Source organism: Brachypodium distachyon, chromosome 2 (assembly GCF_000005505.3).
Source record: "Brachypodium distachyon strain Bd21 chromosome 2, Brachypodium_distachyon_v3.0, whole genome shotgun sequence".
NCBI lineage: Eukaryota > Viridiplantae > Streptophyta > Magnoliopsida > Poales > Poaceae > Brachypodium > Brachypodium distachyon.
Window position 1 is genome coordinate 55,491,986 of NC_016132.3, and position 56,859 is coordinate 55,548,844.

Here is a 56,859-nt window from a genome sequence, read left to right on the forward strand (position 1 = left end):
ATTACCAAATGGGTGACAGCTATGCTACTCTAACAAATGATAATTACGAATAATCAACCTTGTGATTTGGCCAACAAGCAGCGTGAGCATGACAGCATCATTGCCCGCTGCAAATCCCACGGGTTCTAGTGACAAAATAGAATCATCATTCAATTTACTCGTTAGTATCCTGCCAAAAGCGAGGTTTTCGGTACAGTCGCGCGCAAGTTCGATCAATCTGGTTAGCTGACAACGCATCATATTAACAGATAAACAGGGACTATCAGGTGAAGGTAAGCAAACTTGTCTATCTGACTGACGGACACTGTCTGAACTCTGAACCCTCACTCTCACGCCAACAAAACCCTTGCAGATGCAGAACTTTTCTCGTGTAGGAATTTTCATTTCTTTCCTGACCAACCGAATTGCAGCCTTACAGTTAAGTTTGTGTACAACCGTAGCACAAGCCAAGAAAAAAGGAGGAATGTTTGAGGTACAGCAAAGGCAAGGGATATCAAAACAGCACTGCTTTTTCCTACTGCTGCACTGCAAATTGGGTGCCTTTTGAGGCTTACTAATCAAGCAAGGTTGGTTGGGTGTCATCGAGTGGAGAAGTGGGCTCTCCTCTTCGCCACCAATCCAGTAAAGGATCTATAAAACGGGCTCTCGCAAATGAAGAGAGAGTTGGAAGGAAAAAAAAGGGTATATCAAATGGACCGATGTGCGGCTTAAATACTTGCAAGAGCTGAAGATATTTGTGATGAGATTCTGGCGACAGTAGAGCTCACGGGGGTTGGAATGTGTCGCTGCTGTACTGAAGCGTCGGCAAGATTTTGCAGAGGCTGGGGAAGCTCAAACAAGGTATGGATGATCTTGTTGGTTGCATGCTTCTTTCTTGTTCATATTGGCAGACTAGATTTTCTGTTAGTTAAACAAGGTACGGATTTGGGGACACCACCCTTGTCTGCAACAGTTCATCTTGTCCTCAGCTTTGGCTTCAGATATACAGTTTCCCTCTACATCTGTCTACTAGCACTTAAATTGGTAACTACATGTTATTAACTGAATCATACAGGAGTGTGGCTGGGAGAAATGTTAAGGAGATGGGCAAGAAGGGAAGCAGCTGGATCACCGCGCTCAAGAAGGCGTTCACCTCAAACCCCAAGGAGAAGTCCACAAATGTAAGTGCAACTAGAAACTCCCAAACTAGTAAAAGCATGATCACCTTTACTAAAAAGGCAAAAAAATTCGTCTGAGACAAAAGAAACCGACGAGCAAAAGTTAGAGCAAACAAAAGGCACGTGGTTGGCTGGTTGCTTGCCCAAACTTGAGCTTTGCCCTGAAGCAACCACTGCATTCTTCTGCATCTAGTCGAGTTACAGGCAGGTGCAGCGTTGTCGTAGCGACCAATACACAATTCTGTACATATACGAGGTCGCTTTATCCTGTTCACAGATTTTTGCAATCACATATTCACATGTTGTTTCCTGGTGTTCGTTTAATTTCAATGGAAGAGCTAGTTTTAGCAGCAGAATGTTTTTACATGTTAATAACAGAGAGAACTGAGAGGTGGCCTCGGTGAATCGTGAATTGCAGGCGCAGCTGGTAGCAGCGCAGTCGTTCCCGCAGGCAGCGCCACAGGCGCACCGGGGAGACAAGAAGCAGCGATGGGGGTTCGGGCGATCGCGGCCGCACGCCGCGGAGCCGGCGCTGATGAGCGGCATCCCGCTGTACCGGCAGCCGAGCAGCATCGAGAAGATCCTGGGCGACGCCGAGATGGAGCACCAGAGCCGGCACTACTACGGCCGGGCGCAGTACCAGATCGCGCCCGCCAAGCCCGCCACCACCGTCCTCGCCGCCGCTGCTCATGCTTCTTCCGCCACGGCTCCGACCACGCCCGCGGCGCGTGAGCGCGAGCGCGACTGGGAGCGAGACGACGGCTACAAGAACGCCGCGGTGCTCCCGCTCCCCCCTCCGCCGTCGTCCCCGCCGCCGCTCATCAGGAGGTTCGACCATGACAGGGAGCGGCAGCGGCAGCAGCAGAGCAGAGCCGAGAGTACGGCCGAGTGGCGTCAGCAGCAGACGCATCCGAGGCGGCTCCCCCTGCCGATGCCGATGCCGATGCCGACGCCGGCGCCCAGGACGGCGCACGCGGCAACGACGAGGCAGAGGACGGTGCCGCCGGACCGCGCCCGCGCCGCGGCCGTCGCGATCCAGGCCGCGTTCCGAGGCTACTCGGCAAGTCGATCATCCCTACCGCCTATGAGTTTAATTTGGCTAGCTAGTCCTAGTCGTGAGTCGTGACATGGCAACATGGCGTGGTGGTTGCAGGCTCGTCGGAGCTACCGGTCGCTGCGGGGGCTGATCCGGCTGCAGGCGGTGGTGCGGGGGCCGAGCGTGCGGCGGCAGACGGCGCACGCCATGCGGTGCATGCAGACGCTCGTGCGCGTGCAGGCGCAGGTGCGCGCCAGCCGCGTCGAGGCCATGGAGCGCCGCAACGGCCGACACAGCAGCAGCCAGTACCTCAGGGACGCCGCCGGCCGGTGGCGCAACGGCTCCCAGGTACCGTGAAATACATATACAACTCCATTAATAATTAAGCTTGCTTGCTTAGGTTGTTACTAATTCCGTAATTTCATCCGGCCTGCAGGACGGGGGCATATGGGACGACAGCCTGCTGAGCCGGGACGAGGCGGAATCCAGGACGAAGAGGAGAGCGGAGGCCGTGACGAAGCGGGAGAGAGCACTCGCCTACGCGTACTCGCACCAGGTATACCCACTACCGCCCACCGCAAACCACAAAGCTACGGCGTACTTCACACGCACATTTAGACGTCTCATTATCAAACAGCAGTAGTTAGCAACATGTTTAGGACAAGCAAGCAAGCAAAGCTAGCCATCGATCGGCCAACTAAAAGCGCACTAGCTGCTTCTTTTTATTCAACCGAAGGTGTACTGTCACTGTTAGAGTATCTGTAGAAGAGTTGAGCCAATGTTTTCGCTGTGGCTTGTCAGTCTCAGACGAACTGTTAAAGTGTTAATGGATACTGTCAGTCAGACAGACTACTCCATACGTGAAAGAGACGAGTAGGTGCAAGAAAAAGAAAAGGATTTCAAGCATGGCTCCGATGGGCCAACTAAAAGTACACTGTCATTTTTTCTCTCGTTCCACTTGCCAACTAAAAGTTTTCATTCGATTGATCCATCAGTCAACTATTCCTTATCTGAAAGAGACGATTAGGTGCACAAGAAATGAAAACCATGCATGGTACCGAACTACCGATAGGCCAACTAAAAGTATACTGACTATTTATTTATCTTTTCGCAAAGGTGTAATGTCGATGTTTGTGTAGGTGTCAAAAACTCGAAGTAGATTTCTGTCAATCTCGCCCAAAACTGTTGCTAACTCGTTTTGCCAATCTCGCGCTGACAGGTGCTGAAGGCGACACCGATGGCGGCCCACGCGATCCTGGCGGACCTCCAGTCGGGCCGCAGCCCGTGGTGGTGGGCCCCCATCGACCGCAGCTACGAGCCCGAGTACCCCCGCCGCATCGAGCCCATCATCCGGCCCAGGCCCGCTCCCGCCGTGGCTCACCGCGACACGATGCCGATGACGACGACTCAGACAACGACGGCCGCGACGACGCCGGCGCGGTCGGTGGTGTCGGCCTACTCGAAGCCCAGCATCCGGCCCACGCGGGTGGCGAGAGGAGGAGCGGCGCCGCCGGCTTCGGTCCACGGCGGCGGCGGCGGCGGCAGCATCCGCGACGACGAGAGCCTGACGAGCTGCCCGGCGTTCGGTGTGCCCAACTACATGACGCCGACGCTGTCGGCGTCCGCCAAGGCCAGGGCGCGCGCGCACGTGCTGCAGGAGCAGCTGCGGAAGGAGCAGCGGGCCGCGGAGCAGAAGCCCAGGTTCTCGTTCGGGCTGGGCCAGAGCATCGGGAGCTGGGCCAAGAGCCCGTTCTGGAAGGCCGGCGGCGGCGGGCCGCAGCAGCCGTCGTCGCGGGTGGGCACGCCGGCGGCGTCCGTGGCGGGCGGCGGCCGGCACCGGCGGTCCGTCAGCGGGCTCAGCGTCGACTCCACCGTGTCCATGCCGGCGGGGATCGGCAGGAGGTCATTCAAGTAGCAGCTGCGTGCTCTACGGTTGCGAAATTAAGCTCCTCGCTATTCTTTCTGAGTTGTGATTTGAGATTGTGGTGTAACATCTGTATCGTGTGTTTGGTGTGAGTGTCTCGGATCTTTGCATTTGTGCTTCATGATGGATGATTCGTTGTGGTTTCTTTCAGCTGTGGCCGCTGTTTTCCTTTTGTGTCGTGACATGCCCTTTTTTAAGGGGGCAGTGGCTGCAGGCTCCCGGTATGTACTGCGGCGAGCTCATCGAACAGATAGATGCTGGATCCGTTTGTTGTGAGATGCTTAATTTGCTCGGTTATTCTTCTGTCTCTGCCTCTGTGGTGCTGGATAATACGCGGTTCGTGAATTCAAGACTGTCCGTCTCAGCAACTTGATCCGAAAACAACAAGCACGGTGGCATTCTTCAATTTATTTGCCGTAACGCTACTGACAAGACCAGTTTGAGGTCGAAGTGTTGGCCCCGGAATTGGGATCAAATCAGAAGAAATTTCTTGAGTGGCAAGGGGCTGCAAGTCTGCAACACACTGAAGTGCTGTGTGAAATTCTGTATTTCAGTGGGACTGACTAAATTGCACAAGTTTCAGCATCCGGTTTATCAATTGATCTGTGTAAATCTTCCTTTCAGTAGCACAACTGAAACTCAGCAAGACAGTAAAGCAATGTATATTTGCCTTGACATCTCAATACAAAAGAATTGGGGAGGAGGACAGTACATACTAGTAGTACAAAAGAATAACAGCGAGAGCGCAGTTACACTAGATCAAACACACACATCCCAGGAGTTTGCGGCCGAAGCATGCGAACGAAGCGGAGAAGGCCGACGGAGAGGTCATCAGATCAGACATGGTAGGAGGAGGCGGCCCAGTTCTTGGTGCGGTTGAGGTCGTCATCCTCCTCGTCGTCGTCGAGGCGGAGCGAGAAGGCGAGCGCGAGTGCGGCCCACTCGAGGACGAAGATGGCGGTGCCGAGGCCGCCGACCATCTTGAGGATGACGGCGCCGTCCTCGTCGCGGACGTAGGACTGGATCTCGGCGAGGAAGTCGGCGGTGCGGGTGAAGGCGAGCAGCGCGACGGCGCCCTGGAAGATGGCGGTGAGCGCGGCGCCGGCGGTGTGGGCGGTGTGCCAGGAGGCCGGCCCGGTGAAGGAGCCCGAGCAGCCGGCGGCGGAGAAGACGGCGGTGAGCGCGTGGAGGAAGACGAGGAGGAGGCCGCACGGGGACGGCAGGAGGCGGAGCGACAGCGTCAGGAAGATGCAGCTGGACGCCGCCGCCAGGAGCGCGTAGTTGCAGAGCAGGAACGCCTTGTGCGTGTGCGACTTCGCCATTGCCGTAACGTGCGCGTCGACTGTCGAGGTTGTTTTGCTGGAGCGGAGAGATGTGCTTCGATTGCTGTGGGAGGAGTGGGGAATGGGGGTGGTGATTTGAGAAGTGTGAGGGCAGATATGGGGGGGTTTTTATGCCGCGAGAGTTGGGGGATTTGGCCGTTGGTTGGGAGCGGCGCGGGGAGGGGCAACGGCTAGTCGAGACAGAGAGACGTTGGTTGCTTCTTCAGTGGAAGAAGGGTGGGGAATCCTATGCGGCTGGGCCCTACTTACTAGCCGTCGATTAGAATCAGCGGCCAGTGGACCGTTCTACCGTGTACTACTTTACACGTCGTGGCTGCGATGGTTACGGTCGTGGTCTCGTGGATGGTCCAAGTTCCAAACACAAGCGGTAAATATGCCGAGGAAAACTTTCTCAGTGGGTGACACTAGAATTCAATGAAGTGATTTAGGACCATTTTCTCGTGCCAACTACTAGTAACTAGGATGATCGAGAGCTGTCAACAAAAAAAACGGCTCCTCCCATCGATTTCTGTTAGATAAACCGCCCACAAGTTATTACAAGTGTTCAAACCATAAAATAGAGGAAAGGTCCAGAAAACAAAACAAGCACCAAACTACAGGAAGTCTATTACAGGTTGGAGGCAAAGCACCTAAGAGCCAACATGTCATCCCATAACGAAATGCGAAATCTACTTTGTGCCTGAATGCACGTTCGTGGCATGTAAAAACGAAATGCGCATGGGAGCAACTCTCAGTTACTGGAAATTAGGCGCAGTTCTTCTATCTTTTTGTGGCACGGGGCCATTCTATGGAGTGAAATATAAGGGTTCAACATTCATCCCTCCTGCTAAAGTGACCATTATATATACGTCTAAAGCAAACTGTCCATTATAAACGTTGTTTATAAATTTACAGCGCGGGCCGTCATCACGGAGGCTGCGGCTCACGGTTCGATTTACCAATTAATTACACATCAGAAACAACAATTCACCAAGCTGACGGCGAAGTGCCTAACCGATCCAGTTCAATCACTCAGCTGCACAGGAAGCTTCTCATGCTTCGGAGGCAAAACTGTCTGTCTTGGTAGATCCCTCGGCGTCAGATGGCTTCGACTCGTGCTTCGCCGCCGCCTTGAGAACTCGGTCCTGGACCGCCGAGGTGGAGGGCGACGTCGCAAGGCCAATCTTGTTCGGCTCTAGCTTTTTGGATGCCCACGAGAGCGCTTCAGCACCCACTTTTACTGGTGAGAGCAAAAGCCTAGGTAATGAGAGGGAGTTAAGTGTAAGCTTGTGATGGTTTCTGCTGTCAGATATAAGTGGTAAGTTCTGTTTTTTCAAAAAACTTGCAAGTTTAATGCCCCTGATTTACATACAAACAAATGGAATGGAAGCACCGAAGCACACAAACAAAATAGGTATAATACTAGTCAAGGGAACTTACTTTAGGTCTTGCTGAAAATCCTCAGAGCCCTCGTATGATGAGAATCGCAGGTAGACAGTCTAAAACAGTAGAGTGTCATTTAACCAGAGTGTCATTTCCACTTGTCCAATTGACAGTAGTACAACTCTATATGGCTTCAGTTTCCAGTCATGCAGATATATATACATATTGACCAACAAATATGCCTTTTTTGGTCATAAACCAACAAATATGCTATGCATGTAACATTTTAAACTGCTAACAACATACCAGTCCAAGGCTTACAACACCGATATACTGCAACGTCGTCTCCCATTCTGCAGCAACGTTGATCGATAGTCAGATAACGAAAATAAGAAATTCCACATGGCTGCACTGCAACTGTTTCATCTAACTATAGGTTCAGAAGTCCAATAACAAAACAGCCTGTGGACATTGTCAAAACGACCAACAATGCACGTTTAGGTAAACATGGTAAATAAATCATTATACGGAAGTGGTTTAGATTTCAATGCGTCCACCAAGCAATGCCTTCTTAAATCTTGCTAAATGTGATTTCTCATACTTTGAATATATGTTTTATAACAAATGTTATTGCAACGAAGTTTCATTTCTGTGCATATCCTAAAGATCATGCTACTCTCTGTCAAAAGCACCCACTATTCTGAAAATCATGTGATGCACATGTGCAAACGATGTACAAACAAATGTTTTCATGCTCTACTTACCTAGCAATGCATAAGACACCGCTGAGAGTCCCTGTCACAAAACAAATAAAAATTAGCAAGAAAGAAACATTTCATGTAAAGGCTTCCAAGACAACCACGAGGGAAACAAGTGTCGTATATGTACCAGAAGAGACCCGAAGACAAGTGTTGGTGTGGGTTTTATGGCTTCGAGGATTTCCTCAGCGTCCTACACAAATTCAGAACAATAATTTGAACGTTTGACACTACTAGAATTAGATAGTGGTGAGAAAACTGGCATGTGAGAATGATCACAATAAAACATATTATTATATGTATCATAAGATCATTTCTATACAAAACAAAATCCAGTGTCCATGGCAAATAACAACGCGTTTGGCATCCCCCGAAGAAATAGTCAAATGACAGGTCGCAACATGGTCACAGCAACAAAAGCATGTTCTTTGAAAGGGGGAAATTGAACTATGATAAGTGCATAGATGAGTTTCTGGTTTTAATGATTACCTCATTTATTACAGTTAATGCCGTCTCAAGCTTCAGTTCTTTCACACGGAGGTTCTTCGCCCAAGATTGGAAACCACCTTTAATCAGATAAGGTTGCTGGAATCGAAATATCCAAAGTTAGACAGAAGAACACTACATGCAAGCAAATCCTACTGGAATCAAGCATTCAAAACTTGCCTTCACGCCAAGCTTCTTCAGTAACCTAGCAATGGACTTTGACCGGGTTCCATTAGCATCCATAATTATGACCTTTGAATCACCCTGCAAACACAGATGAATATTACTTCTTGTCAAGAAACGTTACAATGTAAATATCAAATACAAGCCTCTGTCAAAGAAAATACCTTAACCAACTTCAAGTTGCGGACAACAACTGCAAGCAAAGCATCATCAACATCGCTTCCACCTTTAAGTAGCCTCTTCGTTGGACCTTGGATCTAAATTTAAATACAAATGAATCAACTATTGATGAAGAAATTTATACTTTCACCCCTCCGGAAACTTTAGACAAAGCAGCAAAATAAATAAGAGTATTTTAAGAATTAATGAACACAACTCCTAATACTATCAGGACAAAAAAGACATCATTACATGGAACGACTTCGTTCCATGTAATGACATCATTCCTCAACTAATTGTCCAGCAACTAATGAGCGCCCCATGACAAAGCCATGCAACCCTTCTCAGTAGCTATGGATGATTCACTAGAAATGTTTATGGTAAAACTCATGAAAGGAATGAAGAACACTATAGTAAACTGTTCTTAAGAACACTATATATATATATATATATATATATAAAATTCTCTAAACAATAAATGTTCTAGAATTAGGAAAGAAACAAGTCCAGATCTTTAGTTCAAACAAGACATACCTCAGGTGTAGCAACACTTGCATATTTAGATCTAGCTGCACGGCGTAGGTCAGGAATTCCATCTTTTACTCTCAAGTCCTACAGAACATAACTTGATGATAAGCTGATAGTTATTTATCAAATATAAATGATGTATCAAACAGTTCATGTAAGGTTTGTGTAATCTTCTATCCCGGCGCCCTGCAGGGACCATGACAAGGGCGCCCCATGACAAAGCCATGCAACCCTTCTCAGTAGCTATGGATGATTCACTAGAAATGTTTATGGTAAAACTCATGAAAGGAATGAAGAACACTATAGTAAACTGTTCTTAAGAAGCCATCAAGGAATGATACATCAATTAAAGGCTGATAACTAATCTTATCTCCAACAATTCGCCGTATTAATATCATGAAACAGACACAAGAGATAGCTCAGATGAAAATAGAACATAAAGAAAGAAAAGGCTAGTGAGATTTACAATCTCTTGCCTCAGGCCGAACATCAATAAGTACGGCTTTGCCATCATTTCTCAACAGGTCCAATGTCATTTCAGGTGACAAGTCTCCAGAATAGCCTCCATATGTAAAGAGCCAGTAAGATATCCTACAAAATTATGAAATTCAGGAGTTTTCATGGCCAGATGCAGGAAATATCCCATACAAAAAGCGGAAAAATCCCCTTTACCCTATTGTCGTTGAACCTCCAAGCAAAACTGCCAATTGAACAATGGGATCACTTGGATCCAAACCAACATTCTTTTCAATGCCTTCGATGATTACATATACCTGAACAATTGCATGGCAGAGCAAATTTCAGTGGCTTCATGACAATTGATTTAACAATTTACTCCTAGGAGTCTATAATAAAGGGGACTATTGACACAAATGTACCTGTTGAAGGGCACTTCCAATTGGTCTCAACACTAAGCTAGCTTTCTCCTCAGATGAGTTCAGCAAATCTTTGACATTTGGTGGCAACGAAGACTTGGCTGACCCGTAGTAATAAACAAGGGATGTGGTGGCACCGCCCAGTGAATCCTCGGCTGCAACAATTACCTTCCTAAGAACGTCAACCGCCACGGAACCAGCTCCGGCCAGCTTGTCCTGAAATGCACCAGAAACGTCCGTCACCCCACCAGCGGCCTGCTTCTTGGTAGCATCCACGGACGCCGTGACACCGCCAGTGACGCCCTTCACCGCCTTCCTCCAGGTCCCGAGCGCGTCGTAAGCCGATAGCCTCAGCTTGTCGTACCCTTCGGTGAGCGCGTCCTCGGCCTGGAAAATCTGCTTGCTGAGCTTGTCGATGAACCTGGCCACGGAGTCCTCGACGTCGGACGCGTCGGCCGGGAACGTGGTGGGCATCTCCGCGTCCACCAGGGCTCGCTCCGCGGCATCGCTGGCGACCGCGCCGACCACGGCGGTCCGGTCGGCCGCTAGGTCGAGGGAGACGGCCGTCAGCGGCGGGTCGAACCACGGGGCGTCGGAGCTAGGCAGCTCGGCGGTGGCGGTGGCGGCTGCGGAGAACTCCCGCGCGATGTCGTCCGGCGCGGTGGCGTAGGGGGAGAGGATGGAGGAGTCGGAGAACAGCGCGCGGCCGGGCGCCTCCGCGACGAGCGGGTCGGCGTAGTAGGAGTATGGCTTGAGCGCGCTCGCCTCCACCCTCCGCAGCGCCCGCGCGCCGACGTTGGCCGCCGTCACCTGCCATCCCAACCACAACCAAACCAGGCAAGCAAGCAAGCAAAAAACGTCAGTAGCTCAGGACGGGCGGCAAAGCGAAGTCTCGGGAAAGAGGGATCGGCAGTGGTGGTACCGGGCAGAGGGGGGAGCATGGGGTGGGCGCGGCGGAGCAGAAGGGCAGCATGACGGGCGGGGACTTGGCATCAGATTGCGGCGGCCATGACAGGCGCGGGGTGAGGGGGGGCGAGTTCAGGAGTAGTGTGCCCGCGCGCGTGTGTGGAAGAGGGAGAGGCGCTTGATCCGGGGTGTGTGGAGCCGGTGCGAGCTGGGATTGCGCGGATTGGTGCTCGGTGATCCTGCGCGCGGGCGTGTGGCTCGCCGGCGTCCGGGGAGTTGCCCCGTGGACCCCCGTCCCGGCGTATCCTCGCCCTCGTTGCGCCGGTCGTTTTCCGGGGTCCGCCCGTTGACGCTGATGGCTCGACCGAGACGTGCAGATGTTTTCCACGGGTAGTACGACGTGGTAAACTGTGAAGACGAAATGTTCCGTACAGATTCCAAATTGACAAATGGTTCCCTGCTGCACCGTTGGCTCAAACATCAGTCATGAATTATGCAGAAGGGAAGCTTAACTGCTTAAGCTTTGGTTACAGGCACACATTTCTATATTGCCACGTTAAGCTTGCTCAGATGATATTGTTTTGGTTTCATCCTTTAATTTCTTTTAAGCAAGTTTCTTGTTTTTTCCGTAACTCATGTCTTTCTTCTGGGGCGGAAAACAACGCAGACTCTTTTCTTGTGTTCGACGGATATATGGAAACTAAATTTTATTTGCGAAAATGGAATACATTTTTCCCGTGGAACACTTGTAGAGAACTTAACATTACATGTGGGATTTTCCATCGATGTTAATGTGTGGTTCAGTGTTGTACGGTCCCAGCCAAACACGTCCACATCCATTCACATCAATCAGCACGGTAAACCTTAAAACCTAACGCATCTTCTGAATTCTTCTTCTACCTTTGACAACTCGACATTCCTCAATAGTCAATACTACCTCAACAATGCCACCGCCAATGTCCTCTATGTGTTCGCGCCGCAGTGATTGTTGACTAGTGAGCGTCTTTTCATCGGCACAAACGTAACAATGCTTGCACTTTTCAAAAACGATATTAAATGAGATGCAACGGAATGATTGAACACACTGAATGTCGAGTTTGCCAGAACGAGGATGCACTATGGATGCCTAGCAAAGAGGTCATCGGTTTGATTCTGTCAGCCCCTGCATTTTCTTTTCTTTTTCCTTTTTTATTCAGCAGCCAACATTTATGTTGGTACACTTGAACAATTTTATTTATAAATTGATGGATATTTTTTTCTAAAGACGATTTTTTCCAAGAACATATTTTCACGAGCATAAAAAAGTATTAAAAGTTTCTAAATATATTTTCATAGTTTTTGACATAAATGTTCCTATTTTTAAAAAAATAATTATATAAGAGAACAAATAAATGTCCAGTAAAGTCTGAACCGGGCCGGCCCATTTTCAATGTAGTAGCGTGGGCTCACTAACCACGTAGGGGCACTTGTCCGGTTGTCCCCTCAAAAAAAAAAAACCCGTTGCTCTCTCCAAAAAAAAAAACGTAGGGGCACTTGTCCTCCGGTGCCTCCTCCCGAATTCGCCGCTTGCCCCAAATCCGCACTGGGCAGCAAGGGGAAAGGCCGCCGCTGGTGGCGTTGGGAGCTATGGAGGCCTGGAGGGAGTGAGCTCGTGAGGGGCAAGCGGGAGAAGCAAGGGGGAAAGCCGCTGCTGCTGCGGCCGCAGGGGAAGAAGGGGCACTCGAGAAGGGCTCTGCGACGGGGCAGGCTGCCTCTGCAGAGGAACAAGTGGCTGCCGCTTCGGAGAGGGGAAGGGGAGCAGCCGCTGCGGTGGGAGAAGGAGAGCTGCCGATTAATCCTTTCTCTCTGTTGCCGGTTTGTGTGGTACCCTACTAACCCAATCCATCCACCCTCAATTAGGTTATTTCTTCTTCAGAGCGCGAGACTCATCTGAGTTATCCCTGTAGTGTTTGGTGTGTAGGTGCACAGCTCCAACAGGTTCAACCCTCTCCTGACAATTGGTGTATTTTTTTATTTCAGGCTGCGACAATTATCGGCAGGAAAATGGTCCAACTCTTTCTGCAAGTGCGTGCGGATGAAGGTAGCGTCAATGCTGATGCTGTTAAAGCGAGGAGATCTCTTCTAGACAAGGCTGAGTCTATAATCAAGTCTGTTGTAAGGTCTGGATGCCGGTATGAGGCTCGATTGTGGCTGTGCAGCACCATCTCGTCCATCCATGTGCTCGATCCACGTGACCAGCGGGACCTGTTCCTTGATCTATTGGATATGAAGGACTCAAGACAGGATGTCGCTACTCTCCTTCTCCGGATGATTTTCAACAAGAAGCCTGACAAGGCCGGTTCTGTTCTGGCAAAGAAGTGCCATATGCTGGAGAAGTTCTTCCAAGGCAATTCCATCAAGAACTTGATTTTATTTGTGTCTTCTGCTTATACTCACATAGCTTTGGTTTTAATTTATTTTCCCTTGCTTCAATTCACCAGTTTGTGTATCCAGTATCAACAACTCACTGTAGTTAAATCTATCTGTTTAAAATATTTTGTCCAGATTTGTAATTAATTCACATGTTATGGTTGAGTAAAAGTAACCAAGCTATCTGTTGAACTCGTTCATATATGCTGGACTCAATTTCGATTAGGACTGTACTTAAGGGACGTAGTAATGGATGCCCCTCGCCTGTGGACAACTGGATATTGCATTAATATATAAGTAGCATATCATGGTATTATAGTAATTTGCCATAAAATAAAGTGGCATTATGTCTTTGTAACAGTGAAGATTTAATTTGTCTCTGTAGTGATTAGTTGATCACTTTCTGGATGTAGTGTATTTCTGCAGTTTATCAATAGACATCTTGGAGTTACTAATAAGAATTGTATGCTGCTCTTGTGTTCTTGTGGAAATGTAATTTTTCGGTTGTTGCTTATGTGTTGCACGCTTTACTCAGCATATATGCACTTTTATGTGTTCGATGACTTAATAATATCTCATCAAACTAATAAGTGAAACATGTTAGGGCCTAGGGGTTAGGGCATACTATTCTGCCTTTCATTGTTGCGGTACAACATGATTTAATTCAGATGCCACTTCGAAGATATTCCATGTATCTCATTGCTTACACTAATGCTCGTCCATCATGATATGCAGGAAATCCAGAACGGATAATGCAATGGTTTAGCCACTTTGCTGCTACCGGGGAATCGACACACAAAAAAGGTGCTAGGGGACTTGCTCAGTTTGCATTTGTGAATCGTGATGTTTGCTGGGAGGAACTTGAGTGGAAAGGTAAGCATGGACAGTCTCCTGCTGTCGTTGCTACTAAGCCTCACTACTTTCGCGATCTTGATGTTCTCCAGACAGTGGAAAATTTCCTTGAGTATGTCCCAGACTTCTGGTCTTCTGTAGAGCTTGCTGATTGTGTCAAAGATGGTGAAATACTGCAAATTGATACAGAATACTTTGTAGATCAGTTTGTCTATTTGATGTATGAAGAGAATTTCAGAGATGCATGGCAAGTAGTTGAAGATTTTTTGATGGAGGAGCAGTTTTCCTGTCTTTCTCAGCATCTTCTTATTCATCTTGATGAACAAAGGCTTTTTGGGTTCTTAAAAGCATTAGGGAAACTCATCAGTCTGAATGCACAGTGCAAAGAATTAGCATTCCCCTGCTGCTGGCTTGAGGTTCTTTTGTCGGCACATATTAATCAGATATCTCTTGATGAACTTATCCTATTGAACTGTGTCACTACCAAGGGTAGACAACTTTGGCGTCTTATGAACGACGAAGAGCACGAGGAGGAACGAGGGAGGATGGACGAGCTTACAAAGAGCACAAATCACTTGACTGATGCTGATCATTTTGCTCTCATAAAGGAATTCATGGGTACAAAATTCCCTGATGCACTTAAGTGGATAGGCATCCAGTCCTGGGTTATTTTCTGTGATATGTCAAAAGAGTGCAAATCAGCTGGTTCCTGTGAATCTCTGTTCACTGGTAACAATATAAAATTCCGTAAGGCTTATGATTACTCATTGGTTCAAAATGATGGGCACTCAGTTTCGCATACTGATGACAAGGATCTCACTAGAAGTAGTCATAAAAGAAAGAGAGATAGGAAGAGAAGAAGCCATAAATATGATTCTGAGGAGGATAATTATGATCAGCTGTTTGAACTTGGATCTTTCAATGGGAAGAGGGCTATTGAATCACAATATGGGAGCTGGTACCTGTCAACTGATGACTTCTCTGCTTCCTGGGACATTGTATGCTATCCTCTGGCTTGATACTATTTCAATCAGTACATTCACCAGATAACTCTGGTCAAATTTATTTTGTACGCTCATGGCTGTCATCTTATGCAGGCAGACATACCAGATCACCTTTCTACTCATTATCTCAGGGTATGGGTGAAGTGGGCTTGCTTTAGATGACCCTCCTCCCCATGACCTTTTCTAGTGAAGTACTCTTTGAACATGGAGCTGTATCAGAAGATGGAGCATGTGCGATATTTTGGTCATATATCCTGATGGTAAGTGGTCGTTCCTATACATCCTACTTGTCGACTATTAAAAACCGATTCCTTCTGCAAAGTGCCTGACTTTCATCAAGTACTTATACTGTAGAACTTGCAGTTATGTAAACTTTAGAACCTGCAGTTTCAGATTTCCCCAAAATTATATAAGTTCTTCATGCATTCATCTTATCCATCATTTGTCTTGTAAACAGTAAACTGCTGCGAACCACGCTTCGGATTTTTATAACTTCCATTTCAAGCTGCGATCACATTTGTCTTTTTTTTGTTTTTTGCAGATTCATGCATTGGGGTGTGTTCACTGCGTGGGCGGGTATGAGACCCCAAGAACAAATTCTCTCTAGTTTGTCCTTCTAGGTTGAACGCCAATGGAAAATTCCGGCTGCATGTACATTTTGAAATAGCTGTTTTCCCCTGGAAATAATGTTTTCGATATTTTAGACTTCTCAGTGTTGACTACAGGGTATACTAATCACGCATTTCGAGTTGCAACTTTGACCGATGTAGTTTGTGTGCCACAAAAATTATACCATTGAATGTGTTAAGTTTGTGACGGTGTAGTTTCTGTGCCACATGACATACATATTAACTGATGGTCAAAGGTAAATTTTGAAATACATGCATGCCCACAGTAAGAGGATGGATGGAGTACTAAATAGTCTGCCCTCCTGCCCTACCCTTTCCCAGTGTAGACACAATTATGTTTGATTAAACATTAAACTTGTTCTGCATGTGTGTCATGAACTCATGATCGCCTTAAGCAGGTGCCAGGAATTTCGGTGGTACGCCCATTTTTTGTACCTGCAGTTACATGCAATGGAAGTTTGCAGATAAACGAATCGCTCGAGTAACGGCGTCCTGAATCGACGGAGAAGATCGCTCTGTTCGGCATCTATATATATATTAAGTCATGTCATCGAGTTAAATCCTGATCTGGGTCACATGGCTGCCCGGTATTCTGATCCCGCCGGCCGTGCAGGGGTTCGATCCGATACGGCTACCAGCCTACAAACAGAATTCCACACGGGCTCGATCCCTCCCGTCCCCTGGGCCCTGGCATTATATACTCGCCCAAATAAAATAAATCAAACCCGTAATCAGCTAGGGGTGGGTATAGTTATATCCGTCCTATCCGGGTCGAGCGCCATGAGCTCCTATTCCGCGCTGCGTGCGATGCAAGAAGCCCGTCAGGCCGGGTACGTGGCCATCCATGTCCCGCACGCCGAGCCTCGTCGCCGGCGCATCATGAGCCCATTCAGAAGGTCTTTCACCAGGGTAAATAATACGGACTCCGGAGTAGTGCTACGTACCAAAAGAGGATACTAGCCATTGGTTATACTGGATGATGCTTCATACGTTGTTGCGGAAATTTTTAGTTAACACAAAGAGTATTTAAAATTGAAAAATATAATGAAATTGTACATTTTTCACTTATGGGGATAGCTCGATGGAAATAACATGCATGCATGTGCAAAATATGAGTTTTTCACTAAATGAGTGTGAACAAATTAATTATATGACTAGAGAAATCTAGTAGTGAGTTGTTTCTACTTAGATATAGAAGATTAGACATAAACATACGAGAAGCATCCGCAGGTACTAATCTTTTGCATGCCCGTTTACTTATTTCTTCTTTGTAGGGTTTCGCGGTCGGTTTGGGAATCGCATTCACGGTTGGGGCCTTCGTGTTCATGAACGTTCCGCTCTTGATGAAGATTCTTTCTTCGGCTTTGTTTTTGTACGTGCCGGTGTATGCGCTGTTCATGAGCACGTTTCAATCTGACGATGATCTCCCGGACGATTATACAGCAGGATCATGAGCTCGATCTATCGCATCACTCCTGGCCCGCTTTTTTTTCATAGGAATATTTATATTTAGACCTTTCGTATATATGAAAGAAAAGAAGATCCCTGACAACGCTTTGTCACGTGGTGGGTTATTTCCTAACCTTCCAATTTATCTCGGCTGAGATGTGTATAAATTCTTGCAGCCACTACGAAGTACTGTCTCTGATTCTAAATTGTTGTCGAAATATTACATATATTTAGACGCCTTTTAATAGTAGATACATTCATATTTTGGCAAATTTGAAACAAGAATTTAGAATCAGAGGGAGTACTCCATATTGTTCGGGTTCAATCTAATTTCTCTATGTCGCACATTTTAATTTCCATGACGCATTTTTTTCCAGCCCCCGTTTCAAAATTATAGGGCATATTCTGCTTCACGAATAGGAAGCTATGACCATCTGTGCCTTAAGATTCCGAGCAAACGATGTTAAGAGAAGAGTGTAGCCTGCTTAACCTGCTCCGATGCTGGTATCTCTGGCTTCCAAATGTGCCATCTGCACCAGGTACAGATACGTACACTTAGGTGCGGTCAGCCAGTCAATGCCGTAACCTAAGAAAAATGTTAATTGATCATCAAGTGGCGACTGTTTTGACGATACTGATAGCCCTGAACTTACTCACGGTGAAATCCTGGCCTGCACTGGGACGTCGTCGAACATGGAAAACAAACGGCATCAGCTAGCATTCACCACAAGTGTACGTGTCGTGCGTCCGTGCGTGAAACTGTGAAAGAGAAGGTGGAAAGAGCTTGCCGCGGTCGAAATGTCCTCGATCGAACGTCGAAACCGATCGATGCCGCACACGTACGAACACGCATCCAATGGTGGCGGCATCCACGCATTCGGATTTGTAAATCCTAAGGTTGGTTCGGTTTGTGCAGGCTCAGGGGTCGGTTTGCTTTGATGCCAACGGACGTCCTGTCAAAAGTTGCCATGCCACATCTTTAGGGTCAGTATTTGGTTGAGCGCCAGCAAATTGACGTGCCTGCATGACTTCCCTAACAAAACATCCGCGTCAGTTGTTATTTGCGCCAGCGGGCAAAACGCCGGTGACAGAATTGTTCGCCAAATCGTGGGCGAGCTAGCGTTTGGCGTGGTGGGTCGGGGAGAAACCAAACAGTCCCTCAGTCTTATGTGATTTCGTCATCAGCACTATTATCTGTCTCTGACCCCAGGCCATCGAGCAGTCCCTGGAAAGTGAGCGACCACACCTTTGGCATGACATGACATGACGTATTCGTCGAGCTCCTGTGAGTGGCAACCCTTGGGGACGTGTCAAACTCAACGTGTATCGTGGCGTGGGCGGGGCAGTGGCGCAGAAACACCGTGACTTGGATCAAGGAAGTCCGGATCGCATTGAAGAGCTAGATAGGCATCACGATCGGACTAGAATTTACACGGATCAGCCCAGGTGCGGTCCGATTTGACTACGAGTTGATGTCGATCGACACACACGCAAGCAGAGCCTTGGCCTAACTGCAGAATTCGACACGGTCAGGGCTCGGCCACTCGGACTCGGGGTCGATGTCCCCGTTGCAACATTGTTTAACTAGCTGGAATTCGGTGATCCGATCGGGGCGCACCGACGAAACCCGTAATAATAAGCGTTCGCCGGACGGACGGAGGTCATCGGGTTTGGGATGAGTTCCTATTTCGCGTTTCGGGCGATGCAAGAGGCCCGTGGGAACACGTACCTGGAGGCGCCTCGTCCCCCCGGCAGCAAGAGCCGCTTCGAAAAATCTTTCACCAGGGTAACCACGATTCTAGTACCAACTCAACGAGGAAACTGGCGTGCAAGCCGATGGATGGACACATACAATATTTCTTTCTTTTTCTCACGCATCCGTGTGGTATGCTAGTTTTTGTCAATTACCGTTTGCTCTTTGCAGGGTTTCGCCATCTCTCTGGGCATCATATTTACGATTTTTTTTCATCCTGTTGAAGGGGACTCCACTCTGGGTGAAGATTTCTTCTGCAGTCGTGTTGTGGATCATGTCGATCCTTTTATTCTGGAGCACTTTTGAATCTGATGATGGATGATCCTCCGGAGGATTGCACAGTATGTAGTAGTACAGCTGAACCCTGATCTCGATACGTGGCTTCCGGATTTTCTTAGTGTACGAATGAAGTTTGACCTTCTAGTTTAACTTGAGATTGTAAATTTGTAGGTTTACCCACACACTTATGTTATATTGTTATAATTATATGTATTCGGTCCCTAAATTCTTTTGAACTAAGTCGGCGACAAGAATTTGGAAACGGAATGAGTAATATTTTGTTTGGACACGTTCTTGGCACACAGTTTTTTTAGAGCTCTTGGTACAGTTTTAGTTAGTTTTTACTCCCTCGCAACAAGAATTTAGGAACAAAGGGAATTAACATGCTTGTGATGGTATATGCAGAATGAGCTGTACAAATTTCCTCTGTTATGAAGCATGTGCTGTTACATGGATGAAAGCAATGCCCAGATAGACGTTTTGATAAACTTGAACAATTTTACTTCGATGAACGAGTGTGGCAATTAATGAGCTCATGAAATTAGCAACTCCCTTAACCTTGTGCACCTGAATCCCAGGTAGAAATTGCCCCCATATATAGCTTTGGCATCGATGATCATCATGTATAGTCCAAGTTGCTTTATCTGTACTCCGGCTGTTGAAGACGTTAACGACCACCAAAGAATCAGAATCGAGAATGACAGGTTGATAAGTGTCATCAGCTAGAGAAAGTCCTTCCAAACAAGCATACATTTCACCGATCTTCTAATACACCTGAACATGTATTAATTGATACCTTTTGAGACAGTCAGGACTAACTGCACCTGTATGGTCTTGTATATCAGATCGCACTGAAGCCTATGCTTTCCATGCTTAACAGTGCCACCACTATGATACTTAATACCGAATGTTGTCTTCTTTAATATACTTTCTCCGTCTTCTTTAATATACTTTCTCCGTCAACAAAGGATGTCTTAATTTGACTAAACTTAAATGCATCTATACACTAAGTCATGTTTAGATACATCCAAATTTTGACAAACTTGAGACATCTTTTGTTGGACGGAGGAGCAACAGTTATCTAGCTTCTGTACCAGTGTAAAAGAGAGACTGCAATCTGTCGGCTGGGACTGGAAGTGACATATCTAATCAATTTCAGATCAAACAAATCATATAACAGTTACAGATTTCCTAATCTAGTGCTCTGAATGTAGTACCATCAGTCTATCACACATCAAGTCATCAACCTCCCCGAGAAAATACAGCAAATCTATCGGCGCCAAGCAGCAAACTGACCTATAACAACTAAAGCTGCTAAAACTATCATCATAGCAACGCTCCCTGAAGCCAGCGCGCAAGACACGAAAGTGGTGACCAAGAGCGAGAACGCAGTGAAGCTGACAACGCTCAGCCAATGCGCGATCTCCACGTCGCGTCCGTCGACGCCTTGGAGGCTCAAAACCACTCCACCTGAAGCAGCTGCGAAGACTATTCCAAATAGCCCGGCGACATAGAGCTGAAGATAACCGGGGATTCTGTCCGGCAAATACGGAAGTAACACGAGAGAGCCTGAAATAGAGATACAGAACAGGAATGCTTCCGTCTTACTCGGATCACGTTTGCCTGACTTGGTTGCTACTGACATCGCTTCGGAGGACAGTCTCTTGGCCATCCTGGCGGCTTCAACCTGCAACTTGCCGTGAGTGGCAGCCCAGGACAACGCAGCAGCTGCTGCCTTCACCTCGCTCGCCGCTAACGCCCTTGATTTCGAGTTGACAGAGTTGGCCAACGACTGAACCGCTTCGATCATACGCTCCGCTGGGTCGGCGAAGCTGGAGCCCTGCCTCACGGATTCTGAAAATTGGACGAGACGCTCGAGGAGAGCTGCGAACTCCTCGCGCCTCGAGTCGCACGGTACAGAATCCTCCACAGGATTTGCTTGGGGCGCCGGCGGGGAGAGGCGCCTCCGCATCCTCCCCGTTCTTGATGATCAGGTCCTCCCCTGTCTTGCTCGTCGCGCCCCCCTCCCCGTTGTTGATGGTCGCGTATGCGTATCCCTTCTTCCCGGCACCACCGCGGCTCCAGATATGTATCACGCAATCGTTCGTTCCCGTACTGCTGCCGCCTGTCGTCGAAGAAGAGTCACGTCCCTGCGGCGGGGAACTTCTCCCGGCGCTGGAGAAGAAGAACCCTCTGATGCGGTTCATCGTCTCCGCGCCGTGCGCCTTATCCTTATCCGCAGACTCCAGGGACAGCGCGGTGCCGGGCGCCATCTCCGCCGCCGCGGACTCCATGGGCGGCGCGGTGCCCGTCGCCTCTTCGTTCGCCACGGTCTTCATGGGCGGCGCGGTGCCTTCCTTCCCTGCGGAATCTACGGGTGGAACGGCGGGTACGGAGGGGTCGAGAAGGGGCCGGTCGTCCATTTCACCGGAGCAAGGGTTCACCGGAGCGAGGGCTCACCGAGTCACCGTAAGGTGAAGGGGCGGGGAGGGGATTTTGTTTCAGGGGAGGCCGGTTTGGGAGTCCTGGATTTCTCTTTTTCTAAACGGAGACTGGTTGGGCTGGCCTCTTCCCTCAGGTTGGGCTTGTGGCCTTGGGCGTAGGCTTCTCTTTAGGGAACGCGTAGCCTTTTTTTTTAAGGAAATGAAACGCGTTGCCTTTGTAGGAACACACATCGGTCGTACGTGATCGTTTTGGGGGGCATCCGACAAGGACGAGTAAAAAAAAAGACAAGTTTGGTATATGTTGTTTCATTTTGGGGGCATCCGATAAGGACGAGGTAAAAAAAAAAGACAAGTTTGGTACGTATTGTTTCAATACATTCGTTTTAAGGCTTTGTGTGTCTTTGATCGCGTCCTGACGTTGGAGACATGTCACAAGGATAAAGATCTCCCGGCTCCAGGAGTGACTTCTTAATCTACTCCATGAAGCTTGTGAATTTTTACGGCTCGTAAATTTGTAATGTTGGTTCTCTTTTCCCTGATTCGGTAACAATTCAATTTTTGACGGTCTATCTTGTGAGATGTGTGCCTATCTTGTGAGATGTGTGTCACCGGCCAAGTGGCATTCAACAATATCAGGTTCTCACCTGTGCGGTGGGTGACTCATTCGGCGCTGTAAAATCTAAGGTTGGCCGTTTGTGCGGGTTCGGTCTTCTATCATTCCGTCAAGGTTCTTCGAATAAATATTCTTTGAAACAAATAATGTAACATTGACCGTCAAGTGACCTTTGACAATACGATTTTCGGCGATACTGATCGCCGTGAACTTACTGACGTACGCTGAAATCCTTTGGGGCTTGTTCGTTTGTGGGTTTCCCGGTGGGGATCAGGCGGGATCAACGGGAATTTGTGCTAAAATCTTGATAATCCCGGTTGATCCCAGCCGGGCTGGGACAAAACGAACAGGGCCTTGAGCGGCTCCGGCCTGCGACGTTGAACATGGAAAACGAACGGCATGGGGTAGCACCAAGTGCACGTTGCGTGCGTGCAAGGGAAAAACGAAGGGGGTGTGGAGAGAGGAAGACGGAGCTAGCCTCGAAGGTCAAACCGGCGCGGAGGAGCGTAGGAGGTGCAGTGCATGCACGCGCCAGGCGCACGTCGAGTGATCCTCCCCATGACGACGATCCACCAGTACAAGAGCGGCTCATCAACTTCGCTCCGGCCGGCCGGCCGGCCACGGGGGTCACAGACTCGCATCCAAGGTCCAAGGATGTCATATGTCGACCAGGCCCCACCAGCCAGCGTCCGCGGCTCCGCGCGCGAAAGATGCAACAAGCGCCTTCTCCAGCGCCACGGTGCACGGCTACCACAACGGCCAACGTCCTTAGCGGTGGTGCCGGTCTGCCGGAGCATCCGCTAGGCTAGCTCCCAGCCACGCACGTTGATCGTCGACTCGTGGAAGGGGGTTCCCACTCCGGGCTGGTCGACCACGGCGATCGAATTGAGTCACGTCCTTGCATGGCGGAACCGGCGGGCTGCACGGCGGCCTCCACCTCGGCATCATATACCGTTCATCGATGCCAAGGTGCTTAAGTGCACCATATACCGTGCATGACTAGAAGCGTTTAAAACAGTGGCAGACCTATCCTTCAGCAATCAATGAAGTACAAAGGGTATTGCTCCCCAGCTACAGAATGTGTAGATGTACATAGATTCATACGTTAAGTTATCCACTACTCCCTGTTGTTCTAACATGGATTGTTGTCTTTTACAAATAGTTGAATAAACCACAGACCCAATTCACCAGGATCTCAGTGCCCAGCACCTGTGGCTGTGGCTAGTGTCTTGCAAGCAGACATAGCCCTGAAGAAATGTGCCTCCTCGAAGCCATGGAATGCTCAGTTGCGGTAATTGTACCTTATGCTGTATAAATATAAATACCATTGTTGTTGGCCTCTGTGAAGACCTCTCCCGTCGAATTGGAGAACACTGCATATTCAGAGATTGGAATGAGCACAGGCGCCAACATTGAACAGCATGGAAGTAATTAAAAGCTTCAAACTTACCAATGGGATCATATGTTGGCAGGGTGATGTACCGAGGGCAATGCTTCTCTTTCGTTAAGGTTTTGGACATTGCAGAAGTAGTAAGGCAATCGCGAGGCTGAAAAAGATAACATTGAGGTGAGCATTGTTGTGCAACAAACATGACTGAAGTGAGGAATGTGAAGATTATGCAGAGACCAGCAGTTTTGCCAATCGACACTGGCAGATATTTTCAATTTCCAAAACAGACTCACGTAGGTTAATTAGTTCGGAAAAGCATTAAATATTGGACTTTGTGCAACACCTATTCAAGACACAATAGGATAAGCAGTTTCAGATTTCAGCCATGAAGATACAGAAACACAAGCAGAACAGGGTACACTAAGATTTTCCAGACACAACTGTGTCATTCCATTCAAATTAATTTTGATCACCCTATTTTTGCTATCACAATTTAGAGACATAGTTGAGCGTACATCTAGTAATCAACATGCCTCAAGTTTTAGCATATGCAACCCTAGCTGTTAGTCCTGTGGCATACCAAGATTTAAAACGTGTTGCCATCGGCAATCAGTTTTACAAACAATGCATCGTGATCAGTAATCACATCTATAGTTCACGGAAAAATTCAGGAGGCCTTTCCAATGACAAAACAGAGCTCACCTCCAAATCTTTAGTGAAGCATAACCTTAGTTCTTCAATTGACCCTTTCTTGCAAATAATCTGCGGTGAGGCCCCAAAAGCATCTTTGATGGTATCGATGACATCACGCAGTGGGTATTTCTTATCATCTGAAATCTGGATATCTCCACTCGCCAGCATTTCCTGCAATTGCAACCCAGTTTAAATATGGTAGAAAGGACAACTTCTAAGAAACAGTTTAGCAGGATTTATATTTATACATACTACAATTCTAGTGAGTTTGTTGTCTTGTTCTGGAAACTAAGCTAGTTCGGAATAGAAAAGGTTCAGGTGCTGTAGCCAATGGCACGCCACAACTAATGAATGAAATCCCAGATGCTTACCATAACGTTATATTTGAAGTAGAGATCAAGGGCGGTGGAAAAGTACTGTAATTCCTCCTGAACAACAGGGGATGAGCATGTTCCATGCTTCTCTGCAAAGAAGGGAAAAGGAGAAGCCGAAGCTTAGCAGTGGCAGTGAATGAATCTGGACTGCATGTTCTATATGATGATATGCTCGCCAATGTTTACCCATGATCAATAGTAGTAATTCTCACTCATAAAAAATTTCACATCATAACATCAAGTGAACTGAAGAATCTTACCCCACTAAAGATAAGCCGTGAATAATTAATTGATCAGGCAGCACATGAGAAACATGACAATGCCATTGTACCAAACAACAGGCAACAAAACAACACAGAATGTTAGTTACAATTTCAGCTAACTGCAAGGAAGTACTGAGTTAACCCAGTCCGTAAGTTCTGACACTATACCTCATGAGCCCAGAAGGGCCCCCTGCCACTGAAGCAAGTGGAAGAGGATGAGCAGTAGAGGGACGGCCAATACTTCTCCAGAATCGGCATCAGAGGCGATATCTACAACAAATCGACGAAGACACAACTCAACCATGCGTCAACAAGGTTAGCACAAAATAGTGCAAGAACAGGATCATGTGTCCTGTCTCCTCTACAGGAGGCCATGTATCAGTAAGCTCTCTGCGGCTAGCACCTTGTCCATGTCGAAGTTGGTGTGGCGGCAGCACGACGGCCATGTCCCGTCATCGTAGTCCGGCCACAGCCCGTCTGTTCCGTCAACAGAAATTCAACCACACCGGTGAGTAATTCACATCGATCAGGAACTGAAACCACGAAATTAAGCATGCTGGTCGCCGTGCACTTACGGATTGTGAACGTGTGGAGCGGCTCCGACCTGCAACGCCGAACAAGGAGAAGGAACAGCGTGAGTACCAAGTGGCGCAGAAGAGAGGAACCGAATCTTCAGTGGGCGCGCGCGTGTGCCCAAAACCCCACCCAAAGCGACCAGAACGAGCGTGCCCGCGCGTGATACGGAGCAGAAGAAGGGGGAGAGGGGCGCACGTACCGGCAGCAGCCGTTGGCGGCGCAGCAGTGGCGGGTGGAGGAGCAGATGGTGCCCGGCCACTGCAGCGCCAGCGCGAAGTAGTCGAACTCGCGTTGCTCCATCCCCAGGGCCGACCGGGCGAAACCTGTGCCGAACAGATCGGCGGCGACCAGCGCCCAGATCATCAGCAGGTACGGAGCGCGCGTGCCGGCGCCGGCGCCGACTTTCCTCGCCTCCATTGCCTACGCCGTGTCTCGTTCTCCCCCTTTCCTTCCTTCCTTCCTTCCTTCCGTCTGGCTGGGTGGGTCACTGCAGCTGGGTGGAGACGCACCCTCCTTTCCTTGCTTAATAATGGAACCGGTTAGGTTAAGATAGCGTATCACGGGCAAGTGGGACCAACGAGCCACGTAGCTCGTTTGTCTTGAGTATTTGTTTATTTTATTTAATTAAATTTTATTGGCTACTTATATGTACTCCAATTAAACCCTTGGTAATTCTTAGCATACAATGATTTTCAAATGTGCTGCGACCAACTTGTAAAAAGCCTATCATCCCTCTTAAACTCTCTCTTTTGTTTTTCTATTTCTTTGTGAAAAGGTCCACCGACATATTAATAACCATCAACAACAATATAAAGAGGTCTAAAAGTAATAATTACAAATAGGTTTCTAGACCACCTTGTGACGGCAACGGACACTGGAGCAGAACCGAAGGCAGGTCACCGTTCTTGCCTCCTCCATAACCGGAGCCAGGCAAACATTGACAAATGAGAGCTTGTTGTAATAAACGATGGGAAAGTCAAACAAGAAATGGATAGTCCTTCCACTGACCCTTATATGGAAGGGCCGAAGGTAGAAAATTTTGCGAGAAAAAACTAATTATGTCAGATCCAGTTAAAAAGAAACTAAATATTTTTCCGTTGCACTCGCACATTTTACGAGTCCATGGAATTGGAATTTCTTCAAAAGGAAATCATTTATTTCATTCAGTCCATAACTTTTTTCTATTATGATGATTGATCCTCTGGATTGGAAAAAATTAAATCGTGGAATCCAATGAACCCTTATATGGAAGGGCTGAAGGTAGAAAATTTTCTGCATGATGAAATCCATCGTCAGCATGGACCTTCGGGACAAAGATTCGAAATTCCCATACAAACGCTTCCTGTTAAAAGAAAAAAAAAAAGAGTTGGGAACCGGGAGGAAGTCCGTTGGGCTACGAAAATTTTAATTTTTTTTGTTCAGCTGGGATGGACTACGATACCATCGCTGTCAAGGAAAAAAAAAGAGATGGAGTACCGCACGCACCACATGCATCGTGGAAATCTGCAAGTTCAAGAAAGAGCCCTGCAGGCTGAAGCAACCGGCCCGAGGCTTCTGACCCCCGGGGGGAGTATTATGCGATTGATGCTCTCGATTCGATTGCTGTTTTCGGAATAATATCCGTTGCCATAATTTAATAACCCCAAAGGAGAGAAACAAGCAATCGTCCGTGACCAGAACGAAAGCAAACACACACCAGCACGCGTTCGGTCCGTCCAGCTCGTCCCAGGAAAAGAAAACGTAAAAGGAAGAGCGCGAAGGATCTTGTAATTCACTAATCGCTAGCACAACGTAGTTACATCGATCGAAGAACGTGCAGTGCAGAGTGCAGGGCAGAATTACAGAGCCACAGAGCAGTCGCCGGCCGGGGGAAAGACATCAATCTCGCGTCGCCGACTCGCCGTTCTCGATCGTACGGACCGTGGCAGTGCAGACCTACCGGCAACCGGCCATTACAGTCTCCGCCTGCCGTAGTACGCGCGCGGCTCGCCGTCCGACTCCGGCCGGCTCCTCCTCAGCCCTTCCGTGCCGTTCGCCATCGCTGTGATCCAAGAATATATAGTCAGTCAGCACGACACCGAGACAGAGCGGCAGAATTTCTCTTCTCCCAGCCACCCGGCAACGAGAAGAAGAGGATCTTGTTACCTTGGGGTTTGTAGGATGGGAGGGTGACGTAGCGAGGGCAGTGGCTCCTCCTGCTGGACCACGCCTCCTCGGCCTCCGACCCGCAATCCCGGGGCTGCAAAAACATAGTACTCTCAACTCACAGTCCCGGCTCAAACCTGAACATCTATCTAGTGCAAAGCAGGAACTGAATTTGTTACCAGTAGTAGTACTACCTGATAGTCCTTGTGGAAGCAGAGCCTGAGCTCCTGCACGGACCCGTTCTTGCAGACGAGATGCGGCAGCCTCCCGAAGGCGTGGTCGATGGCCGCCACGATGTGCCCGACCTCGTACTTCCTGCCGTTCCGAGGGTAGATGTGTGCTTTCCTCAGCGCTTTCTGCAAGCACCAGACACAATTACTCCTCACCATTCTAGCCTTTTAGTTCGCAGATTTTGCTGTTGGCCTCGGCACAAGGCAGCAGTTAGGGCAAATGTTGTGCACTAACTAGCTTACCGTGACATTGTATTTACTGTAGAGGTAGAGCGCTGTGGAGAAGTAGTCGTATTCGTCCTGAATTTCAGGGTAACCGCACGTTCCATGTGTTTCTGCCATACCAACAAGAGTTCGGATGTTATATAAAGACCAGGACTCACAACTGTTATATATTCGTGTCAGCGCATTCAGCAAAGCACGTACCCCACTGGCGAAGGTAGTTCCGGCAGAACGACAATCAGGCAATCAGCACATGCACACAAAACAAACAAAGACAAAATGAAACCCGTGAGCAGAGCAGTTTCCCTTGATCAGATCTCAGATTTCTGAGGGAGCAGTAATCACTGAGTACCTCGTGCACCCAGAACGGCCCCCTTCCACCGAAGCAGGTCGAGGAATCGCCGCAGTAGAGGGACGGCCAGTACTTCTCCAGTATCGGAGTCAGCATCGCGATCTGCGTCGAGCGGAATTTTGAGAAGCAGAATCTGAAGCACATTGGCATGATACAAACTGCAGACTTTGCAAAGCTGTGACTCAAGGAAAATGAGCACATGTCAATCAATCTGAACTATTCAAACCTTGTTCATGTTGAATGCGGTGGTTGGTCTGCAGCATGATGGCCAACCCCCGTAGCTGTACTGTGGCCACAGCCCATCTGCGCCCAACAAAGAAAATAAATTGAAATGACATCTGGCACCAATGAGCGACTCTTTATCTTGTGAATTTCCTGAAATGATTCTGATTTCTGATGGAATTCTGTTTGCGGACTCTGAACATCACTCCAAGAATGTAAGCATTTGGGGAGCGGAATGGAGTAATTAGCATAGACAGATTGGTGGCTGCAGTTGCATTAGCATCTCAATTCTCAAATCAAACGACGGATTCATGGTCCTCGCGAGAAGATGGCAGATGGGTGATGTGTACTTACGGATTGTGAACCAGTTCAGAGGGTTTGATCTGCAGAACGCAAAAGGGAAACCAGATGAGCTCTGCTGGGCCACAATGCGTACAGAGAGTCGAAGGGAACCAGCCTACGGTACAAGAGAGAAAGAAAGGAATGCGAGGGAGATCGATGAGATGGGCGCGCACCGGCAGCATCCGTTGGAGCCGCAGCAGTGGTTGGTCTGGCGGCAGACGGTGCCGGGCCACTGCAGCGCCAGCACGTAGTGGTCGAACCCGGCTCGCCGCCGCTTCCTCCCCGCCGACGGCGCCGCCGCCGCCGCGAGCAGCGCGCCGGCGAGGCAGACGAAGCACAGCGAGAGGAGGAGCTGCCTCCCGCGCCTCGTCTTCTCCATCCCTCTCATCCTGCCTGGGGCTGGATCTATTATCTATGACACTCTGCTAGTCTGCTACCGGCCACCATTATCTAGCTAGCTACACATCCGTCGTGATCCGCTCCAAATTTATGGTGGGTTCTCTTGGAGGGAGGAGTAGCTTGCGGTACATGCCAGGTTACGATTGATTGGCTTCAGATTTTATTAGCCTAGCTAGCGTCGCGGTGGCTAAGTACTCTGCCCTGCTGCAAACGGGTTGCTTTGCCGTCGCGTCTTCGTGTGCTGTTTGTTTCCTCCTCGGCTGCTTCCCTCCATAGATGGGAGAGGCAGAAATTTTAGCGTGCGTTGTGTTGCCAAGTTATACCCGTAGCAGTGGCAGCAAGCCACACTGTGCCAATTGTTGAGTTACAAGTTATATCGCCCTAGAGGTGTCGAAGCATATTTGTTCGAACAGGTTGCAGACGTTCGGACAACAATACACACATATCTTTACTCCTTCCTATAAAGAAGACTCAACCGATGACGCTCGGTTCTATACCTTTGGATTACTTCGCATGTTAATTTCGCGGAAGTCACTGGGAGAAGAGCGAATATAGATTAGATCATTTAAAATAATACATGAAATGCAACTTTTTAAAAAATTCGTAGCAACACACATGTATCTGGCTAAGTTATTTTGGTGCATGAAAATATATTACTGCTGATAGATAAACAAAATTAAGTAAAACATTTTTTAGTTCGACTAATCGTGGTATCACTAGGAATCCTTAAGGTATGTAACTGGAACCTTGTGTTGCAAACAAAATTTTCAATGCATCATGCAGAAAAGGTTTTTTAGGACAATCAAAACAACGAATTGTTTTTTCATTACCTGATATAAGAAAAATAAACTTTATGGTATTTTCTTATGGAAAATATTGCGTCAATAAGGAAACTAGTTAGCCGTCTCTATCTTTCCAGAAATCGTCTTCAAGCCATCATCCCGCCAGCCCCACCGCATGTCCGCTCCTTTGTTCGTTGCTCAAGCGGTGAGAGGGGTGGAGACCAAGATCAGCCTTGCAGCGTGAGGTCTCCTAGAGTTAGGGTTTGATTACTTGGCAACAGGCGCTAAGAATAAGTTTTTTCTTGACTCCTAATTGACCTCGTCAGCACCGATCTTGTTGTTGTGTCGTAGTGCTTCTTCTTCGACCAAAAAGGTTCGACTAGCTTCGACTTCGTCTTGGAGGCAGTGAGGTTAGCTACTTTTGGATCCGTCTTCCCGGATCTTGGGTTGGCATCCTGCCCTCTCCGTCGCCTACTTATTTGCAACGACGATCTATTTCTCAGATCACCATTGCCCACGTCTTTTGGTTTCAACTGGACATTTCCTGACTGCTACATCAACAACGTGGTTTGGAGGTGCAGAGACAACATCGAGCTTTGCTATCAGCGGTCAGCGCGCCATCTGACGAGCACGCGAGGAAAAGAATGTTGATTTTCTCAAAGGATTTGTTTGTAATTTTATTTTACTTTAAAAATATTCATGTAAAATTCTGTTGATTTAATATATAGCATTAGTTTTCTCAAAACAAAAATGAAGAAACTAGTATACCATATTTCTTTTAGGGGGAACTAGCACCATGTGTAAAAGGGATTTTGAGAATCAACTGTTTTTCTTCCTCTAGCTAGAGAATTAAAAAAAACAAGGGTGTGTTTGGTTCATGACCAAATTCAAACCTACCAATATTTGGTCATGACCAAATATTTGGTCTTGTTTAGATTGTTGCCAAAATTTTGTCAAGCCAACCATTCATGACCACTTTAGTTCTTTTTTTTTGCCAACTTTGGTCAAATTTTAGGCAAGCAAAAGTACAACCTAAATATTACTAGCTTTTTTTTTGAGGGAAAACCTAAATATTAGCTGCCAAATTTTTGGTGAGGTAAAGCTGGGCTAAAAGCCTCAAACCAAACAGACCCCAAATAAGCTTCATGGCCCAAGCCCATTAAAGCCTTAAACCCTAGTAAGAAAATCTTCTCTCTGTCTCTCCCCCTCCTCCCGTACCCCGCCACACAGAACGACGACCACAACACTCCTCGCCGCCGCCGCCGCGGACGACGACGACGATGTGGCGTTCGCGAGCCCGTACCCTGCTCCTCCTCCGCTCGTCCATCCCCAGCTCGCCGCCGCAGACAAATCCATTTCGAACCTTGACCCGAGCTCCACCTCCACGCTTTCTCTCCCGTTTCCTCTCCTCCTCCCCGGAGGCCCTCCCGGTCCCGGATGCCTCACCCTCTTCATCCTCAGCCGGAGCCGTATCCACATCTGCTGATCCCGCTGAGGACAACCTGGCCGCGCTCTGGGAAGAAGATGCCGGCGACGCCGACGACATTTTCGTCTCCTCCGCCTCCTCCGACACCGCCGGTTCTGTAGCCGACGATGAGGAGGTCGGCCGCGTACGCGCCGTCGTGGAGTCCACTCCAGAGGACCAGATCCCCTCCGCCATCGCCGATATGGTCGTGGACTTCACCGAATCGCTCCTGTCCGCCGTTCTCTTCTCTGCCGAGAACTGCTCTGGTAAAAAGCTACTACTTCTTTTCCAGTCTGCAGGGAAGAACAACCCCGATGCCAAGAGCGTTGCCAACCTTGAGATCGTTGCGAGCAAGCTTGCTGATTCTGATGAGATTGACAAGATGGATGCGTACTTGCTATGGGATTTTGTCAAGGAAATGGGCAGTGCACCAGGATCAGTGAGCACTCAGTTGTTGAATAGGGTGATAGCAATCTTCTGGAAACTCGAGAAGTCGAAGGCGGCACTAGAGGTGCTTGACAAGTTCAGTGAGTTTGGCTGTACTCCGGATGGTGATAGCTATTATCTGGTGATTCAAGCAGCTGGAAAGAAGTCCATGGTTGGTGCTGCATGGGGAGTTTGTGAGAAGATGCTTGGCTCAGGGTTCTTCCCTGATGGGGAGAAGACCGGTGAGATTGTGACATTCTTTTGCAAGGGGAAAAAGGTGACGGAGGCACATTCAGTATTCCTAGCAGCGAAGGAGAAGAAGGTTAAGATTCCAACATCGGCATTGGATTTCCTTATCGGTGCTTTGGCGAGGAATGATGAGACCATCAGTGTGGCTCTAGAGCTGCTGGAAGAATACCAAGGGAAGTCTCTGAAGCATGCTGGCAAGTCTTTTGCTGCAGTTATACATGGTTTGTGTAGGATGAACAATGTGAAGGATGCAAAGAAATTGTTGATGAGGATGGTGAATCTTGGCCCAGCTCCTGGTAGTGCAGTGTTCAACCTTGTCATCACGGCATTGTCTAAAGAGGGAGAAATGGAGGATGCAAAGGGTTTGATAAGAGTGATGGAGAGCCGAGGGCTGCGCCCTGATATTTATACATACAGTGTAATCATGAGTGGCTACACAAAAGGAGGCATGATTAGTGAAGCCCATTCTCTACTTCGCGAGGCAAAGAAGATCCATCCAAAACTAAGCAGAGTTACTTATCACATACTAATTCGTGGGTACTGCAAGATGGAGGAGTTTGAAAAGGCCCTGGAGTGCCTAAATGAGATGAAGGAAGATGGGCTGCAGCCAAATATGGACGAGTATAACAAACTTATCCAGTCACTATGTCTCAAAGCTATGGACTGGAGAACAGCTGAGAAACTCCTGGAGGAAATGGAGAGCAGTGGATTATGCCTAAAGGGCATTACACGCAGCCTGGTAGCAGCAGTCAAGGAGTTGGAAATGGAAGAGATGTCAAAAGACAGCCAAGAAGCATAGGTTAGGATACTCGTGATGTGCACAGCCACTAATCAGTTTTTGGGCATTGCCATTTTTTGCTCTCTGCATCTTTGGTGAGGTTATGGAAAACACCATCTTTTGTACTTGTCTGTTTGTTGTTAGATGCTATAATAATTTTGCATTTATATTATAAATGCTGGACTGGCAGGGATGCATATTTAATTTTGGACTTCACTAGAACTGAGTGAATTTGTAGTCATTTCTAATCTGACCTCATGGCTTGCCAGGGAAGGATACATCCATGTTACAAGAAAAATATATATAAATGACTTATGAGTTGATCTGATTTTTTAGGACATGCACCACTAATTTGATCTGCTCGTGGAGTAATTTTTTGGTAATAAACTCAATAACGTATTATTGACCTGCATTCACAGATAACCAATCCACCTATGTGGCATGTCTAATGCAATTTTGTGCACCATCAAAGCATATTTGAATTGCCTAGAAATATGATTATAATGAGTTTAAGGTAGACACTTCAGCATTTCTTTTGGTTTCTCCTTTCCATGGTAGTTAAAAAGACAGCACATTACCTTGCATATCACAAAGAGTTATAAAGTGACCACCCGGTTTTATATTCTATGTCATCACAAAGAGTTATATTCTATGTCCTTTTATATTAGATTAATTTTAGTGCTGCTGTTGTATTTCTCCCTACAAAGCATAGGGCAAGGTTTCACTCCCAGCAGCTAGCAATAAGTGTACACAAAATCTCAGTTAATTCGATTTTAAATAAACATCTGCTTCAGGCAATCAGGAGTAGATGATCTGTACTGTGAGGCGTGATTTTATATTTAAAGCTAGGCAGTTTCTCAAAATATACTTTTTGTTATAGAACATACAATTCGGGACTACTTTTCATAAAATGGAACACTAAAAATGTTGACTTCTCAGTGCTTGAGAAACTCCTTGAAATCCTACTGGGAATTGTTGCTGGCCTGCCAGCATGCTTGGATACTAGATATGGAATCCGTGGATAAAACATAGAAACAGGACTTGTCGTTGGTCATTCCTCTCAATCATTTTGATTCCGTGTTTCACAAACTGGTTTATCTATGATGCCGTTGATCTGATGCAAAACGTTCTCTTGCTCCAGTTGCTTGCTTCATTGCATAGCGTACTGTTAACAGTGATCAGTGCAGCTTTAAGTAGTCACATATTTTTGTTGCATGCTGTGATATAATTTTTTCTCCTGATGTTATGCTGCCAACTAATACACCCTGATAGTGGAAACGATCACAAGCTGCACTAGCTCACATGGAAAAATTTATGTTCCGTGTGATAATGTATTCAATTGTTTGTGTACCAGAAACGAATCAGGGTTGGTTGGACGCATACGCGGTAGTTGTCCTCTAGGTAAGCTAAAATGGAGCAATACTGCTGAAATAAACAGTGTCCGCCCATGGTGATGAGCAGAATCTGATCCTAGATCAAGCAACTGTTATTTTTATTTCTACGCGTTGCTTTGTCCTCCCGAAGTTAAGCTTATTAGTTGCAGCATTACATCAAGGTTCTATAATAAGACTTTGCCGGCCACCCGCATATTTTTTATGGACACGGCAAAGGAAAAATGAACGGCTGTAGATTGTAAGCCTGTTTTTCTATTTGAAGTGATGCCCTAACTGTCCAAATTTCAAAAATGTTGATCCAACGCAATTTGTCCAAGTGTCAGTATGAACTTTCTAATACGGCACTGCTATCAATGATTTGAATGTCAAGAGCCAAGGATGGTAATGGATGGATACCCAAATCCAAATCCACGACCCTATCCTTTGCCAGTCCACGAAAAAGCCATGGATACAGAAGCATACCCACGGTGGGTACAACACAGAGCATGGATAGAAAATCAAGTGTAAGTTATGACAGAGCACTGTACTATTTTTTTGGCACGAGAATAAGACATCCAAAAACAGTGATAAGAATTTCGAGTATGACAGTAAAGATTGTTAAAGGCATTTGGTCTGGATGCTTTACATCTGCACTTGTTGACATCAGGTGCGGGCCATTTCCACATTGACTTGGAATGGCTGGTCAGTCGGGGATGTGAAAGCAGACAAGAAAAAAATGTTATCGTGAGTGAATGGAGTCAGCAAAATTGCTGTAGAGATGAATTCAAATAGCATGGTGCATGTAAATTGGACTGGCTAGAATTGTTCTTTTGGCACGAGAATGAGACACTCGGGACACTCAAAACGGTGATAAGAGTTTTGAGAATGACACCGAAGATTTTTTTTATTGTTTTTTGAGCTGACACCGAAGATTTATTTTGTTTGAAAGTAATGACACTATCATTGTTAAACGGTGTTTGGTATAAACGCTTTACATTCGTAGCATTGCTTGTTAAGATCATGCGTAGGCCGTTCCCAAGCTGACACGACACGATCGGATGTGGAAATGAGATCCAAACCACCCCTATCCGTGTGTATGACATGAGGGCCCCGCTGACAGCAGCAGCGCAGCTGCCCCGGCCTCGCGCGACGTGACCCCATTGGCAGAGAGTCACGTGGGTTCTGCCCTGCGTCGGCGCCTATATTTAGGCGAATTCCCCTACGCCGCTAAACCAAAGCCCGGACGGCGCAACTTCCAAAATTTGCCCACTTCCTCCTCTTCCTCACGACTCCACTCGTCCCTCTTCCTCAGGAGCCACGACGCACCACCGGATCGAGATCACTAGCTAGCCTAGCGATCCTCGGCGGCCTCGCGCGGGGAATCAATGGGGAGCACCGGGCGCGACGAGGAGGCGGTGGCGGCGGCGGAAGTGACCCGCGCCGACTTCCCCGAGGGCTTCATCTTCGGCGTCGCCACCTCCGCCTACCAGGTTGGTTAGCAAGTTTATAGAGCGGCGGCTAGCTTGGTTGTGCCGGCCCGCCCGCCGTGTTATTACTACTAATCCCTGCTCCTACCTGCGCTACGCCGGCCAAATTCCAATCCCCGATACGGGCCAGGCTGGAGCCCGTAGCGATCGTTTGAGCGGCGGGGTGGGGGTGTCATGCGTCCGTGTCAGCTAGCTGCAGTGTGCTTGCGCGATGTCAGTGCCCAGTGGTTACCTGCGCACCTGGGTTCGGTTGGGTTGGGTCCCTGCTGTTGGCTGAGATCAGTTAGACAGTGACGCAATAGCTGCCTGTCTGCTTCACCAAACCAGATACTCTGTTTCAGGCGGCAATATTTGTTGAGGTGTTTGATCCTTCCACCATTTACACTTGTCACTGTGGACTGAAGCATGCATATTAAGAAAGTAATGGTTTGTATACAATTGAATCAAATGCCCTCTTGTAGTTATGAAAAAACAAGGTGGCAATGCGGAAGGGGAAGGTAATAGAACAGATACGGTTTTTTTTGCAGACTTTGGAAATTTTACCTTTCAAATGGAAAATCAACAAGTAGTTCTGACTGAATTAAAGCAGTCAAAATTGAAAGTATTTGCTAGATACGGGTAGTACTCCGTACATGTTTAAGTGGAGATGAGGGAATAGTACAAGGGAACGAAAGGTTGACAGGAAATGATGTTTCCCCTGAATGTTGGAGAAACCTTAACTTAGATTTAGAGAGGGGATGAACACAGAGATGATTTTCCATCCATAGGTTAACATAAACTTTCTCCACCTTGGAGAAAACAGTCATCCTGAAATAAATCATCATATTTTAAACAGTCATCCTGAAATAAATCATCATATTTTATAATAGTTTGCTAGGTGACAAACAAAAAGAGGGAGACGGGCGAATTGGTTTTCTGTCATATATCCTCCTTCCTTTTGTATTCAACTACATAGCCATTAATTAATGTCCTTGGCTTTTCCCCTCTATCTAGATTGAGGGGGCGAGAAAAGAGGGTGGCAAAGGTGATAGCATATGGGATGTATTTGCAGATAATAAAGGTTTGTCTCATCTAGATTCTGCTTCAGACTGTTAAAATATATTGATTTAATCAGTTAGTTGACATTGAAATTGTTTTTTCAGAACATATCCTAGACGGAACATCTGGAGAAGTTGCAGTTGATCATTACCATCGATACAAGGTGTTATTATAACCATTGCAGTATCCTTTATTTATTTTTAAGAAGAGGTGTTTCTTCTCTTGGCTGAGGCTGAGACAGGTTATTGTAGGTGCTTTATGCATTTGCACAATACTAGCTTCTTTCTTAGATCCCTAATTCCTATTTTCTGAACTGTTTGATACAGGAAGACATTGAACTGATGGCCAAATTGGGTTTTGGAGCCTATAGATTTTCCATATCTTGGTCACGGATTTTCCCTGGTACATTTAACTTCTTGGATTATGCTTCTCATATTAATACCTCCTACTTGCGTTGCCAGAATTCCAGCTTTTCTTTGTATATGTGCATCTTGTCAATTATTTTTCAGCAGTAGTTCATCATATACTTGGCACCACCGATATGTCTGGAGGCACCGTATCCCCGTCCTGATATAGTGATATGCAGGGACACGGGAATACGCCGGGATACATGTATCCCCGAGTATCCTATAATTTCTGATTGTTTTTATAAAAAAATAGGGGATATGGCGGGAAACACGCAGGGATACTTAAGTGATACAGGAAGAAGCTCATATGACAGATTTTATGTTTACATTCCTGCAGATGGCCTGGGGAAAGAAATCAATGAGCAAGGAGTTGCTTTCTATAACAATCTTATAGATTTTATGATTGAGAAAGGTGTGAAATGATTTACTAAATGTCTTCAACTTCAAAGTTACTATTCATGTAGGTATTGACCACCCATCTTCTGGAATTCAGGTATTCAGCCTTATGCAACTCTGTATCACTGGGATCTTCCACATAATCTGCAACAGACCATGGGGGGTTGGCTTTCGGACAAGATTGTGTAAGTTGATGCAGGCATCTTCACTTTGGACTATGAATATGTAATTATGTAAATTATTTATCAGTAACAAAATATTATGGATCGGAGGGAGTACAAGACATGCCTAATTAAGAAGGCTTTATTACAAAGTGTTTCTGGTTTAATTGTTTCTAAATTTGTTTGTATTGACTGTAAATGTTCCAGAGAATACTTCGCATTATATGCAGAAGCTTGCTTTGCCAATTTTGGAGACAGAGTTAAGCATTGGATGACAATCAATGAACCACTTCAAACATCAGTTAATGGTTATGGCATTGGAATATTTGCACCCGGAGTATGTGAAGGTGCAGCTGCTGAACCTTTCTTGGCTGCTCATCACCAGATCTTAGCTCATGCTGCTTCTGTTGATGTCTACAGAAGGAAATTCAAGGCATGCTAAGTTTCTAACTGAAGTATCACCATTGCATCAGTTTGCTTGCAGCAAGGTTATTTTTACTGATGATTTACGTATTATAGGCTGTACAAGGTGGCCAAGTAGGGTTTGTTATTGATTGTGAATGGGCAGAGCCATTTTCTGACAAAATGGAAGATCAGGCTGCTGCAGCACGACGCATTGACTTCCAACTTGGATGGTAAAATTTCTGCCGACCTTTTTCCCGGAAGATATACATAGTCCCATGTTTGTTGTTACCTTTTTCCCTAAAATCATTATTTTAGTTTTTGCTCTTTGGAATTTGTATTTTAATTATACAATGCAGATGCATCTTCAGATTCATGAAACCTATGGTATTCTTTGATGTATGTCTACTGATTATAGTTCCTTTTCTTGAAGGTACCTGGACCCAATATACTTTGGTGATTACCCAGAAAGCATGCGCCAGAGATTGGGTGATCATCTTCCAAAATTCTCTGAGAAAGAACGTGAACTGATCAGGAACAAAATTGATTTTATTGGATTAAATCACTATACATCAAGATTCATTGCTCATCAGCAGGACCCACAAGCTATCCATTTCTATCAGGTTCAACAAATGGAGAGAATAGGTACTTTGCTTCAGCTATCCAAGGCTTGTCTTTTTTGTCTGTAAATACATAGACAGCAGAGATGGCAGAAGTATTGCACATGATTAGGAAGAGCAGTCCATATCCACCAAGCATGGAGTCTATTTACCTCTTCCATGCCCTCCTTTTACTCTTAGAGCATTTTAAACCAATATCGGCATGCAAAGAAGAATAACTTTTCTTGCTGAAGTTTGGCTTGGCCGGAGTAATCTGCGCCCACTTTAGATACATGTAAAGTTTCCCTTGCAAGTTGTCCTACCAAGCATCACAGAACAATATTTTAACACTGACAATTGTTTCCTTTTGACAGAAAAATGGAATACCGGTGAAGGAATTGGTGAAAGAGTAAATACTTGAACACTGTTCATCTATCTAGTTCCATTGATCTCTCCAAACATTTCATCTCAAATTTTCAATATTTGTGCAGGCTGCTTCTGAGTGGCTTTTAATAGTTCCTTGGGGTCTTCGAAAAGCTATTAATTATATAGTGAAGAAATACAATAATCCAGTGATATATGTAACAGAGAATGGTAAGGCTGCCATGCTACTAACTTTTAGATGTTGCATTTTATTACACCATCCATTCCATATTAATTAGCTCGGATTTTGTACATGTACTAAATCTGCGCCAATTAATATGGAACGGAGGGAGTATATATATTTGAGAATGAATGGATAATTATCATGACAACTATTACAATCCGTTATCCTTCAGTTCAAAAAATCCTTCTAAGTTTCCAATACACATATGGCATATCTGCATAGAACTAGAACGGTAGATGATTTGAAGTTTCAAGTTGTCATATTTCCTGCATATGTGGGTGACTGGTTGTATCCCATGCCAATGTTGTTTATGAAAATTTGTAAAGCAGACCCATGTGATGGATTTGCAACCAACCAGATGCTATTATTTCTTTGACCATGATTAAAACTTTTGAATTTTTATTCCACGTTCAAAATTGTAGTGGAGATTGGTGAAGCATATCTGAAACTTGACGCGATGATGGACAAATAATAGTGTCATACAAATGCATACAAAAAAGCGTACGTCAATATTCCTGTTATTTCAAGAACTGTTATACCATGTGACTCACTGACCGCATGTACCATCTTAGTTGCAGAGGTTCGGAAATAGATTCCCTGTATTATGGCATTCCACCTGTATGTCTTTTCAAATATGGAATATGCATATGGAGAGCACCTTTTCTTCTTCTCTTGCATAGATTATTTTGATAGAATTTCAAAATCCTGAGTTCTTACTGCCACAGAATATTGGGAAAAAAATATTACCAAGATAAACATACTACAAATAATTAGAATGTGGCATTAAATTTTTTTAAATGACACGTATAATGCACAACTGCAATACAATAAAAAATGATACGGAAAAAAAGGCTCGACATCCTTCTTTTATAGAGAACAGCAATACAATAATTTGCTGTCCATTATTTGGTATTCAGCTAGCATACTTGTATTGTTTGTCTGCCGTAATATTTTCTAAGTCTTAAATAACCAACCTTATTTATGGTTGAGATCCTTATATTTTTTTTGTTCTGTAGGCATGGATGATGAAGACGATCAGTCAGCACCACTTGATCAGGTGTTAAATGATACAAAGAGGGTTGGTTTCTTCAAAGGATATGTTGGAGCCGTCGCACAAGCAATAAAGTAAGTTAGTTTCTGTTTACTGTGTAACTGACATTTTGTAACCACAACAAGCGATGCCACTAATTTTGGTACTTGTTAACATACAGGGATGGTGCCGATATTCGTGGATACTTTGCATGGTCATTCTTGGATAACTTTGAGTGGGCTATGGGCTACACCAAGAGGTTTGGGCTTGTCTATGTTGATTACAAGGATGGGCTCTCCCGACACCCTAAAGCATCAGCCATGTGGTTCTCACGTTTCTTGAATGGCGAGGCTGCTGACATCAAACCTGACACAAACTAAGCAAGCATTCACCAAGGTGCTAACACTATACGGCAGATGTTTCTACCGCTGCTGTATCTATCCAGCATTCACGGTAGCTTGATAACTGTTAATTCCTGGGTATTCCATACTGTATGTAATTGACCCAATGCTCATTCAAATGAATGATTAAAGAATCACAGTTCCCTACCAATAAGTTCTGGATTTATGTCAGGCAACGGTCAATTGCTGACAAATGATAATTCAAAGCTCTAATCTGAACCCATGCTTTGTTGGTATATTGTTGTTGATGCTGTTGTAGTAAGTCCAAAAGTTGCCATTCATAGATCAATAAGCAGTAACCAATGTGGAAGTTTCATTCTATTTGCAACTGACGCAACTATATTTTCTTGCTACAGGGGGTGGCATCGCTGTTTGAGGATAGTTTGCATGGTCATTTCCGGACAACTTTGGGTGGGTTATAGGATACACCAAGAGGTGTGGTAGTGTTCATGTTCAAGAATGGGCTCGCTTGACATCCCAAATCGTCGTCAGCACTGTGGTTCTCACACTTGTTGCAAACAAAGCGGATACGAGACGAGCTGAGTCATCCTTCAGCAAGTAAATGAATATTACACAGTAACTGTTTGTCCTGTTCACCTGTTGTTGTATCATACAGTAACTGCTAGTATATCCGTTCACAATAATACTCAGATCTGCTACGGTCTGCCATTTATCCAAGAACTGTTCGATGAATGTTTAAAGAACCACAGTTCCCTGAAACCTTTGCTACTTAGCTGCTGCTGTTGTACTAGTAACAGTAAGGTTGGTCCTTCATAGGCCAAAGTAAGCAATTACCAGAATGTGTTTTCTGTTTTTACTGATGTTTTCACTAGACTTGGTAACATTCTAAACTCAAGACCACTTTAACTTTTGTTGATTGATGAAGTGCAAAGAGACGTGTCATAATTGACCCCAGCCCATGGATGGAACCGGTGTAGATAGAAATAAAGGACTGGTGAAAGCGTGGAAGCTATTGACCTATTGATGCCGCTTTCTTTTCCCGCTCAGGGGCCTATTCCTGGGACAGTCCCTATTCCTGTAGGGCTTGCATGTTCTTTATTCCGTCCATGATAACCGCAGCTCGCTTTCTGGGGGTCTTCATGCCGTTGCGTTTCCCAGCTTTGAAACGGGAATCGGGCCGTTGGGAGGTGTTCATCAGCGATGTCCTGGGAATGAATGTGATGCTGGTCCTGATGATTGGTGCTCTTCTTCTTTCCTTTGCCTTTGCTCTCCTCCTTTTTTGGTGCTTCTGTAAGCAATACTGCAAGGGTCCAATTCGGTTGGATGGCCAAGGTGATTGGGTTGGGGCCATTCTGGTTTTCATGGATGGGATAAGCTATATCCATCCTTTTTTCCCATACACCGAGTCAGTGGCAAGGGAGAGGAGGTGTGGAGGGGCTGTCGGAGACGTAGTAGAGAGCTAGTGATGTGACGGCAGTGATAGATTCATTGTAGGGGAATTAATGGTGAGTTGGTTGTTAACTGGACTTCTCTAAGCTACATGGCATGTGTGCTTAGAACTTGTCGCAGTTTACTTTGAAAAAACAACAATAAAAAAAAACTAGACTTCTCTGAATGCTTTCTCTTGGAAATGCAACACAGAAAGAAAGAAAAAACTGCTTCTTAAGGAACAATGGCCCAGTTATACATGCAGGCTCAGTCAGATCTGTTCCCCAATTCCCATCCCCTGCGTCGTGTCCAATCACTACATTGCCTTTGCTCGTGGGAGAACTTTGAGCCTTTGAAAGGAACAATGCCAATACAGCATCAACATGATATTCTCGTCTTAAGCATCGAGCCGTTCAGGAGGTAGCACGTGCCCTTTATTGTACTTCGCAAACTTTTGTCACGGCGGAACGTTAAAGCAGTTAAAGCATAAGGCTTCCGGATTCGTGGCCTCGTGGGGCATCTAGCATCTCATGTGACAGCGCATAACATATTTCATGGACGTAAGATCGAATTTCGTAGGAATTTCGAGTGCATTTTACAGTTACATCGTTCAATTCAGACACGAATCAGGGAAATTCATCTGCACTAAACAAGGACTAAAAATGGACTATCAGTGATGCTTTTGTACATTGTTGTCACTTATGGTGTGCTCATCATGCTGCTTTCAAGTAGTACCTGTCAAAAGGATTGTACTATATTCATAAGTTTTCTGATTTTAATAAAGTCTCAGCCATTTTTCTAAGTCTTCAGAATAGCATCCAACCATCAACATCTTAATCTCATTATATATATCAACTTACAGAATATAATGTACATTAGTATTTTGCTAAAATTGCAAACAGAATCAGATTCTGAAAAATCTCAGATAACTGAAAATTATCAAAAGCGTAACAACAAACTTCATATTAGGTTTCGCTCGAAGGATGCTCTCTGTTCCTCGCAAAAAAAAAGGATGCTCTCTGTAGCTGATGCATGCTTCGGCTCAAATAGCATGATTGGTGAACTGACCAGCTTCATTTTCTGCTCAAGCATATGTCATCTTTATCCAGCAAGTGCACCCCTAGTTAGCAAAAGAATCCGTTAATTTAGCACGGTTTATGGAGTGGACTGTACGTCGTTAGCTGGTTAAAAGTTCACTGAAAAGGCGCAAACTGCAAAGAACCTAAAAAAGATTCCGACGGACAGGCAGGGCAACAGTACGTTCATAGGACAAATCACTGAACAAGCACAAGTCTGCATGTGCAAACTCACGAGACTATGATTGTCCTCGAGGGGGTTACAAAGATTGGCGTCGTTGCAATATTTGGGTAGCAGTTCAAGTGCCATTGCAGTTGGCTTCCATTGCCCAAATCATGCTAGTACTTAGTGCCTACTCGTTTACTTTGAATCTTGCTGCCCCAGAAGCATTCCATGGCTGGGTCCTCCCTTACCTTCGATTCCCTTCTCCAGCTACTACCTCAGATACAGATACAGTATCATCTTCTTCTTCTTCTGGAATTGCCATGGTCCTTAAATGTGAATCATAGTTCTTAACCCATGCTATACCTTCTCTACCTGTTGCCAAATTAGTCCATGTGTGTGTGTGCCTGGAGGCCAAAAAAAAGACATACATTTTTCCTGGCATCTGGGGCCAATAATTAGATGCCATTAACTATTGCCGAAGCATCCATCCATAGGGTGAGTGTAGGTGACAAAAGGGGGAGGCCATGTGGTGCATGCAAAATGGCAAAGAATGGAGTTTGGTAGAGAGGAAAGGGAGCCATGCCATTGCCATGCCACAATGCATCCAAGGCAATGGTTGTCACGCCCACATGGGGATGGGGACCTAGCGATTGCACCCACCCAAACCACCACCACCACCATCACCCGGGTCTTTCTCTCCCCATGCTACATGGAGTACATACATGCAAATGCAATCGCCCATGGAAACTATATAGTTTTAGCTGAGCACATGGCCATGAAATCAAATGCCCTGTTCGTTAAGCAAATAGGGTTCAGATGCTCAGACTGGAAGTTTGTTGCACCTTTACCCAATTCATGGATTTCACCGCAAGACTGCTTCCTCAGGTCCTGCAGCGGAGAAAAATCCTTCTGGGGTTATTACGGCAGGGTGTTTGCTTCCGTTCTGCCCTGCAGTTGATACTAGTACACTGTACAACTCTTCTACGGCAGGTGAAAGGGTGTCCGGTAAAAGTTTATGTTTGTATGTAGTGGGGAATATGGTACGGACCATTTTGTGCATGGATGTGATGACAAAACACCATGAGTGCTTGCTGAAACATGATTGATGATCTGTTCTTGGCAGTTGGCACTACCACCAGAGGTGCCACCACAAGAGTCTCATGCTCTTTTTTTGTTTCCTTTCTCAGCTGCATCTGAGTTCAGCTATCTTATTGTACAGATTCAGCATACTTCAAATTGTTGTCACTGCATTATACTGGGCGATAAGATAAATAAATGGGCATCTGATTTACTGCTCCATGTCATGTACAGAATTAAGACCGCATACATACATGAACTGCTGTTTATTTTCCTCTGATCTAAGCTCTTCTTATATATCGGAATAAATATTTGCAAAAAAAATCTTGTACATTCTATAATCTACAGATACAAAAGGTTAGGAAAAAGGATGAACAGCCCGCCGCTCCCGTCGGTAGCAAATGCCGGGCACAGTTTTAGGGGTTCCTTAGCTACCTCCAGACTCACCTGAGTTTACCACCATGCAGGATGGCTCCATGGATAGATGCTGATGCTAACTTGGCTGTAGTTCCAGTGCCAGGGGTGCTCCTGTCCGTCTGCATGCCTGTTGGGTCCACCTCTAATTCCTCCTATCTGGCGGTTTCCCGTTGACATCCCCAAAAATTTCTATTGGCAGACAACCGGTGCTCAGGGCGACGATGCAACTGAACTCTCGTCATCGGAGATTCCAGCTCTCAATGCATGAATACGTGGGAACAACTGCGGCATCATTGGGTTGACGGGCACCGGGAAATGGCGCACAGAGCTGGCGATCGTGCGGTCATTGATCCTGCCGACTTCCTTGCAAACCTGATTAAGCACGGCGAGGAAATCCCTGACAACCATGAAGATTCTGAAAGGATGAGCCTCCTCTTTCGCGGAGTCGCCATGGAAGTACTCTGTGATTTCCTTCACAAGTGACAATGCAACACTCTCCTGAGCTTGAACCCTGAGGATCTCGTCGTCAGCCTTCTTCAAGAACTTCTGCATTGTGTCATGGAACCTCCATGCGTCGTCCCTCGAATTCAACTCTTCATTCAACCGCAATACTTCAGTGATCTTCTCTATTCCTCCTGCAAGTTTCGTGACGTAGCTGCTTAGCACATCAGAATCCATTGCCGCTGCCTTCTTGACACTGCTGAGCTCGTTCCCAAGGCCAGCCACAACTTGGAGGCCAAGCTTTTTGCACTCAAGCTCGTCTCGTAGAGGATTTGCTACAGTTCTTGGTGTTGAACTGTTGCTGGCTGAGAGACGGGAACCCTCGGTTCGAATGATCTCCTGCACGACAAAATGCAGAAGGGTTGTCTTGCCATCGGTGCCTTTGACATCAGCCAATTTCAGTAGAGTGTCAAGCTTGAATGCATGCGCATCCCCACGGTTTGTGCCAACATTCATCCTGTTGCCGGTCTTGAGAATAGCCTCAAGTAGCTTCAGGAATAATCTACTATTTCTAAGCTCGTCGCAAGCAGCCTGTCAAATGAAGAAGTTGCAGGCACTTAGTTAAAGGTACGATGTTAAGCTTCTTGCTCAATTTATAAGATCATTTAGCGAATCAAAACAGAGCAGCGTCGATGAGTAAACATAGAGGTGATAAATGCTGTTAGGACTACAGTGAGATTGAAACCAGTGTTAGAAACCGTATCACTCACCTCAAGGATATCAAAGTTGTTCTTCAAGTATTTGACCTCTGATTCAAAGTTAGCAATGTAAAGCATTGCATCTACTCTTTTGAAAGCAAAAGGCACATCAAGAACTGCCTTAAGGAACTTCTCAGCAGGACCAAGTTTAATAGGAGATGTCTCCTCTTTGAATTCTCTCAACTTAATCTCCTCTTCCTTGGTAGGAGCCATCTTAAGCAAGGTCTCCAATAAATCTGCCCCGAAGTTCTCCGTGTTACCTGTAGAGCAGGCATGGAAAATTTGTCAAACATTAGTGAAGGCTGGAAGATGCGAAAATCTCAAATGCTCAACGCAATGCAGCATGCTGCTCATAAATAAAATGACTCAATTCTAAGAACTCGTGTGATCAGTTTGAGATAATGGTCTTCTTCACCTTCACAGAGGGCGTCGCAGACCTCCTCCTTGGTAACATTCAGAGCACGTAGCAAGATGGCAATGTTTTGTGCCTTCTTTGGATCCAGCACCTTGTTCTCCGCCTTGGGTGCCGGCAACGCTGGCCTCTTTGCTGCCTCCTTCGGTGGCGCATTCGCTGGATTGCAAATGAACAACGTCTCGATCATCTCCTCATTCACTCTACAAGAATTGGAGAAAACAGATCAGCAAACCAATCAACAAGACATATGAGCTGAAAAGGAGATGAGAATTTTTGCAGAGCTCTCACTGGAATGAGCTGGATTTGAGCTGATCCCACACCATGACTCGGTCGGAGCTGGCTCGGACCTTGTCCCAGTGCAGAGGCTTCAGCTTCGGCCGCGGCGTGGTCTCCTCGGACTTGTCACCATGATCGGCATTCTCCGATAGCCGGCCGGGGAAAGCGTCGGTGGGTGGAACGCTCCTGAAATTGGCCGCTTGTGGTGGCGGAGACAGCGCCGGCGACCGGGTTTCTTTCGACGTGCAGGGCTTCCGGACGCGGCTCTCCCAGTAGCCCACCGGCGGTGGAGGCGGCGGCGGGGGCGGAGGAGGCTGCCCGTGCGCGCTTCTCAGCGGTGGAGTTGGTGGCAGGGTAATAAATGGGTTTCTCGACATGTTGTCGGTGGTGGATCTGAGAGCTGACGTGTCCTCGAGGGGAGATGACGGCGGTGATGGCGAGGGTGGTTTCCGGCGAGGAGGAGGCGGCGGCGGCAGCGTCGGCGCGAATGGAGGAGGCGGTGGAGGAGGCGTCGGCGGGAGGCCGAAGACGTCGGATCTCGCCTTGACGGAGCGGCGGCCCGACTGGCCGGGGCTGGAGAAGAGAGGCGGCGAGGAAGGCGCGGGGGACGCCGTGGCGCCGGGCGAGGACGGGTACGACGGCGTGCTCACGGCGGACCCCGGCGAGCCGGTCCTCGAGCGGTCGCGCGCGGCCACGGCGGCGTGGACCGCCGCGGCCAGCGTCCGCTGCGAGCTCGACGTCTTGGCGCCCGTCGACGATCCCCGCGGCGAGTAGAACTCCTCCTCCCCGGACGAGGCCGGGGAGGACCCGCCGACGCTGCCGCCGGAGTTCCTCGACCCCAGCGGCCCAGACTGCCTTCCCAGCAGCGGCGGGAGCGGGCGGAGCTCCGGCGACCCCCCGCCGGCGCCCGAGCTCCGCGACGCCTCGTCCCCCGACGACGTCGTGTCGCTGCTCTTCCCGTCAGCGTCCCCTCTCCCAGCCAGCGTCCCCACGTACAGGAACTCGGCCGACGAAGCCGCCCCCGCCGCCGCCGACATCACGGGAGGCGCACCGCTCCCGCCGAACTCATCGCGCGCGAAGAGGCTGGCCCGCTCCGGGTGCGAGAACTTGCTCGCCCCGCCGCCGACGCACCCGCCGCCGACCCCGCGTCCCGCATTGCCCCGCCGGTGCTTGAAGAAGAACCCGATGGAGAGCCCCAACACAGCCACCGTCAGCAGCGGCAGCAGGATGGCCGGGACGAGCTTCGACGACGAATTGCTCTTAGACTTGTTCGATCCCCCTCCATCCGGAGGCGCCGTTCCGCCGCCGGTATTACCGGGGGCCGTGTTGGGGTTGGGGAGCACCAACGCAGGATACGTCGGCTGCTCCGGCGAGGTCGGCGTGCCTCCCGGAGGCGGAGGCGGCGCCTGCAGGGTCGGGAAGAAGGGCGGCGCCGGAGCCGGCGGTGTCTGGGACGACGGCGGCGTTGACGACTGGTCCGGGACGAAAGGCTGGTGCAGCTGCCTCCTGGCCGTGGCCGGAACAACAGCGCCATTAACGGAACACGAGGCGAGCAGGATCGGTACCACCAGCAGCAAGAATCGGCGGAGATACGGCATCCTCACGGAAGAATTGAGGCAGAGCTGGTGGAACCAGCAAGAGCGAGAGCTCTAGCTTTCCGCGTGACAGATCTTGGAAGAGAGAGAGGGGGGAGGTAGGAAGGACGCGGTGGTGGATCGGGATACGGGCATACAGCTAGCTTTACATGGGAGGTGGAGAAGTGGTAGTATTTCCCGGTTTTGGACGTGTCCTTCTCCACCGGGGTCTCTCACACACTCTCTCGTCACTCGTCACTGCTGCTTGTAGCACTCTCCCCCGTAGCCTTCTCGGCGCGATCTTTAGGTGCGATTATTGCTTTCCTTTTTGCTTGAGCCAATAAACCATTCCCGGCTGGGGTTGGTTTTAATTTAGGGAGATGCGTTGGTGCCCCTTGGTGGTGGTTGCTGCTGAGCTACAATCCCGGTGCTCGATTGCTGGTTTCTTCTCATTCCTTGGCCGTTTCTGGGGTTGTTTCAATTTAATCGTGGAGAGTAGTTAGGGAGGAATGCGAGCGGGTAGGCAAGAAAGGGCAAAGTGTAGTGTGCAAGACAAGGAGAACAAGCACGAGCGGACAGACCAGTGTTCCATTTAAAAAAACTTATATACACGTTGTGTGTTTTTCTTCTGTCGATGAACCGGTGTGGTGCATAGATGCTGTTGGCGTTTCTGTGGTTGGTTAGATGTGTGCTTTGGGTTTGAGTTAGCAATCGATTGGCTTCACGAAAGAAGGGTGGGCATGAAATGCATTTTGATTGTATTCCATGCTGCAGCTGGAAAGCACTGATTAACCCGGCGGCCGGGTGGGTGAGCTAGTTCATTCCTTTTCTTGACCCATGTTGGTTCCTAATTGGGCAGGCTTTAGATTAGAATCCGTTAGAATTCTAGAGATACGGCAGGGATTTTTCGATCAGGGCGGATACGGTCGAGCCGAAGGGCACAGCTCAACCAACGGATCGATCATCAATGTGATAAGCAAGCGCGCGCGCGTATGTAGTCGGCCCGTGTAAGAGAGAAAGAAGCGACAGACAGACTTGGTGGCGAAATTGCGAACGTGATGGTCTTTCGTTTCACTGTAAACTTATCTTGGTTCTTTACAGTTTCACTCGCACTGTTTTTCACGGGGGACACATCACACATCCTCCCGTGACCGACGACGCACGATGTTGCAGCAGCAGCCAGTTCTTTGGAAGGATCCAGCAGAAGCAGCCAGTTTATCAAGGCTCTTGCGAACCGCGAGTTTACAGCAGCGGAGGCAGCACAGTAAGTGCTGTACTGGCAGTGGCATTTTCGTGCCGGACCCGATGGACCTGCGGCAGGCAAGGCTGCAGCTGCAGTGCATGCACCGGCCCCTGTACGTGTTGATCGGATGCGAACGTGGTCGTACGATATGGATACGCTCGCAACGTGGGGCGTGCGTGAGAAAGGCGCGCCGAGCGGTCGGCCGGGAAGGACAGACGTGGTATTGATGCCAGTAGTAGCTCGATGGATGGATGGATTCTCTGCCGCGGCAGACTGCCCAGTGGAGGTGGAGCCAAAGGCCCAAAGCCATGGTGCATACCATGCGAGTCCGCGTGTGCGCGTGTGCGCGCGGTGAATCTCGTCACCTGCCCCGGCGCGATTTCCCCGACTTTTCCCGTTCCCAGCAGCTGCTCTGCTCTGCTCGGCTGGCTCCCTCGCGCGTGCTCACCTGGCTGGGGCCTGGGGGTTCTTGAAGATGCGGGCAAGGGCAACCAAAAAGGCATGAGAAAACCGTGCGCGCGAGGCAACCAACAGTCCATTCCACGGTGCTCGATCGTCTTCGCGCTAGTGCGCGAAGACAAGCCCGTGTCGTGTACTGTCTCTGCCGCGCCGGTCTGTGCGTGTGCGTTTCGCCTCTCTGGATCACATACAGCCACTACCAGTGGATGATGTACGTGCAGTACATACGCACTTACGCGTGCGGGACCGAGCTCCAAATAATCAATGGTAACTGCTCGATCGATCTCCATCTCCACCATTCCCACGACGGGACGGATTAACACACCAAGCTAGCATGCATCTTCCTGCATTTAAGGTACCTAAGTAGTACGTACACGTAGCTATACATGTACTCCTGCCGTACCGGCCGGTCTCGCGATTCCAAACAGGAAGCGATCGCCGCCGTACGGAGTAGTAGTCCGCAGGAGAGAAAATCATCATCCATGGGTTTTAAAAGAACGACGACCGTTGCAACAAACTGTACTAATGTACCAACGGCGGCATACGTACGTACGGCACGATCGAGTGCATCTGCGCACCTTCGGTCGGCCGCGTTGGGCATGAACACACGCGTCGATCGGTACAACTACTGCCGCCCCTGGTCGAGCGGAACCATCCGCTGGAAAACCAAGGAGATCGACCCGGACTAGCATTCGTGACACATACGTGCTGGACACTGTACCTACCGGGCTTATAGCTTGGGACGGCCACCAGCTATAGCTATAACTTTAGTCAAGTGCGGTGAATGGATGGGTGATATTGACATGGTACTGCTACTGCTCCGTTAATCAAGTGCACGCCGTACAAGCTCGATCGAACGGCACTTAAGTGGTCTACTCATGCTTGATGCTTGCAGCTTGCTCAGTTGAACGCATATACAACCGTTGCTGCTGCCAGGTACTCGTATGTGTTTGGGCCGGCGACATGTGGGTCCAATTAACCCGAGGATCCAGAGGACATCATCTGCTGCTAAATGCACAACAGTCTAAGGCCGATCGAAGCCCAAAGTGAATTACACGAATCACGAGACTGTTCCTGGCACCTTGCAGGTAGTACTCTCCAGTGGTACAGTAGTGCGCACCCTGCGGATGCCCCCGCAGGCCGGCCATGTGCAAGCTGCAGTGACCGATACGGCCGGAGAAGGCGCAGAGAACGTTCTTTCTTCCTCCCTCCATCGTCGTCGCTGCCCCCATGTCGGTGCCTCGAAAACCCGGCCACCGCTGCGTCTGCATTGACCGTCGTCGTGTGACGAGACGTGGTAGCGTACAAGGCTGATTGATCTCTGGCAAAGCGCGCGCTCTGCTGACTGCTGGCCTGCTGGGAGGGAGTTAACAATCTCGGCCGGCGACGTCATCAGCACGCAGGGGTAAACACTTTCTACTCCGCTAATTCACTCGCTTTTAGTGCTTGTCGGGCGCTGTCTCAAGCAGTTTGACTCCTAGTTAATCCTAGAGATTGGTAAACTAAACCACTTGTAGGATCGAGTACGTACTGTAATCTCAACGGGCGGACGTAGTAGTCAGACGCCATGGGAACCGGGAAGGGGCAGAGTACGAGTAATTAACTGCATCTAAACGTGGACTGTTGCTGTGTTCTGACCTGCGCGCGGGACAGAGGACGGACTGACAGAGTACGACGTACCGTCAGGACGTGATGATCTCCCCTCGTTACTGCCAGCCCTACTGACAAGCGGCCTCGGGGTCGGAGAAGCTGTAGCTCTGTGTACCAGCGCCACGGACACGCGTCGCCGTTAACGTTGGTTTCAGGGCGCCAGCAGGCACAAAAGAGTTCTGTACGCCTGACCCTGCGGCTCCGGGCGCTTTTGGTTTCCGTGAACTCTTTGGCTCAGCTCTGATGCCAAGTAAAACCCGGCCGAACGTCGTGTCTCTGTCAGATGTATGGGGACTCGTAAAATGCCTGTCTGCATGGTAATTAAACGTGGACTTGATGTCGTGTTCCGTCTGCACCAGTGACGGACGTTCTTGTCGTGCGCGCGCCGACGCAGTACCACTGCCGTTAGCGGACACACGTCCATTGATTAGCTTTAAAAGGCAGTTGCACGTACGTACGTGTTGCGGTTCGAAAGGCGGTCTCGTGCAGCAGTGCAGTGCAGGGGAGAGAAGTCATCAAACTCAAAGCTGCATGTTGCAAGAATACGTACACACCTGTATCTATACATGCATGTAACCGCGCAATATATACATGCAACGGTACGGAACAGCAGGCCGGGGACCCCTGTAGCGGATGGCTACCAGGAAAATCAATTGATCGAGTGTGTTGTGCTGATGACATTGACGTGGTACTGCTCCCTTCTTCTACATACATTTGAGGTTAAGCTTATGCACGAACTTAATTTGGCTGTTGAGAAGTTGTCTGGCTTTTAGATTATGATCGATGCGTCGACTGACATTTGAACACTTTCCTTAAAAATCAGATGTTTGATAAAATATAGCCAATCCTAGTTAATTAATCCTTACCTACGGATGCACCTATGTATCAGTTTGCACAAACACCGAGTGCTCGTATTTCTTAATTTCTCCTTTGAACTTGCTGCCGTTTTTTTTTACAAACCCACATTCTTGAAAAAAAGTTCTAAGATAGCCGGTCTCTCATCGCCACGTATAAGTGTGTGTGTCCGGCCCGAGCATGCACTTGCTGACCACTTGCATGTGCAGTAGTACTGCTAGCGGAGATGTCTGTCAACGGCCATATGGCATATGCATGTGCTGCACGCCGGCCTGCACACAGAGCACAAAGAAGGCACGGAACCTTCTTCTTCCTTGCTGGCTTGCTGCTGCCCATGCCCATGCCCATGCAGTAGCCGGCGTCTCGACTGCAGTAGCCGGCCGGCGTATCTGACGAGGCGAGAAGGCACAACGTGCAAGGTGGGAAAGGTTGGTCCGGTAAAAACGCGCTCCGTCAAGTTTACGTTAATCTCGGCGCGCGGCGTCTTCAGCATGCAGCATTGGAGTACTAAATTCGCTAGCAGTGCTAGCAGTACAAATCACACTCAATCTCATCCCCTGACTTCTTGAGATCGGTAAACTAAAATAGTCCCGACGTACGTACTCTGTCAGATGCCATGGGGACTCGTGAACTGCCGGGAAATTAATCGTGGACTGATGCCGTGTTCGATCTGCAGGCCAGGGCAGCAGCACATTGGAGCTACAAGTACTTTACTAATTGAATTACACCGAAAACCCTGAGCGTAGGCTCTGGCGCTGGAAGCAGAGTTAACAGTGAAAAAAGTTTTGTCGCCTGGCGTCGTCGACCGGTCTCGCACCGCACGTAGGGCATGCGGCAACCACCGATTCCATGATAACCTTCATACTACTACCATTCGTGTACGGTCGAGAGGAGGCAAATGTTGTTGGGTTGGCAGAGATACTATGCTGGAGATAGCAGATCGAATCTATGTTATCACTTTCCGGGTCAGCTTTTTCCCAAAGAGCCTTTGGTTTGGGGCTCTTTTTCCTCTCGGCAGTGCGCGGATGACGCATGGAGCATGCATGATGTCGACTGCCAAACCGAAAATCCCCCTTGCTTTGCAAGCAAAACAAGAAAAAAAAGAGAACGAGCTGCTTTGTGCTTGTACGTGCATGGGTGCACGGTTATTCGTTTTGTTTGGTCCGTTTGTTCGATTAGACCTTAACTGCTCCCTTTACCCGTAGATATATATATGTTACTGTAGAGTTTACATGCATACCTAACCGTTGTTTCTCGGTCATTTTCAAGGTTGACAGTCACAGAAGAAAGTGTTGCCCACCCATCTAATCCTGAGCACGTAAAAAAGGCAAAATGGCCATATCGAATATGGATGTATACGAGATTACCGAAAAGGCCAGCATCACTATAGATCATCTGCTACCTTTTTTTTGTTTTGGTGAATTAGTTACACGTACTGGACTAATAAAAGCCAATTTTCGATTCCTAATTTCAGAGAAAGTTGGTTGTGATCTCGGGTGCGTATCTAAGAAGGTGACCAGCTGGTAAAGCGTACATATCATGAGAGCTTGACACTCCAGTTCAGTAGTACTACATGTAGTAGGTCTTCGTAGCTCTCCTGTATAGCAGATTAGCAGGCTTGAAACAAGGGTTCCTTAATCATGCTGAGGACTGAGGAGGCCGTGTATAATTGAGGAATGAGTACAATGCACATCACGGTATAGTCATGCGTCAACCGTGCAACAAGCCACACATGCCATGTGCGCCCTATATTACTATACGCCGAGTATATTAGAATAACAAGGCACACCCTGTATTACTATACGCCGAATAGATTAGAATAACAAGGTGACGTTCTGCACCTACTCATGTCTACGCATACACACGTCATGTGCATATATATTTGCAAACCAAGTGGCGAATTACATATAAACAACATATACGGAGTACCTGATCAGTTGTTTATCTGACATGACTTCTCCACTTTAAGCAGACGGACGCCTTGTCCCCTTCTCGTGCTCAGCTGGTCGCTACCGTCGAGAATAATTATTTATGATCAATTAGGATTAATTATTAGTTAATTAGGCAGTTAGTGTTGTAACTGTTTGTGAAAATGGGACGTGAATGCCCAAAACTTGGGACACCAATGCATGTATTGGTGTCCCTTTCCATTGTATAAATATAATCATCGTCAATGAACAGAACACAGATTTCATTCTAACACGTTGTCAGCCATGTTTTGTTCTACAATCAAGGTGAGGAACATGGCAATCCACAATCTGCCCATCTTTTTCCTAGCCATTCTCGAGTTCTTAGGCCACCGGGGAAGCAGCCGTCGGGATACTTACTGTCGCCGGTGGGCCCCGCGCCGCCGGTGGGCACCCCGCCGCCGGACTCATGCGGGTGGCCGCCGCCCACGCCTGGGCCGCACTGCACCGTCGGCCTCCGCACCGCCGGACTCCCCGGAATACACTCCTTCCATGGAGTGGATGATGGCCGGACCGGCGCCGTCCATGCTATGAGACGAGGATGACTTCGTGCTCGCCCTTGCACCGCCTCCACCGCCGCTGTACTGCCCCATCCACGGGCATGGACCGTGCCCGACACAGGACAACACGGCGCCGCCGCCTCCATCTCCGAGCCCGCCGTCGACTCCACCGGGCCTCGACATCAACATGAAGACGATCGGCGGCGGCAACAGCAAGGCGGACTGAGACGAAGAGGAGGGGCTCGACGACGTCCCCCCGGAGGCACGGAGGCTTCTTCGCAAATATGCGGCCGCCATGGCCGCTCACCGCTCAGGGCCGGGCGCCGGCGGGTGGAACCCGGCCACCCTCGGCCTCTCCTCCTCCGTCAAGGAGGGGCGCTCCTCCATCTAGGCGTGTGGCGAGGGAGGCGGCAGGGCAGCACCAAAGGCGGCGGCGGCAAGATTGCTGGCGGCGGCAGGATGGGGGCTAACCCTAACTGCCCCCCCCCCCTTTTAACCGCCCGCGCCTCAGCCCCCAAATGGACCGGCCGAAAGGCCGCCAAGGCCCAGGCCCACCCCCCGCCCGAAGCCCCTGCACGCACCCCTCCCTCCACTGGCTACGGCCATTTTGTAGAAAAGTCCGGACAATTCCGGCTATTTGCGATTTGGTCCTTGTATCCATTTAATAGTAGGAAATAATATGAATTAATCGGATACACTGATGCTGGCTATTTATCTGATCCCCACAATGCCAGATCTCAGACCGGTTTCGTGTTCGTACACGGTGGGACAGCAATATCGTGGAAGTCTTCTAAATAGACTCTAGTGGCTACATCCACAAATCATTCGGAAATAATAGCCTTATACGAAGCATCTTGTGAAAGTGTATGGCTACGCAGAGTGATTAACCACATACAACAATCATGTGGTATTGGTTCGATTGAATCACCAACAATTATCTATGAGGATAATTCTGCTTATGTTACTTAGATGCAATCAGGTTATATAAAAAGCAATATAACTAAACATATCGCACCTAAACTATTCTATCCTCATGAATTATAACAAAATGGGGAGATAAATATCTTGCAAACCAAATCATGTGATAACCTTGCAGATTTGTTCACTAAGTCCTTACCCAACTCCACATTTCAGAAATGTGTATATGGGATTGGTATGCGACGACTTAAAACTTTGCAAGCATCTGGGGGAGTATTCACCTGATTTTAACCTGTTCATAACATCATATTGCACTCTTTTCCTATTATGAGTTTTAATCACTAGTTTCTCATAAAAGGTTTTTAACGAGACAATAATAACATACGATTATATGTCATATTTTCTATTTTCCCCACCGGGGTTTTTGTAGATAATATAGAAGACATATTTATTGTTCAAATAATTCGACATGAATTATCAAGAGACAGTATTCAAAATATGTTATACCATTTTTTCCTTATTTTCCCATTGGGTTTTAAAAGGAGTTTTCATAACATATCGATATTATTATTATTTTCTCAATATTTTTTACACAGGGTTTTTGGAAGAAATTACAAGATTACAAGATTCCATGATGATTCAAGAATATACAAATCAACGGAGCAAATTGATCGGGGGAGTGTTGAGAATAATTATTTATGATCAATTATGATTAATTAT

The 56,859-nt window shown here is 47.6% G+C and overlaps 9 protein-coding genes across 11 annotated transcripts; 4 read left to right on the forward strand and 5 right to left on the reverse strand.

Moving 5' to 3' along the window:
* The first annotated feature begins 489 nt into the window (after positions 1–489).
* Positions 490–4,420, forward strand: LOC100830202 (protein IQ-DOMAIN 14). The gene is made up of 6 exons (XM_014897984.2): positions 490–840; positions 1,055–1,160; positions 1,576–2,217; positions 2,311–2,541; positions 2,630–2,749; positions 3,413–4,420. Exons 2-6 carry the CDS (start codon positions 1,083–1,085, stop codon positions 4,106–4,108), a joined length of 1,767 nt encoding a protein of 588 aa, XP_014753470.1. The 5' UTR covers positions 490–840; positions 1,055–1,082; the 3' UTR covers positions 4,109–4,420.
* Positions 4,421–4,707: 287 nt separating this feature from the next.
* LOC100838770 lies at positions 4,708–5,552 on the reverse strand. The gene has a single exon (XM_003564783.4). It carries the CDS (start codon positions 5,437–5,439, stop codon positions 4,954–4,956), a length of 486 nt encoding a protein of 161 aa, XP_003564831.1. The 5' UTR covers positions 5,440–5,552; the 3' UTR covers positions 4,708–4,953.
* Positions 5,553–6,281: 729 nt separating this feature from the next.
* On the reverse strand, positions 6,282–11,198 carry LOC100830508. Its single transcript, XM_003567309.3, has 13 exons — positions 10,734–11,198; positions 9,815–10,621; positions 9,609–9,709; positions 9,413–9,527; positions 8,943–9,020; positions 8,414–8,506; positions 8,247–8,330; positions 8,070–8,165; positions 7,711–7,773; positions 7,587–7,617; positions 7,129–7,175; positions 6,880–6,938; positions 6,282–6,696 (listed from the first exon to the last, which is right to left on the reverse strand). The coding sequence occupies exons 1-13, from the start codon at positions 11,196–11,198 to the stop codon at positions 6,492–6,494; spliced, it is 2,244 nt and encodes a 747-aa protein (XP_003567357.1). The 3' UTR covers positions 6,282–6,491.
* Positions 11,199–12,232: 1,034 nt separating this feature from the next.
* LOC100839383 lies at positions 12,233–15,817 on the forward strand. 3 transcript variants are annotated; one of them, XM_010234383.3, is made up of 5 exons: positions 12,233–12,580; positions 12,737–13,103; positions 13,862–14,976; positions 15,080–15,242; positions 15,524–15,817. In XM_010234383.3, exons 2-4 carry the CDS (start codon positions 12,761–12,763, stop codon positions 15,122–15,124), a joined length of 1,503 nt encoding a protein of 500 aa, XP_010232685.1. In that variant the 5' UTR covers positions 12,233–12,580; positions 12,737–12,760; the 3' UTR covers positions 15,125–15,242; positions 15,524–15,817. The 3 variants fall into 3 exon arrangements, with proteins under 3 accessions (XP_010232685.1, XP_024315706.1, XP_003564833.1); XM_024459938.1 differs by having other exon boundaries at positions 12,234–12,616; positions 15,076–15,242; XM_003564785.4 differs by having other exon boundaries at positions 12,235–12,580; positions 15,076–15,242.
* Positions 15,818–23,157: 7,340 nt separating this feature from the next.
* Positions 23,158–25,957, reverse strand: LOC100840297 (ribonuclease 2). The gene is made up of 9 exons (XM_003564788.4): positions 25,645–25,957; positions 25,445–25,473; positions 25,273–25,346; positions 25,038–25,139; positions 24,867–24,870; positions 24,604–24,695; positions 24,242–24,403; positions 23,600–23,696; positions 23,158–23,522 (listed from the first exon to the last, which is right to left on the reverse strand). The coding sequence occupies exons 1-9, from the start codon at positions 25,860–25,862 to the stop codon at positions 23,452–23,454; spliced, it is 849 nt and encodes a 282-aa protein (XP_003564836.1). The 5' UTR covers positions 25,863–25,957; the 3' UTR covers positions 23,158–23,451.
* Positions 25,958–27,021: 1,064 nt separating this feature from the next.
* Positions 27,022–29,639, reverse strand: LOC100831122 (ribonuclease 2). Its single transcript, XM_003567311.4, has 9 exons — positions 29,132–29,639; positions 28,971–28,999; positions 28,621–28,697; positions 28,395–28,496; positions 28,247–28,250; positions 28,064–28,155; positions 27,785–27,946; positions 27,591–27,684; positions 27,022–27,486 (listed from the first exon to the last, which is right to left on the reverse strand). Exons 1-9 carry the CDS (start codon positions 29,344–29,346, stop codon positions 27,398–27,400), a joined length of 864 nt encoding a protein of 287 aa, XP_003567359.2. The 5' UTR covers positions 29,347–29,639; the 3' UTR covers positions 27,022–27,397.
* Positions 29,640–31,324: 1,685 nt separating this feature from the next.
* LOC100840903 (pentatricopeptide repeat-containing protein At3g02650, mitochondrial) lies at positions 31,325–33,279 on the forward strand. The gene has a single exon (XM_003564790.4). The coding sequence runs from the start codon at positions 31,420–31,422 to the stop codon at positions 33,076–33,078; it is 1,659 nt and encodes a 552-aa protein (XP_003564838.1). The 5' UTR covers positions 31,325–31,419; the 3' UTR covers positions 33,079–33,279.
* Positions 33,280–35,650: 2,371 nt separating this feature from the next.
* On the forward strand, positions 35,651–41,775 carry LOC100840604 (beta-glucosidase 4). The gene is made up of 14 exons (XM_003564789.4): positions 35,651–35,920; positions 36,911–36,977; positions 37,060–37,118; positions 37,282–37,357; positions 37,700–37,774; positions 37,856–37,943; positions 38,127–38,352; positions 38,439–38,554; positions 38,755–38,966; positions 39,295–39,329; positions 39,412–39,514; positions 40,544–40,652; positions 40,739–40,953; positions 41,315–41,775. Exons 1-13 carry the CDS (start codon positions 35,816–35,818, stop codon positions 40,935–40,937), a joined length of 1,470 nt encoding a protein of 489 aa, XP_003564837.1. The 5' UTR covers positions 35,651–35,815; the 3' UTR covers positions 40,938–40,953; positions 41,315–41,775.
* Positions 41,776–44,852: 3,077 nt separating this feature from the next.
* On the reverse strand, positions 44,853–48,977 carry LOC100841717 (formin-like protein 1). Its single transcript, XM_003564793.4, has 4 exons — positions 46,986–48,977; positions 46,698–46,897; positions 46,295–46,542; positions 44,853–46,115 (listed from the first exon to the last, which is right to left on the reverse strand). Exons 1-4 carry the CDS (start codon positions 48,569–48,571, stop codon positions 45,294–45,296), a joined length of 2,856 nt encoding a protein of 951 aa, XP_003564841.1. The 5' UTR covers positions 48,572–48,977; the 3' UTR covers positions 44,853–45,293.
* Positions 48,978–56,859: the final 7,882 nt, after the last annotated feature.

What these genes read in the sequence shown, in the direction of transcription:
- LOC100830202 (XM_014897984.2), top strand. Translation starts at nt 1,083, where the DNA reads ATGGGCAAGAAGGGAAGCAGCTGGATCACCGCGCTCAAGAAGGCGTTC. An exon ending in CCAAGGAGAAGTCCACAAAT is followed by an intron (nt 1,161 to 1,575) that starts GTAAGTGCAACT and finishes CGTGAATTGCAG; the next exon opens with GCGCAGCTGGTAGCAGCGCA. An exon ending in GGTGGCGCAACGGCTCCCAG is followed by an intron (nt 2,542 to 2,629) that starts GTACCGTGAAAT and finishes TCCGGCCTGCAG; the next exon opens with GACGGGGGCATATGGGACGA.
- LOC100838770 (XM_003564783.4), bottom strand. Translation starts at nt 5,439, where the DNA reads ATGGCGAAGTCGCACACGCACAAGGCGTTCCTGCTCTGCAACTACGCG.
- LOC100830508 (XM_003567309.3), bottom strand. Translation starts at nt 11,198, where the DNA reads ATGTTTGAGCCAACGGTGCAGCAGGGAACCATTTGTCAATTTGGAATC. An exon ending in TTGGAAGTGCCCTTCAACAG is followed by an intron (nt 9,710 to 9,814) that starts GTACATTTGTGT and finishes GCAATTGTTCAG; the next exon opens with GTATATGTAATCATCGAAGG. An exon ending in CAAGTGTTGCTACACCTGAG is followed by an intron (nt 8,507 to 8,942) that starts GTATGTCTTGTT and finishes ATTTAAATTTAG; the next exon opens with ATCCAAGGTCCAACGAAGAG.
- LOC100839383 (XM_024459938.1), top strand. Translation starts at nt 12,761, where the DNA reads ATGGTCCAACTCTTTCTGCAAGTGCGTGCGGATGAAGGTAGCGTCAAT. An exon ending in GCTGGAGAAGTTCTTCCAAG is followed by an intron (nt 13,104 to 13,861) that starts GCAATTCCATCA and finishes CATGATATGCAG; the next exon opens with GAAATCCAGAACGGATAATG. An exon ending in TCTCTGCTTCCTGGGACATT is followed by an intron (nt 14,977 to 15,075) that starts GTATGCTATCCT and finishes CATCTTATGCAG; the next exon opens with GCAGACATACCAGATCACCT.
- LOC100840297 (XM_003564788.4), bottom strand. Translation starts at nt 25,862, where the DNA reads ATGGAGGCGAGGAAAGTCGGCGCCGGCGCCGGCACGCGCGCTCCGTAC. An exon ending in GCTCCACACGTTCACAATCC is followed by an intron (nt 25,347 to 25,444) that starts GTAAGTGCACGG and finishes TTGACGGAACAG; the next exon opens with ACGGGCTGTGGCCGGACTAC. An exon ending in GCTTCACTAAAGATTTGGAG is followed by an intron (nt 23,697 to 24,241) that starts GTGAGCTCTGTT and finishes TATCTTTTTCAG; the next exon opens with CCTCGCGATTGCCTTACTAC.
- LOC100831122 (XM_003567311.4), bottom strand. Translation starts at nt 29,346, where the DNA reads ATGAGAGGGATGGAGAAGACGAGGCGCGGGAGGCAGCTCCTCCTCTCG. An exon ending in TCTGAACTGGTTCACAATCC is followed by an intron (nt 28,698 to 28,970) that starts GTAAGTACACAT and finishes TGTTGGGCGCAG; the next exon opens with ATGGGCTGTGGCCACAGTAC. An exon ending in ACAGTAAATACAATGTCACG is followed by an intron (nt 27,947 to 28,063) that starts GTAAGCTAGTTA and finishes TGGTGCTTGCAG; the next exon opens with AAAGCGCTGAGGAAAGCACA.
- LOC100840903 (XM_003564790.4), top strand. Translation starts at nt 31,420, where the DNA reads ATGTGGCGTTCGCGAGCCCGTACCCTGCTCCTCCTCCGCTCGTCCATC.
- LOC100840604 (XM_003564789.4), top strand. Translation starts at nt 35,816, where the DNA reads ATGGGGAGCACCGGGCGCGACGAGGAGGCGGTGGCGGCGGCGGAAGTG. An exon ending in TCGCCACCTCCGCCTACCAG is followed by an intron (nt 35,921 to 36,910) that starts GTTGGTTAGCAA and finishes CCCTCTATCTAG; the next exon opens with ATTGAGGGGGCGAGAAAAGA. An exon ending in TGTATTTGCAGATAATAAAG is followed by an intron (nt 36,978 to 37,059) that starts GTTTGTCTCATC and finishes TTGTTTTTTCAG; the next exon opens with AACATATCCTAGACGGAACA.
- LOC100841717 (XM_003564793.4), bottom strand. Translation starts at nt 48,571, where the DNA reads ATGCCGTATCTCCGCCGATTCTTGCTGCTGGTGGTACCGATCCTGCTC. An exon ending in CTGCGACGCCCTCTGTGAAG is followed by an intron (nt 46,543 to 46,697) that starts GTGAAGAAGACC and finishes CCTGCTCTACAG; the next exon opens with GTAACACGGAGAACTTCGGG. An exon ending in ACAACTTTGATATCCTTGAG is followed by an intron (nt 46,116 to 46,294) that starts GTGAGTGATACG and finishes TTCATTTGACAG; the next exon opens with GCTGCTTGCGACGAGCTTAG.